Source organism: Spermophilus citellus (genome assembly GCF_964194105.1).
Source record: "Spermophilus citellus genome assembly, chromosome: 1".
Classification (NCBI taxonomy): domain Eukaryota; kingdom Metazoa; phylum Chordata; class Mammalia; order Rodentia; family Sciuridae; genus Spermophilus; species Spermophilus citellus.
In genome coordinates, this window is record NC_138182.1 from 203,034,682 (window position 1) to 203,106,770 (window position 72,089).

The following is a 72,089-nucleotide window of genomic DNA, read 5'->3' on the forward strand; positions in this document are numbered from 1 at the left end:
AATACATTTCTTTCCTTCCTTCCTTCCTTTTTTCTTTCTTCTTCTTCCTTTTTTTTTTTTTTTTTTTTTGGTACCAAAGTTTGAACCCAAGAGCACTTAAGCACTGAGCCACATCCCCAGCCCTTTTAGCATTTTATTTTGAGACAGGGTCTATGCTGAATTGTTTAGGACTTCACTAATTTGCTGAGTCTGGCTTTGAACTCGTGATCCTTCTGTCTCAGCCTCCCTAGCCACTAAGATTACAGGTGTGTGCAAGAAATAATAATACATTTCTATTGTTCAGTTTGTGGCAGTGGTTGTGTTAGTCTCAGAAAAAATAAGGCTGCGGAGGATATGAAAGCTCAACATTTTTCCTTTTTTTTCATTGCTACACATTAATTATACAGAATGGTAGGTGTCATTGTGGTATATTAGTAGATGTATATAATATTGTTTGATCACTTTCATTCCCCAATATCTCCTCTTACCCTCCCTCCCCTAACCCCCTTTCTCTACTCTAATGATCTCACTTCTGCTTTCATGGTGTTCTTTTTTTTCCCCACCAGCTTCTACATATGAAAGAAACCATATGATATTTGTCTTTCTGAGCAGACTTATTTCATTTAACATGATGCTCTCCAGTTCCATCCATGTTCTCGCAAAGACATAGTTTTATTTTTTATGACTGGATAAAACTCTGTTGTGTATATATGCCACAATTCCTTTATCCATTTATCTGTTGACAGAAACCTAGGCTGATTCCATAACTTGGCTATTTTGAATTGTGTTGTGATAAACAAGCTATGCATGTATCTCTACATTATGCTAACTTTGATTCTTTAGTATAAATACCAAACAGTGGTACAGATAGATGATGTGGTAGGTAAATTTTTAGTTTTTTGCTGACCCTATCTACTGATTTCCATAGTGGCTTCACCAACTGATGTTCCATCAACACTGTGAAGGAGTTCCTTTCCCTCCCTCACATTCTCACTATATTCATTGTTATTTATTTGTACTCTTGATGGTTTCCATTGTGACTGAAGGGAGATGCAGTGTCAGTGTAGTTTTTATTTACATTTACCTGACGGCTAAGGATGTTGGACTTTTTTTTCATAATACATTATGAAATATATATATATTGGTCACTCAACTACAGAAACACATCCCTAGATCTATTTTATATTTTATTTAGAGACAGGGCCTTACTAAGTTGCTTAGCACCTCAATTTTGCTGAGGCTGGCTTTGAACTTGCGATCCTCTTGCCTCAGTCTCCTGAGCTGTTGGAATGCTAAAATTATAGTTATGTGCCTCTGTGCCCAGCTCATATGATATTTTGTACTTCTTCTTTTGAAAAGTCTATTTTAGTTCATTTGCTCATTTATTGATTGGGTTTTCATTAGAGTTGAGTTTTTTGAGTAACATATTTTTTTATATTAATCCTCTGTTGAAAGAGTAGTTAAGAAAGATTTTTTTTTCTATTCTGTATGTTGTGTCTTCCCTGCTAGTTGTTTTCTTTGCTGTGCATAAGCTTTACAATTTGATGTGATCCCATTTATTAATTCTTGCTATTAATTTTTGAGCCATAGGATTCTATTCAGTAAGTGTTATCTGTGTCTATATGTTGAAGTGTTTCCTGTACTTTTTTTGTTAACAGTTGCAAAGTTTTTGGTATTTTACTTAGGTCTTTGATCCATTTTGAGTTGACTTGTTTGCAAGGTGAGAGATATGTTCTAGTTTTGTTCTTCTAAAAAGGATATCCAATTTCCCAACAGAGCTAATGTATATGACAAAGGTGAAATTTTTACATTTCTTAAAACTCTTAGGTCTTGTTTTCTTTCAGTGTACAATGGGGGTGGTGGTGGTGGAGTTGTATCTATTAATCATTGAGTTTTCTCCAGCTCTTCTTTCTGCTATCCTACAGAGAGGTGAAATGGCTTAGCTTTCCCTTCAGTTGGACAACAAATTATTTGTTTTTTTTCTTGAGAATCCCATTTGTGCCCAAGTAGTGCAAGAAAACCTTGGTCATGAAAAGTGATGTCCTTCATGTATTTTCCTCCACATTTTAATTAATTTTGGTAGAAAAAAAATAAACTCGGATTTTATTATGCCTTAAAGTTCCAATCAAGACAAATTCAAGGCACTTTTAATTTACGGGTGAATGTCATGGATGCCCTATTGCCTTCTGTGCAGTAGCAACCACAAATAATAAATCACCAAAGTTTTTTTTCCTTATTCCAACAACCCAATAACCTATTTTTTCCTGTCACATAGCTTTGTAGAAGTGTGGGATATTTTTTTAAAGGAGGGAATAATATGTATCATATCATGGTGCTTATTTTATTTTGTGGGAAATCGTTTTTATGGTGGCACTGCTGGAAAACTTGTCCTTAGGTAGATTGCAAACACACAGTTTGTTGGTGTAGGAAATAAAACAAGAAAGAGAATTGTAGATACATCTTTTCTACTACAGAAGTTAGTTAATGCAAATGTCAGAAGCTGTGGTACAACAGTTACTTCTCAAATTTACAAATCATTACTCAATGCTCTTTCCTGAAAATAAGTCCTGTTCTGTATTTGTTCTTTTTGTAACTGCTCTTTCTAGATATGTGATTTCATGAAGTTAATTAACTTTATTTTGAAAAATCATTTAATATTTTTTCTCATTTTTGCCTATATCAAGAATGGCCCAAGGGTTGATCAGACAGAAGAAACGCAATAATATAATAAGAAGAGCTTTATGACCACTAAAGTATAAGCAAGTCAGTGTAAACATATGAGATTTTTTCCACAATTATTCCTGGTTAAAATTATTACATATGTGCATAATATTTTAATTGATTATGTTTATTTAACACGTTTCTCCACCCAGTATGGGTCTTGAGTAAATGGGAAAATTTATCAAGCTTCTAAACTGTCTTGTGAGGCCTGGTCAAGTTTAAACTGTCGCTGTTACTGTATTCTTTTTTTCTAGACCATTTTATTTACTTCCTATGTTATTCAAATTATAAAGTAGGGAGACAGCAGAAGATTTTTAGAGCCTGCATCTCATTTCTAACTAAGTTTTTAAATGTTAAAGCACACTATTAACAGATGGTTGCAAACCCTAAGTTTGTGAAAGCACTCTTGAGAAATTTAGCAAGAGCTATATGAGTTCAACCTTTTCAGATTTCTATCTAGTGAGCAATTGGCATCTATATTTTTTTTCTCTCAGGTATTTAGAAATACCTGAGAGAAGAAAGTAGAGATAAAGAACCACATAGCAGCATTTCATATTTCACAAACTAAATGACAATACTGCAGTAGTTTCCCATAATGAAAGTGCTTTGGGGAGTTGAGAACTATTATATGACTCATCAGCTTCAAATAATTTAGCCACAGCAGATGAAGGGTAATAACTCTTGTTAAAAGCACGAGTTGAAATAAGTATTTTCATGAGAAAATCTTCGGAAACTGTCTGCATAACATGGAGTGCAAACTGTGACAGTTTTATGCTCTGCAGTTCTACATAGTGGCTTGTGGAAAACCAAATCATCAAAAAATGATGTCAGAGAAAAAAAGATATGTAGGATGGATTGTAGGGAATTTGCTGACTGCAGCTAAAAGGTTATGTTTTACGTATATAAAATGCTTCTTTTATGACTCCCAGAACCAAAAGAGGTAGAATTAACCATATCTTAAAAAGAAATCTGTTTCTCCTAGTGTACTAATTATTATTGGTAATCATTTTTTTGAAAGAGCATTAATTCTTTGTGGAGAGTAGAATGTTCTGTACTGAGTCTGGTTAAGTAAAAGTCTAATAATTATAATATTTTATTATCAGGAAAAAAGTTAAATTATCATTGTCTAAAGTTAATCTCTATTTCTGCCATAAATTTTTCATGATGGCATTTCCTTTTTTTAAACATAATGTTATGAAAACAATGGTACTCAATAAATATGGTTATAAATATTTACCTATTTTTTGTATGATTCATTCATTGTCTAAATATCCTTCACTAAGATTTTCCTCTCAGTTTCATTGTGTTCTAATTTAGGCAGATGATAATTATGCAGTAAAGTGATACAATGAATCAAGTAAATGATGAGCTTGCAAAGAATAACATGCATCTTTGAGAGGGGAAAGATAAAAAAACACTATTCTGTTGGCAGTTTTAAGGGAGGCTAGAGGAAAGCTTAGCAGAAAAGTCTACTGAAAGGATGGACACACAGATTTATTTATTTATTTTATTGTGGCTCTGTTCATTTTATATTTATTTTGAGAACTTCACTTTCTTTCTCCTGTCACTGTATCACTATTCTTTTCTTCCATTCAATACAATACAAACACAAACAAACTTATTACTTGCAAGGATTCAGAAGACCAAACAAAGTATCTACTTTCCTACAGGACAATAATATAGAAAGTACACTAAGTGTGTACCTTTTAGGTACTACATAGAGGAACAGTGATTTGTGTACTTGTAGAATGTTTTATGGGAATTAAATTGTAAATGAATTGCCATAGAATGATTTCAGTTGTAACACTGATGAAATTGTGTTGGCTAAGTGATTTACTAAATTATTTTACAGAGTATAAAACATCTGCATTTGGGCTGGGGATGTGGCTCAAGCGGTAGCGCGCCCGTCTGGCATGCAGCGCGGCCCGGGTTCGATCCTCAGCACCACATACAAAGATGTTGTGTCCACCGATACCTAAAAAAAAAAAAAATAAATAAATATTAAAAAAATTCTCAGAGGGGATGGAGAGAGAGTAGGGGAGGGGAGGGGAGGGGAGGGGTGAGGGGACGAATGGGATAGACAGCAGAATACATCAGTCACTAGAAAGGCAATTTGTAAATCAATGGAAATGTAACTGATGTGACACAGCAATCTGTATACGGGGTAAAAATGGGAGTTCATAACCCACTTGAATCAATCTGTGAAATATGGTATAATAAGAACTATGTAATGTTTTGAACAACCAACAATAAAATAATTAAAAAAAATTCTCTCTCTCTCTCTCCTCTCTCATTCTCTCTTAAAAAAAAAAAAAAATCTGCATTTAGTTGGATTCCATTGGCTGAAAAACAAACACCTCTCATGTCTGATGATAATATACCAGAAAACTTGAAATTGCACAAAGCAATCTAAGTACGATTTCTCTTAAAAAGCAAATAACACTCTTACTATGTAATATAGTATATTGTCCGACTTGAATGGCACATTCTTTCTAAAGACATTTAAATGTCATAGTATTATATACATAGCACTACGATACTGGAAAATAAGAAGTCAATTTCGGAATTTACTTTTAAAATGTCAGTTTTCATAATAAAATATCCTCTAGCAAGATCATAAAGGAGACAATAGGAGACAACATTCCTTGACTTACTCAAAGAGGGAAAATAATTTAACAATTGCTCAAAAATTTTAGATTGCATGTCTAGCAAATATTAGATTTTGGGTAATTCACAGCAAAGTTTTGGTTCAAGAGTCCATAAATACTATATCTACAAGGGTGTTGGATACAACAGAAATTTCAATCAGAGTTTTCCTATTAAGGAAAACTAAATAAAGACCATGTCCCTTGTGTTCAATCTTAATGGAAATTAGTCTTACAAATTGTTTGAATATTTTAAGTATCAAATAGGTGTGCAAACATCTCATAAAATACTTGCACAGGTGCCCCCTAGTAATACACAGTGACGTATTCAAAGGAAGTTCGTTTTAAATGGTGCTAGTCAGAGACTTTCTTTCTTCAATCAAGTTGACTTCTACTCATTTAGCTCACAAACCTGTCTTCAATTTAAGCAGAAAATAATTTCACTAATTATTAAATCACAAAATCTTTAGGAATTTTATAATCACTAGGAAAATATTTGGGCATTTTTTAGCCTATGTTACTATTGTTACCTTAAATATTTATTAGCTACATGCAGGCAGTATCACAAACAAAAGTAGAGAAATAGAAAGAATGTGCTGCCATTTGATTTATAGGCAAGGTTGTATTTATTATTCAAAGGCAATAGTAAACATTTGATCAAAATATATTTATGACTTTGTGAGAAATATCCCTATGTATTTTATGTCAAGATCAAGTTGTAAGATTCATTCAAGTTCTCCAATGACAAGAAGGCATTTATTGTAATGCATAAACAATATTTTGATGTGGGTTTAAATGTTTCATCTAATTCTCAGTGGCACAGGCCAATGAGTTATGTTTGCTCAAATATACAAAATATTAAATCAGTATATCATGGAGAACTCATTTTATCTCTGGATAATAGAGTGTGCTTTCTTTCTGTTATTTTGTTTTCCTGTGTATAATTAACATTACTCATCTATTTGTGTAATTCTTGGTTCTGTTTACCAGAATCCAAAATATTCTATGTACTTATTCATTCAATTATTTGTCCAAATGTACCAAATATAAACTGATAGCAAAATATCTACATCATTGTCAGAATGCTTTATTTATTAAGGATTCTTCTTATATCAGTGCAGGATGTTCAAGTAGCCTCTTGTGCTACTTGTAGTTTAAAGAGCAAAATTTAGAAAACCATGAAACTGATTCATTGGTGAACATCAGATTCATAAACTGGCATTTATAATATAGATGAAGTTGATGTCAATCTGATTATTTATTATATACATATAGTAGGTGCTATCAAAATTATAGAGAAACAAGGGTGTGATGAAAGATAACAAATCACTTGTTCTGGAAAAGGTTTATATTATGGGAAAATAGCTGTATGTTAGTGGAGAAAAGTTAAATTCACACAGTTAAACCACAGCATCTGTCTACTTATCATGCACTAATCAGGTGAAATGTAAACTTGGAAGTGTCTCAATGTAACTTGAGAAACGCATAAGAGATTTTTAACGTTTTTTTAACGTTTTTAAAAATTCTTTTTGTTGTAATCCCAGCAGTTTGGGAGGTTGAGGCAGGAGGATCTTGAGTTCAAGTCAGCCTCAGCAAAGGCCAAGCACTAAGCAACTCAGTGAGACCCTGTGTCTAAATAAAATACAAAATAGGGTTGCAGATGTGGCAGTGGTTAAATGCCTCTAAGTTAGTCCCCAGTAATCCCTCCAAAGAAATTCTTTTTGTTATATACAACATCAGAATATAGTATGATGTAAACACGAATCACAGAACACATCCTGCTCCAATTGAGTTCTCAACACTTCCCCTATTCCTTTTAGTGTCCACAACATGCCACGCCACCTAGGAGGTGCTTTATAGTAGAAACATGACATAGATATTAACACCATTTGGGAGATTGATATTTCCTTTTGTACGGAGATTAGGTTGCTTTCTTTCTTCAAGCCACAGGAATGTAGAGTCAATATTTGCTTCATAACTGTCAGTTTCAAATCCTGTGTGCTTAGCGAACATCCACACTGCCTAAAACCTTTACTAACCCTGTAATATGTGTGACAGATGCCCACCCTCTCAGTCCACACCTTTCAGCAACGGCCACCTGATTCCACTCCCACATTGTGGAACTGTGACACTTTCAGAGATTCTGTTGGGGGCAAGTGTCCATTGATGCATGTGAGCATCATTTTGTATTTTTCTCTGAGCTTTTTCCTTTCTGTCTTTGTTGAGGTGTAATTGACAAATAAAAATTGTGTGTATTTAAGGTAAACAATGCAAAGATTTGCTATACACATATATTATAAAATGAATATCACAATTTAGTAAATCATCCATCATCTCATTTAGTTTCTATTGTAACATGCCTACCAGTTAGTTTGGGAACAGTTCTTCCAACATGCAGAAAGGTGGAGATTTGAATGCTGCGTGGCACTTTATGTGAGGTCAAGATACTGGAATGGGAGCTCTGGTCTCGCAGTGCTTTGAGAAATAATGATAACCTTGGCACTGTGTAATGCACTTAAATTAACTAACTTAATATTGAAAAAGAGTTATATGCAGTAATTCTATAGTCAGTTTTGTGCTATATTAGGAGAAACTGAAACAGAGAAGGAAATCAGTTTTCTATCAAATCACATGAGAGATGGTGTAAGCAGTCTTTGAACGCAGATATCATGGGCCCTCTTGTACCTTGTACCATTGCTACCCAAATTATCATGCCTGGGAAGCTCACTTAGAGAATGTTCAAAGGTTCACAATCCTAGTACAGTTTCAGCCTCTGTTTTCCAGTTTCCCAAATGTTTTCTTTATCACTTACATTTTTTGATTTTTTATTTTGTTATTGGTCCATGTGAATTTATACTTCAAAAATTCTCTTTTATTTGTCATCTATATTGTATATTGGAGAATGCAAGCATAAATATGTCTATTCATTCCAATCTTCAATTGGAAATGGGACTTATCAGTTCCAATATAATCGGAAGGAAATAGAAGTAGCAGAGATTAAGAGAAATAAAAATAAAGAATTAAGACTTTTGAAGAAAAATAAATAAATTTGGCACAATTTATCTAGTTTCTCTGATCATATATAGAAACTTATCCTAGGATTTACCACTTTTCAATAAACAAAGTTACAGAACAATTTTGTCCATACAAGTTTTAACAAAATAGTAAAGTAGGCAAAGCTGCAGAAAATTGTATGGTTTTCATTTTTCATAAATATCATAAAATTTCATTTATTCTTTGTACTGCATTTCCTGAAGTGGAAAATCACCAAATAATAAATGGTGATAGCTCTTCCAGATAGTAAATTGATTGGTACAAGGGATAAAATGATTGTTATTTTGGTGTATAAAAACCAGTTAGGTAAACAACAGCCTATAGAGAATGAATTGTTTCTTATTATTTAATAAGAATCCAGTAGGGTCACTGTTTTCTCTTTTGTTACAATTTTAATGAGGCATGAATGATATACCCAAACCCTATACATATAAAATGTATACAAATTGATGGCATTGGACATATGTCGTCATCTACAGCTGAGATAATAAATGTCACCTCTAAAAGTTTCCATGTGTCTCTTTGCTTTTTGTTTCTTTTAACTATAGTAAGAACACTTCATATAACTATGATGTACTCTTCTAAAATTTTATATACATAATACAGTATTATTAACATAGGCACTATGTTGCATAGTGCACAAGAGATAACTAAAATATTAATTTCATGTATCTAAAACCTTATGCTCATTGAATGGCACTTAATTTCTTCCCTCATGTTGCCCTACTTTATAATTTTAACTATTTAAATTTACCTCTGATAGATAGAATCATGCAGTACTTGTCATCCTGTGACCGATGTATTTCACTAACCATGCCTCTAAGATCATTAGTGTTGGCATATGGTATAATTTATTTATGTTTTAAGACTGAATAGTATTCAATTGTATGTATAAAGTTCATTTTCTTTTTAAAATTTATTTTAATTGGCATGTAATTATGATCCAAATTTATGGAGAGCAATGCAGTGTTTTCAAATATAAATATTGTGTAGCAATTTAATGAAGGCAATTAACACATTTATCAACTCAAATATTTCTTTGTGAAGGAACATACAAAATCTTCTATGTATTTTGAAATATATAACATATGAAATGTAACTGGAACATATTGTTATTGAATATAGTTATCCTACTGTGCAATAAAATACCAGAACTTATTCCTTCTATGAGACTATAAATTTGTACCTTTCAACCAAATTCTCGACATTTCTCCTTCCCCTCTACCATCTGTAACAGCCTCTCCTCTTATTCTACTCTCCATTTCTATGAGATCACTGTATCATCTTTTTTTTATATATACACACATGAAAGAGATCATGAAGTATTTGTCTCTCTGGGCCTGGGCCTGGCTTAATTTAATTCCCACAATGAGTCCTCTAGGTTCATCCATGTTGTTGCATATGATAAAATTTCATCTTTTTATGATTGACTAGTATTCCACTATGTTAGAAAAAAAATCAACAGAATGAAAAGACAAATTTTGGAATGGGAAAATATATCTTAAAAATATATATCTGCTAGGCATACTGGTGCATGCTTGTAATCCCAGCGGATTGGGAGGCTGAGGGATTGCAAGTCAAAGCCAGTCTCAGCAATGGCAAGGTGCCAAGCAACTCAGTGAGACCCTGTCTCTAAATAAAATAAGGCTGGGAGTGTGGCTCAGTGATGGAGTGCCCTTAGTTCAATCTCTGGTACCAAAAACAAATATAAAGAAACAAACAAAATGTATATATCTGATAAGGCGTTAACTTCCTCTTTACATAAGGAAGTCAAACAACTCAACAGCAAAACTAGTAATAACTTAGGCATTTAACTAATTTAAAAAAAGTTGCTTTATTTTTATTTTGTGAACCAAAACTTTTCCAGCTTTCAGTTTTCCGTGTGAAAGAAGAATTTGCTTCTTTTTTTTTAGGTTAATGGTGATGTGAGCTTATCATGATGAATGTCTCCATGTCTTTTTACCTTTTGTGACTCCCACACAGAATTTGGCTCATATTAGTATTACATAAATTCCCCAAAGTATCATCCTCTTGTAGTCTAAGAGTTTATTTTTTCTATTTTGTGTATACACAATGCATAACTGTGCTACTTACATGAAGTTTATCAATATAAGTTCTCCTTTAGATCTAAGCATACATTTCATACTTTTTTCTCTTAAACTTTCCTTTGACCTCCAAAATTTAGATGTAGAATCTCTCTTATGCTTCTATAGCACTACAAGGTCATTTTCCTATTCTGTTAATTTGAATAATTTTTCCCTCTCACTTGTTAATGCTGAAAATTGAAAAATCATGAGTGTTTTGCTCAATGTTTCAATGCAGTATTCTTCACGATAAGAGATAGAAATAATCCAATGTTCAATCACCTGAGGAATGGCTGAACATAATCTAGTTAGGCCATTCAAAAGTATATTATTCAGCTATAAAAATGAGTGATTGATAGTGCTACCACATGGAAATATTGCAAATACTATGCTAAATGAAATAAGCCTGGCATGAGAGAACATAAGTTGTATGATTCCATTTACATAAATTCAAGAGTAAGCAAAATTTGGAAACAAAGCAAATTAGTGGTTGCCAGAGATTGGGATAGTAGAGATTGCTAAATGATGAGTTGGTAAATTAGATAGTGATGTTTGCACAACATTATAAATGTAATTAATGCTATAATTTAAACTAATTAAATGGTCCATTTTATATTATTTATATTATGTGTATTTAACATGATTAAATGAAACATATATGTAAGTAAATTACATAAGTATATATATATATATATGTATATATATATACATATCATGTGTAAATATATATAATTTTTACATAACTATGACTAAGGCTCAACTTTTTCATTGCAGTGGTACCTACTCTCTTAACACTATGAAATCTTATTTTGGATGGCATTTTGCCGTAAGTAAAAATGAACTGATTTTTAGTATCTATCACCACTGTATTAAAAACACAAAACATAAATTGTAGAAATTAAACTCTGGCAAATTAACAACTCAATCAATTTTCTTAAAGGTAAAGAACTATCTTTTTAAAATATGCATTTGACCTATATGTCATGTATTGTTGAGGATAAAAGCATATTACAATCATTTTGTGTACATTTTTAACTCATATACGTTGAAACAATGCTATAGTGTCATGTATAATTGGAAATAAGAAAAACCTCTGCCTCTCTGTACGTTGTTTCCATTCCCAGAAGAAAGGAATAATGAACAGTACTGGGTGGTCTTTTACCTACACAGAAGTGTTCACATATTATATAAACTGACCAGAGATAGGTTATGGTAAAAGATCTTAAAAGTATATATATTTGACTTTGTTTCAAGAGTTCTGTATTCATTTCACTTAGTGTTTGCTTAATAAGATTTTCTATCTGCTGCACCTCAAAGTTCAGGAAAGATTATTCAATGAGGTTTCTTATTTAAAAACTTGACCTTTCTTTTCTGAGTTGAATTTCTACTTGATTATGGCATTTTTAATTGATTTCTTAAAAGTTAATTGATCTGATGATGACTGATTAAAATTAGAAAAATGCTTCAAATCACAAATGATATGTATTTTTCTAAGTGATTTTGAGATACTCAGATATTTATCTTATATTTTTACATTTATAAACAAATAAAAAATGACTGTCCTACCTCATATCAGGACCAGTGGAGTCAAAGGTCTAATTTGGGTGGGGAGGTATACCAGTGAATTCTAGAGAAGAAAACATTGACTATGAGAATTGAGTTTCAAGATAATTATTTAGGCAGAAAGAAGTGGAATTAATTGATATCACTTAATGAGCTTGGGGTGGGTTTACATAGAGAATTAAACAAAACAATAATTAATTTTGTAGTTAACATGAGAAGCATCTTTGCCATGTGGTGTGACTTGTGTAGATTGTGGTGAGTGGATAGGGTAGAGTGCTGGCTATATAATCAACTGAGTTCAGGAGTTTTGCCCTTATGCTGTGATTTGGATTCATCTATAAACATGCAGCCTGGAATTTCTTCATTTTCCTTAACTTCTGCCTTTCCGCATCCTCCTCCGTATGCCTTTTTATGTGCTTGTATTGAAGAATATGGAACAACAAATTGGTATTTGCAGTTGTAAGTACTACAAGACTCTAAAATGAGACCAAGAATTTCTGAGTCAATGTATTTGGTGCAAGAAGAAATGGTGAGGAGATTTTCTTTTCTATAATTCAAGAAGGAAAAGAAAAATAAATTTAAAAGTTTTACAAATTGATTTATTTCAGTTTATACTACAAAGCAGTAGTCCATTTTAAACATTTTCAGATAGTTGCACTATTGTTGAAGAGTTTTTAGGACAGATATATTCTTATTACATGTTTAAAATATGAAGTGCACTTGTTCTTTGTTCAATATTCTCAGGGATTTTAAAATGTAAGTCAGGATAATCTGCTTTCAATGTTGTTTGTCAATGTTATTTGGAGAATGAAGTCACAGCTTTCCTAACAGTTAATTCTTTTAACATTTTAAATTTTTTTGTGTGGTTGTAGATGGACAGAATGTCTTTATTTTATTAGTTTATCATTATGTGGTGTTGAGGATCAAACCCAGTGCCTCATGCATGCTAGGCAAGTGCTCTGCCACTGAGCCCCAGCCCCAGGCCGTAATTCTTTTAACCTTTAAATGTACTTTCTATTGTGTTTGAAGATATTTCAACTTAAGATATGTCACTGACATGTCTCAGAAATGCTTTAGAAAATTAATCTTATAAAGTCACTTTTCTTTCCATAATTTATATCTTTTTCTTTCAGACTCAAAGAAGATATATTTAGTTGTCATGCATTGTTACTCTGATCGAAGAATAGGAATGCTCAATGTATGTAACTCAACTTTCCAGGTAAATATAAATACAGAACTTTTGAGTGATTTTAATACAGTACATAATTTGAATTTTAAAAGACACAATATGAAGTAAAAACAATTGGATACAATTGTTGTAATCAATTTAAATCTATCAATAAAGATAAAAAGATGTTAGAAAAGAATAAAAACAAAATAAAACTAAAGAAGAAAACCTCTCAAGCAGCTTACTAAAAGAAAATATGGTCATACTAGTAAAATAATATAAAAAAGTTAATTAATCACATAAAAAAGTGTATCTTTAACGCATTTGGAACACCCACTGTCATCAGGGAATATACAAGCACAGAGAAAAATATAGATATTGATGTGATGGTATATCATAAAAAATCTTTAATATACAAAAATAAAAGATTCATTAAGAATTAAATTATAACTTTGGAATTTATGAATAGTCTTTTATGTTGAATTATATTAGAAGCTTTAAATGCAGGTATCTTAAAGGAGAAGCTAAAACTTTACTTTAGTAAATTTGAAAGTTAGTAAACCCTCCAAAAAGAAAAGGAAACATTAAGAGAAAAAGGAGAAATTTGATGCAACACTTAAAGGTGATAAAAATTACTGTAAGAATGAAATAAAATTAAAATAAAATTCAGTTAAATATAAAATTATTTAAAAATACTATAAACTTGGCAAATTCTAGAAACATTGATAAAAAGAGAACATTCAGAAATGTAAGAGCTGTAAATAGGAATATACCTGTAAACTCAGTGGCAGTAAATAAAAGTCATACTATGATGAACTACAGACTACAATGTGGGTTAGAAGAAAAAAATTAAAAGAATAATAGTAGTAAAGAGAGAAAAGTAAATTGGAGAATGTGGATGAAAGGCATTTGCAGTGCTCTTATACTAATTTAAGCAAGATATGAATAAATCATCACATAAAAAATAAGGGATATTTATTCCCTTTTCTCATAAATACTAAGCCGGTGGACATCAAGGTACATCGCAACCTATTTGAAATGAGGAATATGGCAAAAATAAAAGTTGATTCTTGTATTTGTAGCTTTTGAGATTTCAGTAAAGATACAGTAGTCAAAACTGAAATAAGTTCAAGATGAAGGGCAACATTATCATGGTGTTATTTTTGTTTTGTGTGGGAGAAAGAAACGAAGTAGCAGGATAGTGAAAATGGTTGTGATTTTCATACAACAAAGTGAAGGTTTGAACAAAGTTTCTCTGTATCCATTCCCCTCTCTTCCAAATAATAGTTCAATGATACCATTGGAAGACATTGTTTCCTTTTGCATAGCAGCAGGTTGTTGCAATTGAAAACTCCCAACATTAGGAGTCCAGCTGGTAGTAAATACGTCAATAATCAACACTGACTCAGACTAAACCAATCGCAATATGACATATTAATAACTCAGACTACAACAGTTGCAATACGACATATTACTGGCTCCATGAAGAGTTGATTAGCACAATCAAGGTTAAAATGAAAATATTTATTTGTTCCATGAACATAGAAGAATATGTTCTAATAGGTTTTCAAAAAATGAAGATGTAGTGCTTGTTATTACCAGTAGCCACCTTGCACCCATGCAAGAACAATAAAATCAATGCATGAAAAAGGTCAGAGGTAAGAAAATTGTGATTAATCCACCTAGTTTCTTGATTTAAGTATCCTAAAGTCTAAGCTGCTGCTAAACTGAAAGTTGCATGAGTCAATAAATTCATAGTATTGCTTAAACTGGCTGAATTCTGCTTCTTGTTCCTTAAAGTTTATATTCCTGAGTTAACTCTATTCCTCCTCATAGAAAATTGATTTTTTAAAAAAATTTTGCATGTGAAAGCACACTAAACCATTTGGTGCTAATATAAAACTACAGGGTGGTAGAATAAAATCTTTGTCAGATATATTGTGGGTAAAGTATACTGCAAATATTCTTGTCAGAAAAATAGTAAAAGCAGAAAGGGTACTACAGGAAACCTGTTTTCATTTGTTACTGTTAATTGTTAATTATTTTTAGCATTTTCTATATGTTGTATTTATAACATTCTAAAAATATGAAATTACATGAACAAAGTATATACTGCATTTTAAAAAGAACATAATTGTATTTATTTTAAAATAAGAACTCATGTAACAAGACTACTCCAAGAATAATATTGCAGTATTATCAATTTACTTGAAAGAAAGTTATTTAACATATGTTATGATAAACATCTGAGTAAATATCACAATTATACAGCTACATACATTTTCTATTATTAAATGCACTTCAAGCTGTTTTCTAAGAATGAATTGAGGAAGGAGTGTGAGGGAATTTTCAACCCTGTTAATTGTATGTCCTAATATTTTTGTGAATCACATGTCTTGCATTTTCTACTGATTATGATAATAATGAATGTAATAGACTATTATCAATAACATAAGATGTCAAAATTACCTGAATTACCATTTCACACTGAAAGCTTTTGTCCCTTTTAACTTTTGAAAGTAATCCAAATAGAAGTTTCCTTTTCAAAAAATCATTTCTTCAGTATAACTTACTTGAAATTATAGGCTACTCAACCTGATATTTTTAATGTCAATGATTTTTTAAAATAAATCACAATAGATAATAAGAGGCTAATTTTAAGATTTATACTTTATTGTTCTATACTTAAAAATAATAAAGTCTACATAGAGATTTTTCATTTTGAAGGCAGAATTGGTAGCTAAGAGGTCGAGAACTAAAATATTCCATTAAATTAATGATTTTACTGAATTCTTCAGTCTACTAAAAGACAGCTCATTAAGTTTAGTCCCCCTTTTTAAAACATCTTTATTAAGGAGTATTGCTTAACATAAAATTCACTCATTGCTAGTGTTCAATTCAATGTTCTAGTAAATTTAAGGAATTTGACATCATTTTTGCCACCATCTAGGTTTAGAAGATTTGATCATCCATAGGACCTTGAACCCACCTACATGAAATCACTTCCCTCATGTAACCTCCCCTCCCCATACCCAATATCCTGTTTTCTGTCCCTTTAAACAGACTTGTTCTGGATATCATACATGAGTGAAATCTTGCAATATGTGATTTTGAATCTCACTATTTCCACCCAGCATATTTTTGAGATTAATCTGTGTGAAATTTAAATTAGTATTTTATTTCTTTTTATCACTAAATACATAATAAATTCGATGGATTTTTTTATTCATTAGTTGACATATATTTGGATTGTTTAACTTTTTGGCAAGTAGGAGCAATGCAACTGAATACTTTCATATTTATGTTTTCATGGAGAGTATATATATGACAACATATTGGTATTGTAGTTCTGGGTCACATGATTTCTCAGATAATTTTTTAAAGTAGCTATACCTTTTTGCATCTTATTAGCAATACTGAGTTATAATTTTTCCAAATCCTAGCAAATAAAGCATTTCCTGTCTTTTAGATTAGGCATTCATTTTAGATTATAGGCATTCCATATTTGTGTATTGGTATCTCACTATGGTTTAATTTACATTTCTCAATGACTGATTGATGAGCTTTATTTAGTGCATTGATTAATGATTCATATGTCTTTGGCAAAGTGTGTATGAAAATATTTTTTTTCCAAGTTGTAAATGGGTTATCTTAAAATTTAGTTGTAATTGTTTATATGTTCTGAATAAAAGTTCTTTATCAGATATAAGATTTGCAAATATTTCTCCCAGTCTGTAATCTGCCCTTTATTTTCTCAAAGTTACTTTTTCAAAGTGAAAAAGTTTTATATTTTTATTGAACTTAATCTTATAGAGTAAGCTGTTGGTGTTGTATCTACACTTTTGTCCATGAAAATGTTTTTCTATGTTAAAAATTCAGAAGACTTATAGTTTTAATTCCTAAATTTAGGTCTATAATAATTTCCAGTTAATATTTTAGGATATAACTATGTTTTAAAATGTATATATCCAATTAATTATCACTTCCTCTTGCTATTTTCTTGACATTGATATTGACTGTTCCATTGACCTATAAGCTTACGTATCAAAAACATATTCTTTGATGACTTAGGCTCCATAGAAAGTTTTGAAACTAAGTAAAGTTCTCCAATTTTTTGTTCTTTCAACATTATTTTACGTATTCTATGTCATTTTAATTTACGTCTATCTTTAAGATAAGCTTATCAATTTCTAAAAAATAAAAAGTCTGTGTGAATTTTAAAAGGGATTGTGTTGAGAATATTCATCAATTTGGGAATAATGAACATCTCAAAAATATTGAGTTTTCTAATCCATAGATTGGTAATGCTCCTTGTTTTATTATTTATTTCTTTTTATTGGTTCATAAGAATTATGCATAATAGAATTAATTGTGGCATATTTGTACATGCACATGATATAATTTGATCGTTTTATTTTAAATTTTCATGAATTTCAAATTTCTCAACAACAATTTTTAGGTTCCAGTGTATAAATCTCTCCCTAATTAAATAATTGTTAAGTATTCTATGGTTTAAGTGTTCTGTGGTTTAATGTATGCAGATGTTTTCTAAAGAGATATGAAATAAAATTTTCCCAGTATTTGCCTATTTTGAAAAACATGTATTCCATGGTTTTGATGCTATGGTAACTGATATTGCTTTGTTAATTTTTTGTTGCTTTTTTATATCTTCCTTGAGATTACATATTCAAGATCATGTGGTTTATAGGTCTATATTGAAATTTATTCCTTTCTCACCTGGGTGCCTATTGTTTTTTCTTTTCCTTTTCTTGTTCATTTCATTGCTTCTTTCTACATTCCTTCATTCTTTGTTCTTTCCCTCACTTCAGAGATAAAATTCAGTTTTTAACCATAAATTCAATTTTTAGTGTGTATGTAGTTACTCTTAGCACTTTGAGGAAACATCTTCCTATTGCTGATCTGTTGAGGTTTTTAAATCAAGGAATGCTGGTTTTATTAAATGCTTTCCCTTCATCTTTTGATGATAATGTGACTTTTAAGTTTTATTTAATTAATATGATACATTACATTAATTGGTTTTAAAATAATAAACTTAACTTGCATTCCTGACAAGATTTTCTTTTTGTTGTGGTATATATGGTTTTTATATTTTGCCAAAGGTTTTGCTATTTATTTTATTTGGTGAGGACTTTGTTTTTTGAACTGGGAGAGAATTAAAATTGTATGTGATGGGAAACTTAACGTATCCTCTGAATATTATGAAGACATCCAGTTTGAATTAGATTGTGGTCTCACAGAATAAATGGTTGAGGAAGTTTGTAATGTGTAATTTTTATACCACATTTAATTGAAAGTATTCAAATGTCTCAAGTGAAATATAATTAGAGAAGACAAAGGAAATTTCTTCTATAACAGAAGTTATATTAGAAATTTAAAATTAGTTATCATGTACATAGATAAAATGTCTACCTTTTCTTTCCTACTTCGGAAATTATAAAAATAAAACTTTCATAAAATCTTCCTCTACATATGAAATATTACTTACTTTTGCTGCAGAGAGCCTCATTGCTCTATTGTACTTCTGACAATCTCTCTTTAATTTGATAAATGTGTTTGTGTTCAATGCAAAATAGTTGGAATAACCTGAAATGCCTTATCCTCTTGATGTATTCTGAATTTACAGAAGCTTCTAAGGAAAATACTGCTTGAGGCTGGGAATGTTATGAATATTTCAGTGGAACTGAAGCTGTCAAAATATAGGAGGAAATGCCTGTTGGATATGTAGAATAAATGAATGGAACTATGACAATTGAAAATTATAATGTATCCTTTTAAACATATTTATTATATTTTGGAGAACTTACTGGGGAATGGAAATGGCAGGAGTACAATAAGTTTGGGAAATAACAGTGAATTAAAGTTATAAAATGAATTCAATAACATATGGTGAAGAGAGATATAATTAAACTAAAAAAAATACTAGTATCCTTTATTATATCATAAATTATAGTCTGGTGGAAGAAAAGTAGGTCCATTTGACTTTCATGTTGCATAGATGAAAAAAATTCACCTTATAGTTTGGTAGAAATAGGAGGGAACATTTATATTAAATAACATGAAAGTTCTGACAGGTATCCATTCATTTTGGTACTCAAGATTTATTTAACACTGACTTTGTGTCAACCACTGAGGAATTAGGTATGTACATTAGAGCTAATTATTAGCATTGGGAATATAAAGAGGAATAGGTTATAAGAACATAAGAATATAAGGCTCTAATTATGGGCTAAAGATAGGTGAATTAATAGTTAAGACTCTTGTATGTGATAAGTACTAATCAATGTTAAGATTATAGGACAAGAACACAGACAGAAGGGGTCTGAAGCCAGACTGAGGTACTAGGGATATCCTGAACTGAACCTTCAGGCCTAATGGAATCCATATGAGCACTGTAGGATAGTGCGCTTGGCAAACGTAAGAGAAAAGACAAAAATTGATCCAAATAGTTCTATTTGCAAATAGTTAATTGTGATCACATAATACAGTACAAATGGTAATAAAAGAAACCCTGTCCAAACCTTATCTCTGACCTTGAACAAGTTACTTAGATTTCCCTAGTGTCATCATGCCCTTATTTGACAATTACATGGGGAATTGAGTTAACATTTTTTTCAAACTCTAACTATTTCAGATTCCACTGGTTTCAAAATGTTTGCTTGAAATTATTTTATGCCTTTAATACAACTAATAAAATGCAGTTTACATTTTCTTGTTATCTATAAATTTAATAAACCTCCACAAAATTTTAAGATTGATATTAATAATTATAGCAAGTTTTCGTATCCTAATGTAGTTTCATCCCTGAAGCCATGACTTATGTTATCTAGAAATCACTTGACAACTTCACTCAAGCTACTCTCTAAACACAGGACCTCCATATCTTTTACTGACCCTATTTTTCTTGTCTGCCAAAAGTTATCTGTTCCATAACCCATGTGCCTGCATCTTAACTAAGTAATATGACAAATTAACTCATAATCAACAATCACACATATTAGATACCTTAAGGAGAATTTCTTTTTCCATTGATTTGCAAGATATAACTGGAATAAACCTAGGTTTAATCTGGATTTATATACTGGTAATGGTAAAATCAGGTCACAGCAACAATGGTAGGAAAGATTGACAGTGAGCTGTGGGATAGCTTCCATAAAACATACCATGAAAACATCCTCTTATCTACTTACACATAAGATAATTCCTGGTGTTATTAATTACGGAAAGGTGCAGCTGGGCATGGTGGCATACACCTATAATCCCAGCAACTTTTTCTTTTACTTGATAACAATAAACTATCTTCCAAAAATTGCCAAAACAAATAGAGTTATATGACTGGCTGTAGCTGGAAGGCTATTGTGCCTTTTTCCTTAATCCATTAATTTTTCTTGGAAGAAGTGTATTCGGAAGGCATATAATGTAGTGGAGGGCAGTGAAATCTGTCAGATTCTATCACAGTAATAAATTCTTAATGGTAATAAGTATAATGATGGGTCAGGAGAAATGAGCCTAAGGAAAAATAAACACTGCTTTTCTTGAGAAGAGGAACAAAGTTAGTGGTGAGAAGTGGAGCAAATGAAGGTGATGATATCTAAGGATATATGGAAGACTTTAAAGGAAAATGGGCAATTAGGAGAGATTATTTGGAGGAAAAGTTAATTGGACATTTAAAAGCATTGCATAAATTGATGAACAGTTAATATATTTTCATTTGTCAGATTTTAAATGAGGATTGCCTTAAACAATGGCATTTACAACTATATCTGAAACACATCCAACGTTTTTCAGGAGCAGAGGTAAGACATCATACTGACAACATGCTGCCTCTCCAAGATTCATCTGACAAACCATTCAGGAGAGAACAGTCACAGAGGAGCTAACAATAAGGAGATGGACACTGCCCCATGCTTACTACAAGGCCAGATAATCTCATTTATTCCTGAAAATTACTCTATCCCTGACATTGTCAAGCCATCTATTTGGCCACATATAATCACAACATTAAAATAAGCACCACATCTATTTTCACAACACAGAGTATACCCTCACTACTACTCACAAAACACCTTTTTCATTGTAGAGGACTTAGAAACTTTCTCTCATGAGTCCATAGGTACTAATCATAGTAACCATACATTTTCTACTGGATTTTGATACAATATATGGCCTTCTTTGACATACACATGGGAGTAGTGATTTCTGGTCACACATTTTGATCTCCTGGAACACATTCTCTCACCAGAATTATGCGTGTAACTCTTGATACCTAGATGTCTTGATTCATCTATGCCATGCCCCACAAGATAGGCACACTCTACTCTTGCCCATATTCTGCAAGGGTGGTAGAAATGGGGTTCCCCTCAGTGGAATGGGCTGGCTGAAAAGTAAAATCCATAAAAAATAGAACAATGAAAAAAACCACAGGACACAGAAAATAATTTCAAAAGTGGGGTCTGGACAGGTTAGGTAATCAGACAGATCAAACTTCTGTACTAATGGCAAAATGGAGCCTGCACCTGCTTTATTTATTTCTGGAGACATCAAAGGCTTTCCATAGAATGTTCTTCATCAAAAAAGGTTGATGATGGGTGGTCCATTTTCCAATGGGTTACCCCATCTCTGGAACTACTATGAAGGATCTTCCTAGTAGAGCAGAGATAAAGGTCATGTGCACTGGGCAATCTATTGTTTCAGGAGAGCCATGGATAGTTTGCAATGCCAAACCTAAATCTCCCTGGTTACCATACTGAGAGAAAACCCTCAAGTAATTCATGGGTGGCTTCCTGCATATTCCCCCTTTTTACTTTGCAAATGTACATGATGAGCTGCTATTTCAAGTTCCTGGATTATTATTCTGAGGGTGCAACAACCTATTATCACAATAAAAAAATTAGTAGCAAACATATTATTCCAAGAATATACCATGTAGAATGGTTTAACATGTTTCCAAGATAGGAACCATTTAATATATAAACTGTTTCATCAGCTAGAGATGCAGAGCCCATGAGATTGGTTCTGCTTTTTTAAGTATACTGCATGCTCTGATGTATCCCCATGAGGTTTAAGTCACAATTATTGTTATGCCAAACATCCATTAGATGATATCTAGGAAACATGAAATTTGACTGCAGTAATACAAGCTTACTTTTATTTAGCATGGCACTTAAGCCTTTTTTTGAATTTGAGAGCAGAAATCTTATTATTGATATCTATAATAATAGCTTTTAGAACAATTAATTTAGTTGTAAATTCTTATTGATACTTACCTGATTGCATATGATTTTAGAAATATTTTGAGCCAAATTATTAAGAAAAATGAGTTTAGTTAGATTATATATATATATATATATATATATATATATATATATATATATATATTGCAATTTACAGGATATCTATTATGTTTGTAATAATTAAAACATAAGAGGATTAAGTATAGGTTTACAGGCCATAACAGGAACCCTCCTCATGGTTTCTACTATAAAGTTAGATATGGGGCCATTTGTAAGATGGAGAAAATGAGGCAACAATTAAATGTCAGAGATCCTTTTTGAATAGCGTCCTCCCTGAAAGTTAGAATATTACTAATGAAACTTTCAGGGTCATAGCATCATGACATAATGGATTATGTCCATAAATATAGTGAATATGGAGACAGATATAAGTCTGAAAAGTATATATTAAGATATATAGGATCCAAATTATCATCAAATAAGAAATGACTGTTATAAATCCAAATGTGAATTATTGATCTTTCTAGTGTAACATCAATTAATTTGCCAGGCTTTAATCTGGCCTTCATTATAAGGCTGTAAGTAACACCCAACAATAGGGAGTAATCTAAATCATATGGATTTTTAAAGAATCAAAACAATAGTGTATATAATCTTATTTTTACATTCTGAAAATAATTTTAGATAAGTCAATTGTATTTCTAGCTTTTACTAAATTAAGAATTCATATTAAACATGGTTGCTCCCAAGTTTCTTTTAAGAATTAGAAGTGAAACACATTTAGTGACAGTGCTTCCACATTAAGTCCTCCTGGCTTTGGGATTTTTATAGGAAGTGGCATCTTGATAGAAGTGTCTTTTATCAATTTTTTGAAGATCAATCCAAAACATCTCTATCAGCTCTAGTGATTTTATGTTGCACTGACAAAACATTTGTACACTTCATTAATTTAGGAAAGATGCCAAGATCTATCATAGAATGATCAGGGCACTAAATATTGGTGGATATTCTGTGGAAATAACTGGCTTGTTATAAGGAATTTTTATTTCAATAATTATTCTATTCTAACAACTGTACAGATATAATCTTAAGTTCTAAGAAGCAGTATTATTGGCTGGTCTAGACCCTTTTTATGTTGTCCCTTCCTCAAAAGTTACCTTTAAATAGCCAGTATGTTCATTATGGGACCAACATGTAGGTTCCTACTGAGGCCAGTATGCTTAAATCTAGTCACATGGATGAATGTAATATGAGTATCTGTATAAATATCCGCCATAGGAGTATTGTTAATAAATATGTGGATGAATTCTTTCAGTCCACTTTGCGAGATGCATTAAAGGTGGCCTTGTGGAATGGGTCCAAAGAAGTCTCTTCACAGATTTTACTTATCCAATAGCTAACAAGGCCTGCCTGCATAGCTGTAAAAACTGTGGTTAGAGATTTACCTTCCTGTGTTAGGTTTTTCAGCCATTTCCAAGATGACAGGTTTAGATCCTATCCTTTGAAATCTGATTTATCCTATTGTTCCATGTGTTGCAGCAGCAGTAGGACTTTTAGTATTACAATTTAAGGAATTTTTAATAATTTTATGAGCTTTAGTGGGACATGTAGGGTTCTGTTTTCCCCCCTTTTTTATTTTTCAAAATTGAGTTTTAAATTGTAGATAATGGCCTAGCATTGTCCAAGTATTTTAATAATAAGAAGAGATTTATTATCTTTAGTTGGCTGGGAAAATTTGCAAGAATTACTTATTAGGCATGTCAAGGTCAATATTATTAAGTTGAAAAGGCATTATAGTAAATAACGTTTAATTTTTATTAAATGTGTGATTGGTCTCTATAAAGGTATAGAAGGTATAGACATAATTTTAGAATAAAAATTATACATATATTTAGTGAGCATAGGAAAAAGTTATTTATTACTAGTAATGAAAATCAAATAGAAGAATGAATATCATTTTACTTACCAACTTAGGAAAAAAAATATTATTAAATCTAATGTTGACCTAATTATGGGGAATCAGAAATTTAAATATTGATGGGTAAAAGTGAATCAGTAGTATTATGCAGGACAGTGATTAAGTAAATTCTTTAGAAAAATTTTAAATTTACGTGGCATTGACCAAGCAATGACATCTAAAGGGACTTTTGCCAAAACAATCTTTATGTATAAAGATATAGTCATATGAAATGTTTAATAACTCTGTATTTAAGGTATTCAGATAAAATCAAATGTTTAACATAAAGTTTTGGAAAAAAAGAAACTATATGATAAAAAATTTGGCATTAAAAGTACCAGTGTAAAAAAAATCAATCATTTACAATTTAAAATGATTTTATAAATTTTGAAAATACTAATATTATCCTATATTTATATAAAATATGCATATCTATGTGCATATAAAACAATTTAGAAGGCTATATATTAGATGCCAACAGCAGTTAACAATGGACAGTAGAACCCTAAGAGATTTTTATGTATAATTCTTAGTTTTTGTAATAATGGGTCTCTTGGGAAAAGTTAGGTAAGGTATTTTAATATTGAAATTAATTTCAGCTTCCCACTTGAATATCAGTCTACAAACTATTGTAAGTAATCTTTAGGTTAATACAGACTATCTAAAATATGAAATGGAAAAATTAAGAGACTCCTTAATCTCTTCTTGAGAGAAGGTGTTAAAATATTTTTATATCTTATGTTACCCTTTAAATAAGATAGTGTCTCTCAGTTGTCTTTTAGAAATAAAGCTTACTTTTCATCATAGAGAGTAACATAAAAGTTTTATAATATATCTTATTGATAATATGTCCAGTTATAGAATACTAAATGATATAAATAAATTTTAATAAAATTTGTTATCCTTATAGTCTAAATTTACCATACAACTTTAGTTTGGAGAATATCAGCTTGATAAAATGTTCTCTTAAATTTTATGTTTTAAAGACTTATATATTTAAGAAACAGCGATACAATTGATATATAAAAATTAACAATAATTATCATAATTATATTGATATTTTTAAATCAATTAAATTTAGCTTTTAAAGAGAAGTTCAAAACTAGGAACTCAAGGTGGTATTTGAAAATATTTATTATTAAATTAAAAATGTATGAAACTTAATCTCTTAAAATTAGTCCTTTTTTAAATAATAAAATTTACTAGGCATAAGTAATTATTCTGTTGGAATGAGAGTAGATTAATGTTTTAAGAAGTTCTTGTCATATCAATGTATAAGTTAAAATTTTATTCTATATTAGCACATTAATATTTGTTTTCAGGGAAAAGTCTCAGATATTTTTAATTGATTGTTCCATATATTTATAACCAATTAATTACATACAAACTTGTTCTCTATTTAATCAAATCTTCTATATTACTTATTTAGACCTTCTGTATATATATTTTTTTCCCACCATTAAAGCCTTCAATACATAAAGACCTTTTTACCCAGAGTTGTTTTCTTTCTTCCTTCTAGGACTCTCCATTTTTTCTTTCTTCTCTTTAGGAGAATTTCTTTTTTCCCATCTAGAATTCTTTCTGGTTACATTTTGGAACAATTCCTGTAGATCTTTGAATCTAGATAAATTATTGTATTTTAATAAGAAGAAATATTTCAATGGAAATGTAGTCAAAGTTTTTGGACACTTTTGCATATAGAATTATATTTGTTTACCATTTTATAAAAGCATAAGCAGTATTTAAAAGTTAAAATACTTGATATGGGCATCATAACTTTATAAGTCAATAAGTATCTCCTAAAATAGGTATTTATAAACTATAATGATAGCAATATAAAATAAATTAAAAATTCTAAAAACTAAAAAAATAATAATAAATAAAAATAAATGAAATAGGTATTCATATAATGAATTACATTTACCTTGAATTTAATATTTCTTAGCTTTTATATAGAAGGATGAGCATCAGGTAAATATACATAATAATATGAGTTATGTATTTCCTGTTGAAGGAAAACTGTTAGAAGGAAATAGACACATACACTAATTATTTTATGAATTAAATATTATATAGATTATTTAACTAGCTGGAAAAATGTGTATTAAGAATGAAGACACAGTTTACTTTTATTTAATTACCCAGTGTAAATTAAATCTTATTAAATCACACGATTTAAAAGTATTTAGATCCATTTTTATTTTACTTTAAATATTATGAGTGCACTTTTTTATCCATGTAAAATTGACATTATGCAAAGTATTTAAAATAGAATTTTTATGCATATATTTAGAAATCAGAAGATTTAAATATCTGACAACTATTAAAACATTGTAAAATAAGATATTTTAGATATTGAAGATGCCGTCATTTTTTTTTTATAATTGTCAGATTAATTTCTAACAACCTCCTTAAAGAGAAAAACAATCAAGAAGCATTGTTTGAATTATTACTGTTAGAAACATTTTTTGTAACTTCCTTAGTAGTGTGGCTGTAGAGAAAAGAGGAAGTTTCTTGGAGGAACCCATTAATGGAACCAGAGATAGTTTAGTCAGCTTTGAGAAAAACTCAAAACACAAGTCTGCTGTTAAAGACGCAGGAGTTCCTTGGTTTGGACCCTGCCTGTAAAGACATTTTTTCCTTAGTGAGAATGTATTGTGCTGCTGGGCGTTTGCCTGTGAGAGACAGCAATGCTGGGAGACACAGGTTCCGCAAAACTGGAGGGCGTGGCCAGAAGGCCCACCACAGCCGTGGTTGGGGGACCCTAGAGGAAGCCCAGCAAAAGTGCGGGAGGTAGGGCTTCGGAGAACTCGGTGCAGAAGGAATCCAGCCATGTTGTTGCTGCTTCGCGGCTAGAGCCATTTTCCCATGTTTTCCATGTGACCTGAAATCTGCCTTCAGTTCCGGGGTCCCCAGCCTTTGCGCTGTTTCACTTTGAGTATCTCCCAAGTTCGCCCATCTAAAGTTAGAATACCAGCGGTTTTTGTTGGATTTTGCCAGGCCAGGAGCTATCTGAGCTATGACTGTGTCCTTGGCCTTGGGCCCTGTGAGCTGCCAGTGCCGCACTGGCCACCAATGTTAAACTTGGCTCCTGTAGACCCAGGCGAGCCCTGGTGTCTCTGACCACCCTCAGAGCCCTCCTGGTCGCTTGTGTTCTGCCTGCTCTGCAGCTGCTGCCGTTTTTAGGCTCCCACAGTGTTCCTGCAGCTATTTGCTTTTAAGTCTTTCTAGGGAGCCTTTCTTTGGGTCTTGAGTCTTCATGCCCCTGTGGATAGATTTCTCCTGTCTGTGGGTTGACATCTGGGCTCTTTTTGTTTCTTTTCCCCTTTGTTTTATTATCGTCTTTAGAATTGCAAAATAAATTTCTTTCTCTGAAGACAAAGAAGAGAGTTCTCCTTGCTTAACTTCCCACATTTTTTTTAAAAATACACACCTTTCCTCTCTCCTCTTTCTCTCAATATACCAATCCACAGTATATTAATCCACAATATTCTATTCCACAATTTGCTAATCCATAAACGTACTTTTCGTTTGAGAGAGGGCCAAACACCCACTAGGTAACTTTCACTTATGGATGAGGATCTCGTTAGAGTTACCAATTCTCACCTGTGTCCTGCATTGGTGGTGGAAGTGGGGTTCCCCTCAATGGAATGGGTTGGCTGAGAAATAAAAGCTAGAAAAAATAGAACAATGAAAAAACCACAGGACACAGAAAATCATTTCCAAAGCCGGGGTTGGACAGGCTAGGTGATCATTCAGATCAAGCTTCTATACTAATGGCAAAAGGGAGCTGTGCTTGCTTTATTTGTATCAGAAAACATCAAAGGCTTTTCATAGAATGTTCTTCATCAAAAAAGGTTAATGGCGTGTTCCAGTTCCCAATGGAGTATGCCCATCTCTGGAACTACTTTGAGGGATCTTCCTAGTAGAGCAGAGATAAAGGTCATGTGCATTGGACATTCTATTGTTGTGGGAGAGCCATGGATATTTCCTAATGACAAACATAAATCTCCCTGGCTAACATTAGGAGAGAAGATCTTCAAGTAATTCATGAGTGGCTTCCTGTAGATATGTGTGTGTGTGTGTGTGTGTGTGTGTGTGTGTGTGTGTGTGTGTTTACACACATACATACACCAGGAATTGAACCCAAGGCTGCTTAACCACTGAACCTCATCCCCAACCCTTTTTTAAAATTTTGAGACAGGGTGTCCTTGAGTTGCTTAGGGCCCCACTAAATTGCTGAGATTGGCTTTAAACCTGCAATCTTTCTGCCTCAGCCTTCTGATTTCTGAGCTGCTGGGATTACTGGCATGCACCACTGCATGTGGCACAGTGAAATGAGAACTATCCCTACAGTTTAGAGACAAGTCTGTTCCCTCCAGAGTGACACTACTTTAGGAGGACAGGATCTTTCCTATCCTCAGTCCCTTGCCCAATATCATGATGCTGGAAGAGGTCACTCATATATTGGACCACTGGGATATCTGGAAAAACATGAATATCAAAGCAAAATTGTACATACATGGATGGTTGTCCACTAATACATGTGATGGGGCTTGTTGAAGAGCAACTATTTTCCATTTCTTACTTGGAATGACATATATATGATGGGATCCAAGACTTAGTACAATTGCCAGAGCTTTGAGGAGTCCTCTTAACAATAGATTACCTGGAAAACAATAAACCCTAATGGAATGTTTCTATAAAATCTTATATCATCACTGTTTGTTTTTCCATATGAACTGATCAACAGAAGCAACAACAATTTCTTACCCAATTTTTTTCTTTAGGGTAAAAATCTCTGGAGTCTTTTGCTTCACATATTTTAAAAATATAAATCAAAGGCACACATGCCTGTACACATACTAACACTGCAATATAAGTCCTTACCAAATTACTCCTTATTTTATTCAGAATTTAGTCATTACTGATTATGAACAAAGCACACATTCCATTTCCCCAAATACAGAAGGTTAGACTTTTAACAATGCACTTAAATAAAGTTTTGCTTCACTCAATGGCCTGAGGGTACAGTCTCAAACAGAATGGTTTACCTAACTAGGTTCAAATGTGAGTAAAGGAGACATGGCACATTTCAGTCATCAAATATCAGCGGTGTATGAAGTGTTTGACTTTGGTTTTGATGGTTGATAGATTCCAAGGACTAAGTCTCCCCTTCCCCTTTCAGCCTCACATCCAAGGATGATATGAAGTCCTGGATGCTTTCTCCTTTGGTGCAGGTGGGAAGCTGAAACTTTTGTGAGACAGTTATCAACCCTGCCACATTACTTTGTCACCTCACAGTTCCAAGCCAGTCACTCCTCCCTGGGCAGTTTAGCCAGCAATTGACCCATCTATATGTTTTTGGACTCAGAAGTCTGTCTTGCACTCACTGCAGAAATCCTCGAAGATGAATACTATGTCTTTAACTGCCACTTGGTGCATGTTTGGTCTCATATGTCTGAATATCTGAATCAGTTTTGGGTCAGTTGGCCCATTTTCTGCTCTGTGGAATAGCCACAATAAATCACTCATAATTTCAGCTTCCTTTTCAATAAAATTGTCTCCTGCAGCTGCTTTGAAATGAAACAAATGTGTAACAGAGATGTAAGCATGTAATAGCTGGTCTATTTCATTACTCACTTTCCAGCTACACAAGCATGGGACTGCATTTTATAGTTGTTTTAACTAGGTTTAAGACTCAGGAAGGGTGACCAATATGCACCAGACTGAAGAGAGTGAGAAATAAACTTTACAGTTAAGCCACAGAGATTTGTTTGTCTGTTAGAGCAGTTAAATTCCCTTATACACAAAGCCATGATGTCAATTGCGTTCTACATTCATCCAGGGGATTGTTTCACATATTCTCCCTTTATTGCATTGTTTAGACTGGTCTGTTATTGCTGACCTCCGTGTCATCTGAACAGGTAGTTTCTTTGCTGCTCTGCTAGGAGAAATTTCTTAAAAGCTTCCTACTAACAGCCATGGTGTGTGTGAAGGTGTGTGAATTTCCTTTCCATGTTCCTTGGTTTCAAACTTAAAAAGGTGTTCTTGTCACTTTGAGGAATAAAAAAACTTATTTGGGTGCTCAAGTCTAACATCTAGTTGTGGTGTGACTTACATAAAAGGTGATAACGTAGGGTTTTATATATATGAAACAATACAGGCATTATCTATGAGACCGATGCGATAATATGTATAAAATATATGTTTGCACATACAGGGTTTTATCTTCTATAACTATATATACAAAACAACTGCTCCCCACTTGAGGAACCCTGGAATGTATTACTCCTCATTATTAGTACTGTGATCATTATTTTTTCTTACTTTAACTTAATTTCTACTGCAATAATAACTTAGAAACAAAATTTATTTGATAAGCTACTAGGATGGCTTTGATTAAATGGGATGTGGCTTTATTAAGCTGAAGTCTAAAGTAAATTGATTAGGATTTAATTTTAATTTCTTCCCTTGTGAACAGAGCCATAGCCTGTCTGAATTCAACACTTTAGCACATGTGTCTCAGGTGGAAGTGGGGATGCAGTGCTATGAACTGTCCCAGGGAATTAATGAGGAAGCACATATAGGACAGTGATTTTTTATCACCTCCTCCATAGCTGAGATTTGCATCTGTAGCCTTTACCAGTATATCCATTTTTTTTCTTATAACTCTATTAACATTGTTATTATTTTATTTTCTGATGTTTACGAGAAGCCCAGTGATGCTCAGCCAGGCTATAGGATTTAGACAAAAGTGGCTAGTGAATAATGGTGCTATATCCTCTGACTCCAGAACCCGTACTTTTCCCCTTGGTCTTTGTGTCCTCTTGAAAGCACTTATTAAATGTTTTGCGCCTGGCTAATGTGTGTCATATACATGAAATGTGTAGATTTACTTAGAAATATACAAGTTTTTAACACTTTTTCCAGTGCGCCTTAATTTGGTAAGGGGTGATACAATCAGCATGTAAGCATGGGATTAAAAATGTCAGGCTCATACTCTTATTCATTTTCTTTAGGAAACAGATGATATAAGAAAGAGAGGACCCCTAATTCCTTGAAATGTTTGTCATATGTGGCTTACTCCCCGGTCTTGATTTTAAGCATTGTGTATTTCTATTTTAATTTTCAGAGAAATTATGAGCTCTAGAGCACAGGGGGAGTTCTGCGTTGTCTGTGGTAATGAGGGATAGAAGTGGTGTTCTGTGTGGGATGAGCAGTGCTGCAGGTGGAGTCACTCATTATTCCACCAAACAAGAATTGCCTGGGAACAGCGGTGGAGGGGACTAACAAGACAGTGGTTTTCATTTATGAGGACAATTAACACAATGGGTTTCCTTCAAGCCTATTGTGTTGATGAATTAATTAAATCCTCTGCCATAGACACCCCCTGTTGGGCAACATAATATGTTTAATTTGGAGCCTGTCTAGTCAGATGGCACTTTTCCATTTCTGCATTATAGTACTATTATTATAGGTGATCTCACATCTTCATGTAGAGAGACAATTGGATGAAAGCAGAAAGATTTCTGTTAATTAGAGGAAAGTAAGTACTCACTAATTTATTATCACCATACTCTAAAATCATTCCACCAACTTCCCCCTAACAGAAACTATCATTGATATGAATGAGATAATAGAAGCAAGGAGTTCAGAAAGATTATGTAAAAATATATGAATTTTAAAATCACTGATGCTGGGGACATGCTCAAATGTGTGATTTTGCATAATGTCCTTTATCTTCTGAAGCAGCATGGGAACTTCAGTGGTACTATTATCTTTTGTAGAGTAATGCCACCTGGGATCATGGCTGAGGAGGTAAGACAGGAAAAATGAATTTATAATGAGAATCTCACACAAAATAGGTCACAAATCAGGGATCATCCTTAAAGATGAAGGAGTCTGGAATAATAATGTTGCTAAAGCTTGTCACTACCCTCAGAATCCTACAGAGGACAGTCAGGTCACTTATAAATGATTGTGTTTAATCAGTTGTGAAATAAAACAGTGATTGTAGCCTACAGAAGAATAAATGCACATCTTCAGAGAAAACTAACGCTCAGGGTTAGCCATACAGGAGCACATATATGTTGCCAAACCCTTGATATTACTAAATAAATCATAAATACAAAACTTTATGTGAAATATTTCAACTAAGGTAATCATGATGGAGTCATGATGAAATAAGAAAAGTAAATCTTTTGTTTGGTTTCAAATTCCCAACTTCCATTTTATCACGTCTGATCAGGTTATTGCCCCAGATTTTTATAATTTCAAATAACGCAAATGTATGTTTTACCAATAATACACTCTCAGTAATTTCTGAGAAGCAGAAAAGTGAGAATTTTCTGAAGTTTACATAAAAAACTCACAAGCTGAAATCTGCATAATGAAATAAGTTGCTTAGTTGATTGTTAAACCATGTATATCTCAGTGAACTGTTTTTTATTCCTATGTGTTTAAACATGTATAAATAATATTTCCCTTGGAGTGGTTTTACCTTCATTCTATACGTAAATTTCTCTGAAAATAAATTTTAAATATCAATGGTATCTTCTAACTATCTAATAATGTTTATGCAAAAAGTATATACTCCTGTGAAAATTATGAATTTTGTGTTAGAATAGTTTTGAGTAAATGTCACTGGTCCAATATGATTAGTTTGTATAAAATATCACTATGATAATATGATAGCTAATGATGGTTTTATATATGTGAATGAGCAATGTCAAGATTATCAGATACTTCTGTTAGTAAAGAATAATTCACCACATATGACTATAATCCCAGCAACTCAAGAGACTGACACAGGTGGACCATAAGTTCGAGGACAGCCTCAGCAATTTACTGACATCTTACCTCAAAGAAAGAAAGAAAGAAAGATAAAAAGAAAGAAAGAGAGAGAGAGAGAGAGGCTGGGTTAAAAGAAGAGTTTCCCTAGATTCGATTTCCAGATAAATTAATAAATAAATAGATGAAGATTGAAAGTATAGTTTCACATAATATATAATATGATATAACATGTGAATTATAATATATAACTGATACAGTGGAACTTCACACATTTAGTGTACAGTGTAAGATATCCTTTGTTGTGTCTATATAAATACGTTGTGTTCTATGGGAGCTTTCATGGTAATGAATTGAGTATTGCTGTCTTGTGACAAGAGATCAAATATTTCTTTTGGAGCCATATTCCTTAAAAACAATTCTTATTCCATGATATTACAAGTCAAATTGACAAACCAATGAGTATCTTCTTAACCTTTGTTTAGTGGGTCACCTGCTAAAATCCATGAATATTAGTGAGTTGTGGTTCAGGAACTCAGAATCTGATTGACCCAAGCTACACAGCCTTATATAGGTTTTTCATGGGGGACACAGTCTTGAAATGTGAGAAAAATTTTAGCAAGTAAACAGAGCATCAAGGGGCTGGGCATGTAGCTCAGTGATAGAGTATTGCCTAGCATTGGGGAGTTGTGGGTACAAACCCCATTACTAAAAAAAATACAGAAGGAGAGGAGGAAATGAGCATCAATATATCCAGCTTTTTTTCATTCCAAGATCCCATGGGATGAACATCAGACTCTTACTTAAATAGAGTGATAGATTTCTTTGAACATCATTTAAGCATTAATTTACATCATCATACTGAGTTTTCATTAAAAATAAACGACCAAATCACAAGGAGAGCTTTTTTGAGCATTTAATAATAGGCACATGCCAGTAAGGGCATTTAGATAACATTATATATTTTGCATTTTAGATAACATTATATATTTTGGTATTTTATAGTATACTGTGTATATTACTCTGGGTTTTCTCAAGGAAAAAAACAATATAATATATTCATTTATATTAAGCAATTATTTTAAGAAATTGCCTCATGGAAAGTCCTAAATTTTTTATTATGTTTTATCAGTGCATTATAGTTATACACAATAAGTATTAACTTTTTGAGGTGGACCAGCAGGCCGGAAATGTAAAAGTTGCTATGTCAGTCTTGACGCAGAATTTCCTCTCCAGGAACACTATCTTCACTCTTAAGTCCCTTCACACAAGATCATGATGTTATCACGATATCTCCTTCATTGCAAGGTGTACAAAATACCCTCACAACAATGTATGGACTGCTGCACTTATCAATAATTGGGTAATGTAGCTTGGTCATCTGGATTCCATAAAATTACTCATCATGGAATGGATTTTGGGCATAGATTCTGGAGCCTCACTTCCTAGAACTGCACCTGAATCTAAAACCATGTGAAGTCAAACTTCTCAGGCCCTATAATTCTCAATTTTGTATTAAAAATAAGGATGATAATAGGATATGCTATATCCTGAGAAAAGTTTTAAATGTAAATGTGGTAAGCCATGTGAAACAATTGGAGTAGTACCTGATGCAGAGGAAGCTCAGAGTAAATATTAGCAATTTTTATTATTACTGTAATAATAGACCTGGGTAGGAATAAATGCCAACAGAATTTCAGATGTGATATCTCATTTTTATATCCCTACATTTATGACCTTGGTAGGAAATATTAATGGTATGGGGAATAAAGCCCAACCAAAATAATAGGTCATAATGATACATGGAGATTTAGTATATTATTTTAACCAAACATTATTCCCTTTGTTTTAAGAAATTTTCACATCAAGTTGTTTGTTTGTTGTCAGTAAGTTAGATAATTAGCTATTGCAGCTCTGGAGCCTTTGGTTATAACCATGATTTATGATTCTCATGAGAACAATAGCCAAATTCCTGAAAACATCTGCACTTTAGCCATATGTTTATGCCTAGATACCAGATGTTAAACATGCCAGAATTTTTATTTATTTTAATTGTCTTAATACTTGTAATGAGCCAATTATAAACTGCAATTAACTAAAAGAATAAACCAAAAGTAAAACAAACTTTTTTTGTAAAACTGAAAATATTCATCAGCCATAAGCAGTCCAAAATATACTTTAGAGTTTTTAGCATGATTTTTTATTAGAAGATGAGAGGTAAATGGAAATTCATCTGAACACAAAACTTTATGTCCAGTTAAAATAAATATCCTGTCCAAAGGAAATACCCTTTAAAACATCCCAGTAAATTATGTGAGAATTCATATCATAAAAAAGAAAGCAGTTTGAAATGCATATTTACAAAACACATCTGACCACAGAGTTTGTATCCCACTTATCACTGGATCCAAGTCTATTGATTCTTTTGCTGTTGTTACTGTTGTTTGGTATGGGAGATTGAATACAGAGAGGCTTTACTACTGAGCTACATTAAATTTCTTTTTGTTAATTTAAATTTTTGAGATGAGGTTTTGCTAAGTTGCTAAGGTTGGCCTCCCACTTCCAACCCTTCAGCCTTAGCCTCCTGAGTCACCAGGATTACAATTGGGTGCCACTGTGCCCAGCTAAGTCTATTGATTCTAAAATTTTGGTTGAGGGTAAGAATCCATACAAAACGTATTGGTAATGTTTTATACTTTCTTCTCAAGTTAAGTGTTCTTTTGTTTGAAATGTGAGAAATAGGCACCGAAATCATTACTCAGAAAGTAGAAAAACAGGAGCTATTAGAGGTAAACTTAGTAGATAAGGCCTGTGGGTTGGGTCTACATCACAGAAGAGAAAGAAACTCTCCACATCAAACAATTTTGTATGCCCCTAGACAATAACTATGAAAATATATTGTGACTTCCATCTATAATTGCTGCATGAGGGAAATAATGACCTTGGTGTGACCCTCTGCTACCCTGACAGCTTTAACAGTAATACAGGCGTAGTCCACCTGTTATTCATTCTTTGTCTGCATTTTGGGTACCAACAAGTGTAAATAACATCATCTTTGGAGATTCTATTTGGTATTCACAGAAGCACACCCACTCAAGCCATATGAATAAAACCTTTCTTCATCTTATCTCTCTGTGTGTGATTGCACACAGGTGTAGCTGCATGTGAACACAGCTTTTCCCCACAAATATCAGAGATCCAAGGACAGATTAAGTAGGATAAAGACAGAGTCAAAATTCTTCAAGGAAAAAGAAAACATCCAACTTTAAGAAACAAGTTCAAAAATTGTTTCTTCTGAAGCTTGACATAAAAGTTATAGACAGTATAGGTGCTTGCTAACCCTTGTATGATCACTGTCTTCATAAAAATACAGAAGAACCCATTGCTGTAATAAATTTTACTTGAACATACCACCTTTTTGACATTTTATATGCTCCTTGAGTTTATTACTAGGTGGAAAGGAAACAAACAATCAGATGTCTAGGAAATTTACTTTTTCTGTGATTCTTCTAGTTGAATAAGTGAGTTAAAAAGTAATCTGAACATATATCTTCTGAATTTTAACAGACGTATTTGCACTTACAGAGATTTACAGAGAGAAATATGAAATTTATTTTGCATTGTTATTTTATATTTAAATGTATTAAAATGTTATAACTGAAAATATAGATGCACACTTCTGAAATTGCTTTTATTGTTTTGATCAATCTATAAACTTATATTTTTCTGGTGCATTGTACATTTCATTTTAATCATTATTGAGCAAATTATAATTTCTAGCACTAATTCTATTTTTCTGTTGTTTATACAGTAACTCTAATGGCAGCTGAATTTAATACACTGTTTGTTTATGACAAGTATACATATATATAGCAAATATATTTCTCATATACCACTTGACAAGTATACATGTATATAGCAAATATATTTCTCATATACCACTTGACCTCTGTGTAATAAAATGATGAAATCTTAATTTACTGTTGTATTAATGGATTACTATTAATATATAACTTAAATTATCATAGGTTAAAACTATTTAAAATATTAGGTTTTAGATGCTTATAAGTTGACTGAAAATGAAAACATTTTTGTATATATAATAGTGTATCGATAATAGACACATGACATAATAAAATGTATGGTGCCCTACAGTGACATCTCTGAGGAAATTTGGGAGAAATGATCTTCCTGGGTTTTTTGTTTGTTTGTTTGTTTGGTTGGTTGGTTTTTGTGTGTGTGTGTGTGTGTGTGTTAACATCTAGCAAGTCGTGTGTCTCTTCTGAGGCTACACTTGGCATTGTCAGTAAATGTAAGTGGCTATTCCATGGCCAATCTAAGGTACTGATATGAGAAATTATGTATTTTATTTGGTCAGTTACCTAGAAATATTAAAATGCACATTTGTATAAGGAAACAAGACATTTAGAGAGTCCAAACCATGTACTTTGGATAATGATGTCCATCACATCCCACTGCCCTTACTAATCCCCTGCCCCCTCCCTTTTCTTCCTACCCCACTCCTTTATCTAGAATTCATCTAATCTTCCCATGCTCCCCCTCCCTATCACTTTATGGGTCAGCCTCCTTACATCAGAGAAAACATTTGGCATTTGTTTTTTGGGGATTGGCTAACTTCACTTAGCATTATCTTCTCCAACTCCATCCATTTGCCTGCAAATGTCATGATTTTATTCTCTCTTAATGCTGAGTAAAATTCCATTGTGTGTATATACCACTTTTTTTAATCCATTCATCCACTGAAGGGCATCTAGTTTGGCTCCACAGTTTAGCTATTGTGAATTGTGCTACTATAAACATCGATGTGACTGTGTCCCTGTAGTATGCTATTTTTAAGTCCTTTGTGTATAGTCCAAGGAGAGGGATAGCTGGGTCAAATGGTGGTTCCATTCCCAGATTTCCAAGGAATCTCCATAGTGCTTTCCATATTGGTTGTACCAATTTGCAGTCCCACCAGCAATGTATGAGTATACCTTTTTCCCCCACATCCTCTCCAACACTTATTGTTGTTTGTCTTCATAATAGCTGCTATTCTGACTGGAGTGAGATGATATCTTAGAGTCTTAGTTTTGATTTGCATTTCTCTGATTGCTAGAGATGATGAGCATTTTTTTCATATATTTGTTGATTGATTGTATACCCCCTTCTCAGAAGTCTCTGTTCAGATCCTTGGCTCATTTATTGATTGGGTTATTTGTTTTTTTGGTGCTTAGCTTTTTGAGTTCTTTATAAATCACATATGTGTGTGTGTGTGTGTGTGTGTGTGTGTGTGTGTGTATATATATATATTATCTTTATATATAAACAGGTATATGAAAAATTGTGGCAAATATGTGTAATAAGAATTATAATGCATTCCACTGTCATGTATTTAAAACTACAAAAAGAAAAAAAAGAGAGAGAGTCTAAACCCAAGCATTGACTATGCATTGGTGTTTTGCCCAAAAACACAGATGTGGATACCCCAAGTCAAAACTCTTTTCTGTTTTTCTTAGGAAAAAGATATCTAACATATCAAAGTGTTTCACAAATTGAATAACCAATTTGTATAATGGTAGAACTGTTTTAAAATGTCATGCTTAGAAAATGAAAATGTTGTTCTAGGAATCTGGGAATAGTGGACAATTCGGTGCACTGAAGATCTGGCCTTGTTTAAGGGCAACATTATGCACAGTATGCTGTACTTTTACTCCAAGAAAGAGAAAGAAAGTGGCCGATCCTGTCTATCCTTAGTAGGTTCACAGGTGTTAAACAATACACCTCTGTGTATTTTTAACAACAATTATGAAATGGCTTCTAGCCTCACAGTGGTTAGTGCAGGGTTGGTAAGTGGTGTCTACCAGAGCCTTGGCATGTCACATGTGAATGAATTGTGCTATCTACATAACCCCAATCTCACTCTTTGGTTAACATTTTTACTTTCCAAATGGGAGCATAGATTAGGATATTCTTGTTTAGTGCCCTTAGACCTTACTGAGCACTAGAATAGGCACTTGTCACATCTGGCTTTTAAGCATTTTAAATGCTATCAATGCTATTGGCAATCTAAATTTTTAATTTTGAAAATTTAAGCAATTTATATTTAAATTTTATGTTAATTTAAATTATCACAAAATTTTTAGGTAACTTTGAAACAACTTGTACCTATGGATGTAATGTTTAGATAGCCAATTATTTTTTTCTCTAAGCAGCGATTAAGTATTTGTGATCCAAATGTAATATCTACAGCAAAATGTACACTTTAAAGATTTCATATGAAAAAAAGAACATAAAATATCTCATTAAAGTATTATACTGATTGCACACTGAAATAAAATTTTGGATATATTTATCAAATTAAAATATATATACTATTAAGATCTTTGTTATCTATTTCTTTGTACTCTTTAAGTTACTCTTAAGTTTAAATTATGTGGCTCAAAATATATTCCATTTGGAGAGTGTTGTCCTCATCCATTTTTGATAATTCTGTCCCTACAGCCCCATTAGAAAGGTACATGTAGTATAACCACCTTTCTCAAAATTTATTCTGATGACAGACTATTTTACCTAGTAATCTGAAGACCTAAAGAGTCAAATTGCATGAACTGAAATGCTGATTCTATTTATCTTTATGTGCAGTTCTATTATGGATTTTGCAATGTTTCCAAAGCTAGCAAATAAAAATACAGATAAGAAGTTCAATTGGAATTTCAGATAAATTTTTTAGAATAATTGTGTTACATATAACATACACATTATATATATGTATATATGTGTGTGTATATTATATATATGTATATATATATGTATATATACATATATATATAATGAAATATTTTAACACAAATATTTGGGACATATTTATTTTAAAAATGTTTACCTGAAACTCAAATACAACTAGGAGCCTTTTGTGTTTTCTGACATCCATGGAAATTGAGTATGTTTCAGTGTAGGAAAATGACATAATTTTCAGTAAATGACACAATTTTCAATTAGTGAAAATTAGATGCAATTGTGGGGAAAAAATTCTTGGTCAATATTCCAAACCATACACAGAAATTAGTCCCTGAATGGATTGATGGATTGCTGAGCTCAATGTGGAAGATAAATATTAAAAGTTTTATTTGAGGTGTGGAGATGTAGCTCATTGATAAAATACTTGTCTAGTCTGGGCAAGGTCCTGTAATTGGTTCCTATACCATCAAAATTAAAATTTAGTTGATAAAATAGCAGATTATCTTCATCTCTTTACAATAGACAACAATTTGTTAATTTTGTTAATAAAGCATTAGTAATTAAAGGAAAAGATGAATCAATTCAATTTTAATAACAGAACTTCTATTTTTGAAAGTGAAAAAGAATCTTATAGACTACAAGGAAAAATTAGAAAACATATTTTAAAATTAGTATAAAAGATAAGTAAAATCATCAAGAACTTTGAACAGCCCTTAGATATTTTGTAAATACACAATAAACACATGAAAAATGCTCAACATCATATGTTGTTAGGGGTATGAAAATTAAAACTGCAAAAGGAGGGAGGATAGCAACAGGAAAGGCAGTGGAATGAATCAGACATAACTTTTATATGTTCAAATATGAATAAATCACAAGTTAAAACTCCATATGATGTGCAACCACAAGAATGGGATCCTAATTAGAATAAGTTACACTCCATGTGTATTTAATATGTCAAATTTAATATACCCACTGTCATGGATATCTAAAAAGAACAAATTAAAAAAAACTTCAATGTTACTACATTGTATACCTATAGTCTTCTGGAAAAGGTGAGTGACCATTGAAATAGAATTAGTACACCATCACCACTGTGCTTTGGGAATCTTACTTTGCAAATAAAATAGAATGGGGTGAGGGAAACTGGAGCTAAGGAGGAGTATAGAGTGAAAGCTGTTCTAATAACCCAGATGATTTTTTGAAAGAGGCACTAATTAGGGAAAGACAGATTTTCACAATATTTTGAAGAGAGACTAAATATCATGTAATACCTGATTATAGTGAGCTATAACCTTATGTCATCATTTTAAAACATCTTATTCGTGTGTGGATTGGTAAAATGATTAATTTCAAATTAGTGAAGTAGATTCTCATTCTGTTCAGGAAAGATTCAATGTATCATTGTAAAAAGGGATTTAAAAAGTAGGTATCAAACTTAGGGAATCTCCCCATTTTTAGGACTGGAAAGAGATGTCTAAGTTCTTCCCACTTAATCATTTAGCTTCGGAAAAGAGATTTTAAAAAATACAAAAGGAGTACACATTTCTATGATTTCAAAAATTTAAACTAGAGAAATTTAAAATAGTTTGTCTATGGAATTAACTGACATTACAAAATACTGGCATAGACCAAATATCATATAGGTAATGTGATCTCCTGAAAGTCCATTCAACAACACTGAGACACAAAGAAGTTGACTTGATTGCTGCTCATGGTCACACAGTCAATTCATGGTAGAGTAATAACTATAAATTAGGCCTCTTCTTTCTTTATCTGAAATCCTGCTTATTTACTGTATTGTTTCTGCACAGAACCTTGCCTTGTACAACTGTCTGAAAATGGAGTAATTCCCTTTTCCTATCTAGCTATGCTGTATGGAGGTTTGATTCAGTCTGTATAGGGGTAGGGCTCTGAACTCCTCCTAATTGACATCTTTGAAACTGAAAACATAATGATTTTGATGATTAATCAGAAAATAGCAAATCTTTGCTATCACACTATTACCCCAAAGAATAAGAAGCAGTAATACAAGTAAAGTTGAATTTTAGTACATTATTTTAGCTCACTTTGTGGGAGGTCTGTGGAAAGAAGATTTTCTGATTTCCAAGATGGAGGAAAAAGGAGTATCTAAGAACTCTGGCAAATGTTTATACTTACTTTGTTGTAATGAAATTTCTTTGAATTGTTGTAATTTGCTATTTTTATTTAAGTTACAATTACTGGCTGAATGCCATCTGGTTTCTGGAGCAGAGCTTTTGAAAGTACATATTTAACATATCTAATTTTATTTTTTCTTTTTACTCATTTACCCACTTAGATGATTTTTCCTTTTCTGATATTGGTCTTAAAGCATTTTTTAAACCTTTTATCTAATTTTTATTCTAGCTTTGTTTTCTAGGTGTAGTAAAACCAAATTTTTTGTACACAAAGATCTAATAAGCGTGATTGTGAATTTCAAGTACATTTTACCTTAACAGCAGCAGAAATATGAATAAATAATTCAAGTACAAGGTAGTAAGTGCCATAGGGAATTTTATAGAAGGTGTTCTGAAAACAGAGGTGAAGAACGTCATTTATCTACACAGTTGAAGTGGTATTTGCACTAGATACTGGATGAAGAGTAAAGAATAATAGAGGATTGATAAGAGCATAATGGTATGAGCGTATGTACTAGATTGAAGAAAAATGAAGCATTGAAATCTAATCCTGAATAGGCCTGAGCATGGGGACTGAGAATGCAGTGCAGGGGAGACTTGAACTTCAGGGTCTAAATAACCTTGTCCTTCATGCTTTCTTGCCACTGATTTTGTCAGTGAAAAGGAGCCATTAGTGACTTTAAAGAAGATAATTTTGCTGAAAACTACTATATTTGCTGAACATAAGAGCACTACAAGGCATATTGTTGACTGTATTAGAGGTTTGGAGGATTTGTACTTTGAATAAATGCATGGAATAATCCCTAGATTTCTACTTTGATTTATTCTTTGCAGACATATTTGAGAAAAGTGATGATTGTAGGCTTAAAATTAGTTAATTGTGTTTTTGGTTTCACTGTAATGCACATCACTCAAAATATATTAATTTACTATTGTGCAATATGAAAAAAATGGGTTACATTAGTTAATTTTACAAATAAAAAAACTTTCTCTCACAGATATTATTTCCAATAAGAGAGTATATCATTCTCACATGCTTCATAATAGGATGTACCTCTCTAGTGCCTGAGATCCGAAACTCTAATTAAAAAATAAAAAATATTGTATTAATAAAATAATAAATGGAATTGACTTTGGACTCAGCCTGAATCAAACAGAATTGCTTATATTAATCAGAAGTATCGATCCTTTTCATAATAACATAAAATTTTTAAAATGTTTGTACTGATCATAATTAGATTGGGATAGAAAACCAAGACCATATACCTCTGTTCATACTACAGGGATCAATGAGAAATATGTCATTAAAATGAAGGGTTTTTTTGTCATTAATGAATTGCTTAGATGCACTTACATTACTTATTTCTTAATAAATCTTCTGTGAAAAAGCAGCCAAATACATCTTTTTTTCTGAAAACTTTTAATTAGAACCAATTGCTTTAGACCTTAGGATTTTGTGTCAATTCATTATTTGCAAGAATGTTACTGGATAATTTTCAAAGTATTGGAAGAGAAATCTAAAACTGAAATGTTCATAGACAACTCAAGTTTATCAGAATAAAGCAGGTTGTTTTCACTCTCTCTTGTTCTTTTAACTACATATTGTTTAGAATAAAGGGTCTTAGCAATTCCAAGTGGTGCTAACCAAGCTTAAAACCCCAGTAATTAGCTATAATTAGCTTTGCAGCAGAAATAAATAAGCTATCATAGTATAGTAATGGTCTACATGTGAATTGTTTTTAAGAATTGATGGACCTTTTCCTACATATATATTAAGATATTTACAAAATTAGTATATGTGAAGAAGATAGTTATATGCACTCATTTTTCATATTTTCCTTTTATTTAAATACATCCCTTAGAATTAAGTGTTAAGTAAACTCAAAATTTGAAGAGGAGGCAACTATATAATTATTTAAATTATAGAAGATATATTAAATATACTATATGATTGATTATTATTTGATTTTAGACTATCATGGAGATCAACACATATTTACAGACAAAGGATCTCATGAAGTAAAATTTTCATAATTTCAATAATCTTTTCTTTTGAATACTTACTAACCAAATTAGTTTGATATTCGTGTACAAACATTTAGAATTAAATGTAAGTGTTCTGAATCTTTGCTTAAAGGCATGGTATTTTCAAAGTAGGATAATGTGAGCAGGGCTGAACAAATAGCAAGCACCATAATGTGGATATTTACATGGATATAAACCATTTAGCAGAGCAGAGTAACTCAGGATTCTTAAATGACATGAAATGCAGCAAATAATAATGAGGTGACCAAGGCAGATTTTATTAATAATCTGAGAGTTTAAATGATTATTTTTCAGAGAAAATATTCTAAATACATTACAAAACTATCACTTGAACACAAACTGAATCAGAGTGAATGGCTTATATTAATCTGAATATTAATTATAGTAAGTGATATCTGGACTGAAAGAACAAAGATTACATGTTAGGTCATCATATGGTCAGTTTGCCCAGGAATATTCCTATTTACACTTTTATTTTTATGGCTCAGCATTACAGTATACAGTTTATTGAAGGAACAAAGCCATCTATGTCTAAGGATGTTACACAGGCAGTGAAAGAGCTCTTTTATCTATTGAATTGCCAGGGGCCAAACTCCTACAAAGATTTGTAACAAAATTAGGTCCTCCTTGATTTTTCTTATTTGTCTTAACTACTTCCAAACATCTCATGTTTTCAGTATTCTCTTACTGTAGCTTTTTCAAAGTTGTAGACATATAAATAAATTCCAATTTCTTCAGAAAGGTATATTTTAATGTTTGACATATTTTGTTTTAAGATGGACTTGCTATTATCTTGCACCTTTTCCCTCTCTTGTGTATCAATAATACTAACACTATTTTGAATGAGCTCTTGTCACATAATTTATACTTACTCTCTTCATCAATCTCCTTAAAGTTGATCAGTAATTTCCAACTGCTTCTTAGTCCTTTTACCATCAGTACAATTAAAATGAATACAATTACTATATTAATCTCACCATCCTTAATATAAAACTTATCTTTTACTGGGTGCAATGGTTCATGCCTGTAATCCTGGTGACTTGAGAAGCTGAGGCAGGAGGATAGCAAGTTTAACTCCAACTTGAGCAACCTAGTGGTACCTTGTTTCAAAATTTTAAAAAAGGATTGGGAATTCAGCTAAGTGGTAAAGTGCCTCGGGGTTCAATTCCCACTAAGACATCCCCCCCACATACACACACAAAATGTCTTCTATGAAATTTTCATATCATTCTTTTCTGGATCACTTAGTTTAGAAAATCTAGAGAAATTAGATTTCCATTTCATTAGTTCATCTTACATCAAATAGATGAGCCCTGTTGATATATTTTCTCAGTATCACTTGAAATCACTATTTTTGTTTCAGGTCATCACTATCAACAGATGGTTGTTTCATTATGATTGCTTTCATATAATTTTGATTACTTAAATATTTTCTGCTGCAAACTATATTTCCTCAGGTTTGTCTTAAAAGCAACCCTAGAATGTGTACATTAATTTACATTATATTCTTATATTTGGACAACATAATGATTTTTTTTTAAATAGAAAAGCATAAGCTCAAGCTTTCTTCCAAACTTATTTTCAGGTAACTCTAAATTATTATACAATGTTACATTAATTGGAGGAATTATTGGGATAAAAATAGATTATATTTTAGAGAGATATTATCTGTCTTCCACTTTTTACCTAGAATTTATCATGAAAATATTTTCAAATAATTTCAGTCCTATAGCTAGTTTTCAATAGGATGACATTTTATATCAATTGAATGTCAAGGATGAAAATGAGAGCAGAATTTCAATTACATAGGTTTCTATCAATTATTATTTAATTTCCTAATATTTGAAATGATATTAAGAAAATACAAGTCTAAAAATACTCTTGCTAAAAAGCACAAATCTGGCTTTTCTTTTTCCTAGAGCAACTACAGATAACATGACACTATCATCTTTCTTCCATAATAATATGTCTGTGAGAACAGACAGGAAGTGCAATCCTATTAATGCAGGATATCAAAGAAGAGATATAGAAACTTTAGTATATTGACATATAAATTGTGATGCATTTTTAGAAGAAAAAGTAGTTTTGCATTCATAGGGTCTTATAAATCTGAGTGACATCAAATTCTTCTTTTGGTATGTGGTTAGCTTCTAAACTTCTCATCCTTTGGTGTCCTTATGTTGATTTCTCTGAATCTCACTCTGCTAACAACATTTCCAGAAATATTCGTTAAATATGGTAAAACTGCACTGTCAGTTTTAATCAGTGTATACAGCAAAACAAAATTTTAGTGAACAAAATAAAATATTATGGATGGTTATATAACCTGAGAAATCAATATAATTTAATTTTCAAATAAAATTTGTGTGTGTGTATATATATATATATATATATATATATATATATATATATATAATTATACATTATTATATTGTCTATTCTCATAATTATATGATTTAGGGTAGAATTTTAATACCACATAAAGCTGTAATTTGAGGTAAAATTTAAAATTGGTTAATTAAGACCAAATTTGCCTGAAGAAAACACCATAAGTTTTTGAAAGCCAGCAGTAATCCTCAATTAAAACTATTTGGGCTTAATCAAATTGTTAACTATACAATTAATTAAAACAAAGATTTAATTTTATCAGATTAACATTGAAACAGGAAAATTATAGAAAACCTTAGAAATAGAAGATGGCAAAATTAAATTTCAAATGCATCATTATTAACAAATGGTTATGTGTCTTTGATTTTTTTCTATAAGATATATCAAAATTCTGAATTGTGTAATAATTGATGCAAAGATATTAAAGTAATACTATAATTATAGTAAATTAATTAAAATAATGTAACCATAGCTTATTTTATCAGTATTATAGCTACTGAGCACTTGAAACTATTAAAGGTTTCCTACTATTAAGAAAAGGTAAAATTATTTCCCAGGGATAAAATCATACTTATAATATAATGACACATCATCTGGAGGGCAGAATATTCTTTTTGTAAATGCATGAGTTTTATATTTTTGTAATAATACGTTGTCTTTCTTTCCAGTATAAAAAGAATAAATAGTTTATTATTCAAAGAATCATAATACTGGATAAGATATGTGCATTACAATAGTTGATTAGTATAGGATGCTTCCAACAAAGGCTAGTTAGAAATAGTCATTTCTGTTTGTGGCCGCCGGGACTCGGGGCCCAGGAACTGCGTACTTGCCGGGGAGGGGCTGTCGCCTCCCCGGCCCCGGGCGCCGCTGGAGATTCGAGCCAGAGAGACACGGAGCGGGCTGCGGCGCGGCCAGAAGCCGGGAACACCAAGGGCGGAGAGAGCGGCCGGGGCGGAGCTGGCTGTGGAGGCCGCGGCGGAGCGAGGCGCGGGAGCCCGAGGCTGAGACACACCGGAGGGAGCAGAGCGAGCGCCCCGCCATCATCCCGAAATAGCGAGAAGAGGAAGATGGCTGCGGGAAGTGAGTAAGCCGCTCCTGTGCTCCGCGCCCGCGCCGCCGCGTCTGAAAAGATGAGAAAAACAGCTGTGACTCAGCATTAATCCATCCGGCTGAAACAACTGATTAGCCCTTCTCATCATACGGAGGTAAATGCCTACCGATCCTTCATAAGTAGTGGCCACAGGTTCCAAACGGGGCTTGAGAGAGACAGTAAGGACCCACCCGTTGCATTGGTCGCCCGGCAAAGGGAAACGAACTGTCGCCATTTGCAAGAGACACCACTATGGCAGAGAACTGAAGTCACCAGACTGCGGCGGAGGAGATAACTTCATTGAAACCTGCTGCTACAGGTGTGTAACCCCCTAGATTTCCCTCTCCACACATCGGGGAAACCTTAAGGGCCCCTCCCAGTTCTCCCGTGAATGCTACAGCCAGCCCGATGGAATCAGAGGTGGTGCGGGAACCGCAGCGCGGGACTACCGCTCCCACCAGGGCTGACTGCTGAGGTCTCTTGCAATAGCTACCGGGGAGTGGCTACCGGAGGGCAAGTAAAATTCGCTGAGGATTCTCAGCCCCAAGCTCTACAAACTTAGGGTCTGAGGGAATGGCAAACTGGAAGAGTGAGCCCAGTCGTTCATGAAAACAGGGCTCCCGGGAGCAGCAGACCTGGCATGTAGCCAGTACTGTGGTGAGAGGGGTCTGGCTAGAGGAAAAGTGGGAAGTGACTAGACACAAGAGGAGGCCCTAGGCACTCAGGATTGGAGACTCGCCCAGTCTGGGAGGAGCTGCTGCACAGTGATTGGTTCCCGCGTACTGACAGGAGAAACTTGACCTGGTGGGCACAGCGCCACCTACTGGAAGAGAAGTTAATCAAACTCTAAGACGGCATTTATTACTTTTTTTTTTTTTTTTGATTTGGGTTTTTCTTTCATCTTCATTTTTCTATCTCGTTGTTTTTTTTTCTTTCTTTTTCTTTTTTCTCTTCTAATTTTAATTTTAATTTTTTTAATTATTATTATTATTTTTTAAATGTTTTTCTTTTTTTAGTTCCTATTTCTTTCTTCTTTTGTCTTTTCATTTTTCTTATCCCCCCTTCCTTGAATTCTACCTGCCTACTCTCATTCTCTTTAGTGACTTCTTCCCTTCCCTTCTAATACCTTTCCTCCCAAGCATCAAATAAATTTATAGGAGTAAACAGTAACTCAGCAGTCAAACAGAACAAGAAGCAACATGAGCAGATTCAAGAAGCAAGGAAGAAAAGGAGTACAAACAATGCAGGACAGCCTAAATATTCAGGAGGACCTAGAGTCATCAGAAAAATGGTCATATAAAGAACTCAAGGAACACCTTAGACAGATGGAATGGAACCTTAAAGAGGATACAAGACAGCAAATTCAAGCAGCGAAAGAACACATTGAGAATGAATTACATAAACAGCTAAAAGAAGAAGTTAAGCATCTTTATCAGGAGATAGAGATTATAAAAAAATAATCAAAAAATAATTCTAGAAATGAAGGAAACGATAAACCAAATTAAAAACTCAATTGAGAGTATCACTAACAGAGTGGAGCAAGTAGAAGCCAGAACGTCAGATAATGAAGACAAAATATACCATCTTGAAAAGAGTCTAGCCAACTCAGAAAGGCTGGTAAAAAATCACGAGAAAAACATCCAAGAGTTATGGGATAACATAAAAACAAACAAACTTAGGAGTCATCGGGATAGAAGAAGGTACAGAGATTCAAACCAAGGGAATGAGAAACCTGCTGAATGAAATAATTACAGAAAACTTTCCAGAGATAAAAAAGGAAACAGATATACAAATTGAAGATGCATACAGGACACCGAGCACACAAAATCACAGTAGACCAACGCCAAGACACATTGTTATGAAGATATCCAATATAGAGAGCAAAGAGAAAATATTAAAAGCTACAAGAGAAAGGAGACAGATTACATTCAGGGGTAAACCAATAAGGTTAATAACGGATTTTTCATCACAGACACTGAAAGCAAGAAGGTCATGGAACAATGTGTTTCAAACACTGAAAGACAATGGATGCCAACCAAGAATTCTGTATTCAGCAAAATTAAGCTTCAGGTATGACAACGAAATAAAGATCTTTCATGATAAACAAAAGTTAAAAGAATTTGCAGCCAGAAAACCAGCATTGCAAAGCATTTTGAGCAAAACACTACACGAGGAAGAAATGAAAAACAATAACCAAAACCATCAGTGGGAAGTGCCTCAGTAAAGACAGAGGGCGAGGGGAAAGATAATCACGGAGAAACAAACTAAATTTTTTTTTAAAAAAAGGATAAACAATCAAACATGGATGGAAGTTCAAACCATATATCAATAGTAACTCTGAATGTTAATGGCTTAAACTCTCCAATAAAGCGACATAGGCTGGTATCATGGATTAAAAAAACAAATCCAACAATATGCTGCCTCCAGGAGACACATCTGATTGGAAAAGACATACACAGGCTGAAGGTGAAAGGATGGGAAAAAATATACCACGCACACAGTTCTCGTAAGCAAGCAGGGGTGGCCATCCTCATATCGAATAAAATCTACTTCAAGACTAAGTTAATCAAAAGGGATAAAGAAGGTCATTATATACTGTTAAAAGGAACCATTCACCAACAAGACATAACAATTATCAATATTTATGCACCAAATAATGGTGCTGCGACATTCATAAAACAAATTCTCCTCAAGTTCAAGAATCAAATAGACCACAACACAATAATTATGGGTGACTTCAACACACCTCTCTCACCATTGGACAGATCCTCCAAACAAAAGTTGAATAAAGAAACTATAGAACTCAATATCACAATCAATAACCTAGACTTAACTGACATATATAGAATATATCAACCATCATCAAATGGATATACTTTTTTCTCAGCAGCACATGGATCCTTCTCAAAAATAGATCATATATTATGCCATAGGGCAACCCTCAGTAAATATAAAGGGGTAGAGATAATACCATGCACTTTATCAGATCATAATGGAATGAAACTGGAAATCAATGATAAAAGAAGGAAGGAAAAATCCTACATCACATGGACAATGAACAATACGTTACTGAATGATTAATGGGTTACAGAAGACATAAAGGAGGAAATCAAAAAATTCTTAGAGATAAATGAAAATACAGACACACATATCGGAATCTATGGGACACAATGAAAGCAGTTTTAAGAGGGAAATTCATCGCCTGGTGGTCATTCCTCAAAAAAAGGAAAAACCAACAAACAAATGAGCTCACACTTCATCTCAAAGTCCTAGAAAAGGAAGAGCAAAACAACAGCAAATGTAGCAGAAGGCAAGAATTAATTAAAATCAGAGCAGAAATCAATGAAATTTAAACAAAAGAAACTATTAAAAAAATTAACAAAACAAAAAGTTGGTTCTTTGAAAAAATAAATAAGATCGACAGACCCCTAGCCATACTAACAAAGAGAAGAAGAGAGAGAACTCAAATTACTAACATACGGGATGAAAAAGGCAATATTACAACAGACACTTCAGAAATACAGAAGACAATTAGAAATTATTTTGAAAACCTATATTGCAATAAAATAGAAGATAGTGAAGACATCAATAAATTCCTTAAGTCATATGATTTGCCCAGACTGAGTCAGGAGGATACTCACAACTTAAACAGACCAATATCAATAGATGAAATAGAAGAAGCAATCAAAAGACTACCAACCAAGAAAAGCCCAGGACCGGATGGGTATACAGCGGAGTTTTACAAAACCTTTAAAGAAGAATTAATACCAATACTTTTCAAGTTATTTCAGGAAATAGAAAAAGAGGGAGCTCTTCCAAATTCATTCTATGAGGCCAACATCACCCTGATTCCGAAACCAGACAAAGACACCTCAAAGAAAGAAAACTACAGACCAATATCTCTAATGAACCTAGATGCAAAAATCCTCAATAAAATTCTGGCGAATCGGATAGAAAGGCACATCAAAAAAATTGTGCACCATGATCAAGTAGGATTCATCCCTGGGATGCAAGGATGGTTCAATATACGGAAATCAATAAATGTTATTCACCACATCAATAGACTTAAAGGTAAGAACCATATGATCATCTTGATAGACGCAGAAAAAGCATTTGACAAAGTACAGCATCCCTTTATGTTCAAAACATTAGAAAAACTAGGGATAACAGGAACTTACCTCGACATTGTAAAAGCTACCTATGCTAAGCCTCAGGCTAGCATCATTCTGAATGGAGAAAAATTGAAGGCATTCCCTCTAAAATCTGGAACAAGACAGGGATGCCCCCTATCACCACTTCTATTCAATATAGTTCTCGAAACACTGGCCAGAGCAATTAGACAGACGAAAGAAATTAAAGGCATAAAAATTGGAAAAGAAGAACTTAAATTATCACTATTTGCAGATGACATGATTCTATACCTAGAAGACCCAAAAGGGTCTACAAAAAAACTACTAGAACTAATAAATGAATTCAGCAAAGTGGCAGGATATAAAATCAACACACATAAATCAAAGGCATCAGCGACAAAACTTCTGAAACAGAAATGAGGAAAACCACTCCATTCACAATATCCTCAAAAAAAATAAAATACTTGGGAATCAACCTAACAAAAGAGGTGAAAGACCTATACAATGAAAACTACAGAACCCTAAAGAGAGAAATAGAAGAGGATCTTAGAAGATGGAAAAATATACCTTGTTCATGGATAGGCAGAACTAACATCATCAAAATGGCGATATTACCAAAAGTTCTCTATAGGTTCAATGCAATGCCAATCAAAATCCCAATGGCATTTCTTGTAGAAATAGATAAAGCAATCGTGACATTCATATGGAAAAATAAAAGACCCAGAATAACAAAAACAATTCTAAGCAGGAAGTGTGAATCAGGTGGTATAGCGATACCAGATTTCAAACTATATTACAGAGCAATAGTAATAAAAACAGCATGGTACTGGTACCAGAACAGGCGGGTGGATCAATGGTACAGAATAGAGGACACAGAGACTAATCCACAATGCTACAACTATCTTATATTTGATAAAGGAGCTAAAAACATGCTATGGAGAAAGGATAGCATCTTCAACAAATGGTGTTGGGAAAACTGGAAATCCATATGCAACAAAATGAAACTGAATCCCCTCCTCTCACCATGCACAAAAGTCAACTCAAAGTGGATCAAGGAGCTAGATATCAAATCAGAGACTCTCCGTCTGATAGAAGAAAAAGTTGGCTCCGATCTACATATTGTGGGGTCGGGCTCAAAATTCCTTAATAGGACACCCATAGCACAAGAGTTAATAACAAGAATCAACAAATGGGACTTTCTTAAACTGAAAAGTTTTTTCTCAGCAAGAGAAACAATAAGAGAGGTAAATAGGGAGCCTACATCCTGGGAACGAATTTTTACTCCTCACACTTCAGATAGAGCCCTAATATCCAGAGTATACAAAGAACTCAAAAAATTAGACAATAAGAAAACAAATAACCCAATCAACAAATGGGCCAAGGACATGAACAAACACTTCACAGAGGAGGACATACAATCAATCAACAAGTACATGAAAAAATGCTCACCATCTCTAGCAGTCAAGGAAATGCAAAACAAAACCACCCTAAGATACCACCTCACCCCAGTAAGATTGGCAGCCATGATGAAGTCAAACAGCAATGAGTGCTGGCGAGGATGTGGGGAAAAGGGTACTCTTGTACACTGCTGGTGGGACTGCAAACGGGTGCGGCCAATTTGGAAAGCAGTATGGAGATTCCTGGGAAAGCTGGGAATGGAACCACCATTTGACCCAGCTATTGCCCTTCTCGGACTATTTCCTGAAGACCTTAAAAGAGCACACTACAAGGATACTGCCACATCGATGTTCATAGCAGCACAATTCACAATTGCTAGACTGTGGAATCAACCCAGATGCCCTTCAATAGATGAATGGATAAAAAAAATGTGGCTTTTATACACCATGGAGTATTACGCAGCACTAAAAATGACAAAATCACGGAATTTGCAGGGAAATGGATGGCACTAGAGCAGATTATGCTTAGTGAAGCTAGCCAATCCCTAAAAAACAAATACCAAATGTCTTCTTTGATATAATGAGAGCAACTAAGAACAGAACAGGGAGGAAGAGCAGGAAGAAACGATTAACATGAAACAGAGACATGAGGTGGGAGGGAAAGGGAGAAAAAAGGGAAATCACATGGAAATGGAGGGAGACCCTCATTGTTACAGAAAATTACATAGAAGAGGTTATGAGGGGAATGGGATAACAAACATGGAGGGAAATGAATTACAGTAGATGGGGTAGAGAGAGAAGATGGGAGGGGAGGGGAGGGGGGATAGTAGAGGATAGGAAAGGTAGCAGAATGCAACAGTCACTAATATGGCAGTATGTAAAAATGTGATGTGTAACCGATGTGATTCTGCAATCTGTATTTGGGGTAAAAATGGGAGTTCATAACCCACTTGATTCTAATGCATGAAATATGATATGTCAAGAGCTTTGTAATGTTGTGAACAACCAATAAAAAAAAAAGAGATAGTAATTTCTGTGTTTGTGTGTGTGTGTGTGTGCGTGTACAAAACAAAATAAAGATTCAATATTATTCTGTATAGGTGTTCAATTCTTTTTCAACAAAATAAAATCAAAATGTGTTTACATTTATCATCTAATTTCTTAATAAGATAATTACTAGCTACTGTTCTGAAAGTCATCTCATTTTCCCATGATTATAGCTTTAACAGCAAAATATTCACAGATCCCTAAGTGTTACTGAAACAACAACTTTCCCTAAAATTGTTTTTATTTTTGTTTTGTTTTATTTTGAAAAAGGATCTTGTATTGTTGCCTGGCTATCCCCAAACTCCTGGACTCAAGTGACCACCCTGCCTCAGCCCTATAACTTCTGCTACTATAGGTGCCTGCCACCATGAGCCATCTCAAATTGAGTTTATTCTCTTTAACAGAATCAGAGGTATTTTGCAAAATAAAAACTCAAAGTCTTGGATTTATCATAGCTAAGCATTTTCTCTACATGTGATTTCCTCCTGCCTTAAGTTTGTTCACTTTATAAAGTTCAGTAATATATAGTTCTTATTTGGGCTGGGGATTAGCTCAATGGTAAAGTGCTTGCCCGGCATTCAAGAAGACCTATGTTCAATTCTCAGCAGTGCAAAAAATAAAACTAAATAAATAGATACTGCTCTTGAAAACTTTCTTTGACTTTTAGAATGATTTTAAATTGAACTGTTTGCACAAATTCATGTGATGTTAGAGAATGTAGTGCAAAAATGGTGATGTCACCAGCCATGTTCATCCTTCATCCAAAAGAAGATAATCTCCAGCTATATTGTTTCAGGCTGAACAGCAATGTTCAAAAAGTCTGAGTTTGAGAAAAGTAAAAGACAAATATTGCTGTTTTCAGGAAGTATGAGGAAATATTTATCATTTCTGGACATTTTAATCTTTTGCCAATAAAGACTAATATGGCTGGTTGTGATTAGACACTTTATAGATTTTATTATGTCAATATTGATTTGAAGAATAAAATGTCTTCAGTATAAAATATTGGAAAAAACTTTAAAATATGGAAAGAAAATAATAAAGTAACTATAATTCTGTTGTCAAACCATATCTACCAATGATATTTTAGTATTTTTGACTACCATTCACTTATCAGTGTCAATATTAACATATATAAATTTGGTGTGATATAATTAGTAAATATATAGGACAGTCATATGGCAGTATAATTATAACTCTATTATACAAAGAAAAACATTAAAAAATCATCTAAACCACACTTGCAAAGACTATAAGTGGTTGGGCTAGGTTTGAACCCCAGTGAAATTCCTGCTGTCTTAAACTCCTGCATTGAGACCCAATGGCAATGTGCTGACATCAGCAGCAATGCATACACACCTCTCAGATATGCCCCAAATCCAGACAAGTAAGGTTAGGACAATAATTAGAAAAGATGGCAACTAAAGTAGAAACTGTAGGAAACAGAAGTTAAAAAATTGAAAAAAGGCAAGTAATTAACAAAACATAGTAGAAATTTGCCATGACATAGAGGTGTGGGAATTGAGCTTCCAAATAAACAATGCTCTCATCAAAATCATCTAAAATAGAGCTGAGAAGCCATGGGAAATTCTCAGGTCACAAATGTGCATTCCAGGAATTGCCCCACTAGGCCAACACAGAAAAAAACGCCAATCTTTTTTGAAGACAATGTACTTTCTTTTTATACATTTTCAACATAAATATCATAACCTTAAGATCCGCTCTTCACAGTGACTGCTCATGCTTGCCAATTAGATCTCTCCAGCTCACTTGCATACCAGAAGAATTAATGATCTTTCCTTCACAATAAAGTGCTTCCTCTGTCCTAATAAAATCCTCACCTTTCCCTCTGTGCTATAGGTATACCAGAGACCACCTTGATCTCTGCCTGTATGTTCTGGATTGAAATCTATGTTTTGTTTGATTTTGACAAAGTGATCTTCATTTTATATTAAGAAAGCCAAATTAAATAGATCACATACTCTTTATAATTCTATGTATATAAGCTTTCTGGAAAAGGCAAAAGCAATGATTTCCAGAGCCTAAGAGTTCAGAGAGAAATGGATTTCAATGAAACATAGGCGTTTGAGCCCAAAGAGCAATTTTGTAGATGTTGCAGTCCTTTAAACATTTGTCAAGGGCTGGGGATGTGGCTCAAGTGGTAACACGCTCGCCTGGCATGCGCGGGGCGCTGGGTTTGATCCTCAGCACCACATAAAATAAAATAAAGATGTTGTGTCCACCGAAAACTGAAAAATAAATATTAAAATTTCTCTCTCTCCTCTCTCTCACTCTCTCTAAAAAACAAACAAACAACAACAACAACAACAAAACCATTTGTCAAAACTCATGGATAGAGGGGGACAGATTGGAAATCTGGAAATAAAACCTATTACATATGGAAATACAATACAAGGTAATTGTAGTATTATAAATTAGTGGAGGAAAGACAGACTTTTGAGTAAATGTTGGGGAGAAATTTGTCATTTAGAAATAGACACAATTACATTCATTTCTTGTACTATATTCCAGAATAAATTTCATTATGGATCAGAGGTTCAAAACTATGTTAAACCATAAAATGATAGAAGAGAGCATAGGTGCCAGGCACAGTGGCACATGCCTGTAATCCCAGCAGTTTGGGAAGCTGAGGGAGGAGGATCACAAATTCAAAGCCAGCCTCAGCAAAAGCCAGGCACTAAGCAACTCAGTGAGATCCTGTCTCTAAATAAAATACAAAAGGGGTTGGGGATATGCACCCCCCACATAAAAAAAGAAGAAGAAAGCGTAGGTGAATTTTTCAGTAACTTATGATACAGGAAGACTTTCCAAATTATGATTCAAAATTTAACAGTGAATAGGGAAAATATTGATTCCAATCAATAATGGTGATACGTAAACAGAAATCTTCCACATGTCAAGAATTAAGCATAATCAATTGACAAAGTATAAAGTATATAAAATTTAAAAATATGTCATGTGCAAAGGGTTATAATAGAAATGGAAAGTATAACAAATTCATAAAAGAAGAGGCAAGAAATATGAAAATATAATTTTCAGAAAAAATGCAAACTAGTAAATGGGAAAATCTAACACATTACAATAAGGCAAAGACTACTTGAACTACTTTGAGAAAAATGAATGATATTACTATTTCATATTTATGAGTTTCTTGAACTCTGATTAAAAATTTAGAGGCAAATATGGAAAATATGGAGGATAATCAATGATTATGTAATATTCCAAAGTTTAATATTATAGTCTATTGACAAGACCAGAAATACAATTAACATATTGCTGGCGGAGAAACAGAATAGTAGAGCCTAAAGGAAGAAATACTTGTGAATATCTAGCAAAATGATATGTGTGTTTACTCATTGACTCAGTAATATTAATTTTAGGACTTTATCTCAAAAAAATGTTTGCCAAATATATGGATGAAAATGTTAATCTACTTTGTAATTCTACCCCAGAAATTAATGTCTCTCATGGTCTGCTGTTCCCATATATGATTAATTTTTATAACTTAAATAAAAGATGCTAGATGGAAAATCAATTTAGAATATAGTAACAGTTTCTGGGCTTTTTTCTCTGCCTGTACCACTAGAGGAACAGAATCAAATCCTAGATATTGTTTCTCATTGAACTGTCCTAAAACCAAGCACCATAAGGGGCTCCAACCAAACTAGAAAACCATAGACATGGGTTCTATAAATTCTAATTCATGTAGGGAGCTACTATAGTTTGGATGTTATATGTCCTCAAAGGCATATAACATGTGTTATATGTGTTAAAGTCTTGGTCTCCAGGGTGGTGCTATTGAATGGTGATAGAACTTTAAGAAGTTAGAGTCTAGTGGGAAGTCCTTTGTTTAATGTAGTTATGCCTTCAACAGGGACTATTGAGACCCTGGATACTTTCTATTTCTCTCCTTTGCCTTTTGATGATTCAGAGAGCAATTTTACTCTGTCACAAACTTCTGCCATATTGTCTTATCTCATCACACGCTCAAAGTAATGCAGTCAATTGAACCTATGAAATTGTAAGCCCAAATGAACTTTTCTGTTTACAAGTTATTTTGGTATTCTGTTCTAGTGATCAAGATATGGCTAACACAGGGCCTATATTTACACCAGAGCTATCTTATATGGCTTCTAAAAGTGAAAGTGAATAAAACCTGTCTCTATTCAAAATTTTTGCATATCTTAGTCCTTTCTCCAGCTCTACTAGTGAGCTCATATTCTAACAATGAGTCTTCCTGGCTTTATTTATCACTTGAATAAGCAGCATCATTTCATCATCTATCTTTAGCTACACCAAGACTAAGTAACTAAACTGAAAACTGAAAAACTGGTCAGTTTTTCAACAACTGGCCTTGTTCCTGTGGACATTGTTTCTCTTGGCTTACTTATATTTTCTAGAAACTGCTTGTTTATGAATGTATATTTACACACCAGGAGTTATTCTTTCCAAGAAACTTATTTCAAGTTTTTGAATAATTCTAGTTTGTTTTCAATGTTGTAAATAGTTCCTAATTGTTTATTTTTAGTAGTTAAATCATTTTGTAACTTCAACCTTTAAATTCAACAATTTCTCTTGCATTTCTTTTTACTGTGAATAAAAGTATTTCTGTCAATCACATAGCTTTGTCTTTGGATTAAATAGCTCATTGTTTTCATAGCTCAGTTTACTTTTTAAAAATGATTATACAAGTAAAGCCTTTTTTTCCCCTTTCTTGGATAGTGTGTTTTCTTTTTATTTTTCTTCTAAAAACATAATCCATCTTATTTTACTATCTAAATTTTAGCTGATACTCCAACCATATCTTAGTAAGATTAGATACAAAGAAAATACAATAAAATAATTTATATTTGGGTCATTCTCTGAAATTTGCATACACTTTGGCTGGCTTCCCTATGCTCATTTCATTTATATTATAGAGATAGTGAGAGAAGACTCAGAATGATTGAATGACATCCATGTGTGCTCACAAACAGCAAATGAAATATTTCAATTTTACATTCAGTGTTTTTCCTACCAACAATGTTTTTTTTTTTTTTTCCAATTCGAATTTTTTTTTTTCATTTTCAGGTCATATTTAGATTCATTTGCCTTTGTAATTCCATTTACTTTCAAAATTCAACAGTTATGGTAGACAACATAAAGTATTTCTTCTTCTTCATTTCACTTTTCCCCTTTCTTAACTTTCTTTTCTTTTTTCATTCTTCTCTTTTCCCTCTTCCACATGAGTTAGGAATTGGTGTTAAGCAATGAAGATATATATTTGGTTAAAGAATTCTGGTTAAACTGTGTGAAATTCTTTAATGTGTTGTTTCCACATGATATTCTAGATGCTCAGCTCTTAATAGAGACTATGCTCTTAGATCCAATTTGTGCACAAGACTGGGAGAATTTAAGACCTGCCTTTCAGTCATAATTACACCATTTTTAGGCTTGATTTAGTTTCCTCTGCTGTGCCGTTGGTATAACAAATCTCATATATTTTAAAAAGAAAGTTAGCTCTTAGTGTCAGAAGGTAGCAATTTACTAGAACTACAAAGCTTTAATCTAAGAGAGAGGTTTACACTACTGAAGTGTTCTTTCGTCTTGGAGACAGAGGCAATACAATTAGAAGTCTCCTGGAATTTATAGTGAAAGTTGAACCACATAGCTTGTAGATTCTCATTTAAGGTGCTCAGTAACAAATCTTACATTTTTGATGATACAACCAGACTATAAGCATACATTAGATAATAATAAGGATCTACTTATGTATGACAAATTAGTTATTTTTCTTTGTCATATCCTCTCTCTGGCCACTATAAAAGCACTAAAATAATAAACTAATAACTTTATAAGTCATCATAGCTGCAAAATGCAAATGGAAAAATTATTATCCTGATAATAGCTATCATAAGATGAGTAGCATGAAGAAAAATTTTTGAAAATTATGCAAATTTTTGCCCAGGGCCTCTAATGAAAACTCAATTAGCATTTTTAATATATTCTGAGTTTTATGTAAAATTCATATTTTTCACCTTCACATTTTTATTTTTTCACTAACAAGAAAATTCACATTGCTTTTGAAATCTGGGAATAAAAAACTCTTTTGAAAGGTACTAACATTTTTTTAAAAGTTTTATTTGGTTTTGAATTAACAAATAATAATTGTGTATATTTATATGATGCAACATGATGTTTTGATGCAAGAATACATTGTGGGATAATAAAATTCATGTTGATAAAGATGACATTGCAGTTTTCAGCATATATTTAGATATATAAAAATTTTACTGAATAAAGGTTTGTTGAGTAATATTTTGAAAATATTGTGCATTTCAGGATTCTTCTGTTATTCATGCAATAAGATACCATTCAATAACATGGATGGGAACAGAGTTCATAATAACTGAAATAATCCAGTCACAAAAGACAGTACTACATGATCTCACTCATATGTGGAATCTAAAAAACTTAATCTCTTAGAATTTCTTTTAATGGCAAATGATTTTATTGAAAAATTGAATCAATTCTCTGTTTTCCTCAAGCTTATTTAAGATCCCTACAAGCATCTGTTTCAAATTCTCTGAAAGTAACCAATACTGTTTGCTATCCAGGCATTTTTGGCTACCTAATTTGAACCATTAGGTGAAATCATGGTTTTCTTTTACTATTTGGTATAAATGGAATGTGAGCATTGAATAATTAGATATTTATTTTTATCTTCATAATATAGCTTGAATTGTGTCTTAACATTTCCATAAAATCTAAGTAAATTGCTTATTTTCTTTGAATTGATAATCACTTTTGTGATTTCAGCACTAGCTGGTGACATAAATACAGGTTTGCTGCAAGTCAACTGTTGGTATGCTGTCACTCTTTCAGCACTAGAAGGCAATCCCAACTCAGGTTTGTCCCAAATCCACAGTTGTGTTGTTTAGCATCAGTGGAGTACCAACAATGGTGCTCCATCCCCAAAAGTCTTTCTCTGGGGCTGAGTCAGACCCAGACCTTCCTTCATAGTCACCTGCACACAGTCAGGCACTATGGGATTCTGCCTGTCTCTGGGCAGAGTTTTCATGAATGAATCACACCCAGGATCATATGTCATGCCTGTAACAATCAATACTATAAGGCTGTGTCACAACCTCAGCCTACAGCCCCCAAAGACCAGAATAGTACTCAGGTAGGACCAAGGTCAACATTGCTGCTGTGGGCTGCTTGTATTTGTAGTGACTTATTGCCCAAGTCTACTTCAACTAGCCACAGAATGATGCTAGCTGGAATATAAATCCAACAAATTTGGTATGTGTGTTTGCACCTAGCACTAGAGGTGTTACAGAGGATCTACCACTGAGTACTCTGGAGATGGAAGCCAGTAGGATCTGCCCAGTGTTGGTTTCACCAGGATGTCACTGAATTCCAAAGCAGAATCTTAGGATGACTTCCTTGTTCTGTTCTGAGTGAATGGGGTCTTGATGCATGCTATGCTGTCAAATATTGGGATAATGTTGGTAAGAAAGTTTCTTTGTTATTGAGTTCATGTTTAGAGGCTCATTTCCTAGAGACTGGTGTTGGGAAGAAACAGAGGCTTTATTCAGTGGCCAAAGAATGGAGAGAAGAAAGCTTGGCTCATAAATTAGCTTGTCAATTTCAGGGGGTTGGAGAATAATTCTAGATAGGGCATAGGGGGAGAGAGAGAGAGAGAGAGAGAGAGAGAGAGAGAGAGAGAGAGAGAGAGAGAGAGAGAGAGAGAGAGAGAAGGTGGAGATTTTACATAAACTGGGGGTGACACTTTTCACTCCTGTTCTGGTATTTTTGGTCATGGTATCTGATAGGTCATCTCTTTGCTTGGAGTATGGGGAGAGGCAGCTCAAGCAACTCTTTATTTCTTGTACTCTTCAATATTTCTTATTATTAAAAACCAGGCATCCTGATCTCTTAACCCGGTTTCATTAATTCTAGTGAAGGTAGATGGTACGTAAATAGCAATTCAAATTGTTCTCAATGCAGGCAGATAAGATCTCTGGAGGATGTTAGCCTCTCTCTCTCCCATTCTTCTCCATATTTTGTTTTAAAAATGTGGCTAATTACTTCTACAATATATACAGTTTTATGTCAATAGATATATACAGTTATGTGTTTTAAACTGCTTCTCTAAAGACATTCAAAGAATTTGGTGGTTTTCCACTTTTCAGATTTCTAACACTATGCTTCTTGAAAAAAATCCAGGGCAAAATACTTTTTTGAGCTACAGTTTGAGTAAATATGTTTTCTAAAAAGAATCACATTATCAAAATTCAATGTATAAGATGCTTAGAAAATTAAAGTGCAGACTATACAGAAAATAATTTTATTTTATTTTTTATCTAAAGTAGGCATTAGAAATAGATATGTGTCTGACTTAAAGTTGATCTAAGACATGGAAACTAGAATACAAATCAAACTGTGCTAGGCAGAGTGGTAGAAAAATAACAAAATACCCTACCAGAACCAGAGAATGCAGAAGAATATTAGCTGCCTCTCCTGGAGAGGTCCTGAACTGCTAAAATACAAATTTACACAGATGAGTATACTCATAACAGAACTAGAGTTGTCTATACTAAAGGGTCCAAGGCTTTTCACACAAAAAAATATCATAGGAGAATTTAGATAGCTTTCAGAGAAGGGGAAATAAATTTTGACTAGTTAAAGTAATGATTTCACCCTGTTCTTTCAAAGGACTTCTTTATTTTTATATTTTTAATTGACAAAAATTATTTATTTATATTGTGTAACATGATGTTTTAAAATTTTTATACATTTGAAATGGCTAAAGCAAGCTAATTAACATGTAGTTCCTCATATAATTTATATGCAGTGACAACATCTAAAATATACTTTCAGAGATTTTCAATAATACAAAAATGATTATTAATTATAGTTTTCATGTTGCACAATATAGCCATGAGAGAGTTTACAACATTCAAAAAGTGTTTATTGATACATGTGTTGGAAATTAAGAGGTAAGTGGTAAGGATATTCTATAAGGATTGTCTAAAAATCTGAAGAGACAGAATGGAGTAGACATGATTATAGATATTTTGGTATTTTTGCATGTTCAGATTCAGTTTTCTAAACAATTTGGCCAGGTATGGGTCAACCTAGTACCAGTACTTTTGGAAGTATTAAAGTAGAATACTTTAGTTCATTTATTTGTTACTGGAACTGAAAGCTTTAGTCAATATATAGTCCTTTTCTCTATTTGCTCAAAAAACAGAGGCATAATGAATTATTCCAATAATGTATACATATTATTTGGGGAGAAGAAACTTGGCTTTTTTATACCCCAACTTAAACATTTAGTCCAATTTTAATGGGAATCTTAAACATATTATATTAATAGAAGACTATGAGAAGGAAAAAGTGTTGAAGATGATTTTGATTTTAGGAGGAGAAAACATTATTAACACAATGACTCTTAAATTCAACTTCTATTAAAATTTTGTATTATGCTTAAAATATGCATTATTCATGATGATTGTTTTGTCTGATTCAGATTTGAGAAAGATTTACAGAAGGATAAGAAAGAAACAAATATCATTAATACAAATGGCTAGTGACATAATTATTTTCCATAATTACATAGATAATATTATTTAGCATGCCTATGAAATATGTAAGTAGTCCTATAAGCTTTACAAAATTAAAGCTTTGGGAAAGGAGTTAGTACAATTATCTAAAGGATAATTGACTTCACAAGTGTAGTTTGGGATAATTAAAATATTGTAATTCCACATAAATTTAAAATGGAATCAATACCTTACTAGAGCTAGTCTGCATTGAATCATTATTTTTAAATTTAGCTCATATTTTAATGAGTTAAATATATTTATTGCATATAGTGTACAAAAATGAAATGTCAAAGTGGTTTATACTTAAAGTATTACTTAATATATTTCTTAATCTTTTAGGGCTGTTTTTATTTCATATCCTCTCTATATGTTTAATTAAATTCTTCTCAATTGATGCACTACTTACATTAGTAAATTAGAAGCTAATATCATAATACATACTGACAAACCAGATATATATTTACATATTTCTAATGTGGAAATATGGCTAAGTAACAATTATTTTACATTATTTTAATATCCCATAAAATTCTTTTATATTATCATTGAGCACACTTTAACATTGCTTTCTTTGCTTCTTTCACACACACATGCAAAAAATAAAAGTAAAAACTATGACATATTCTGTCAACTAAAAAAATTGAGGTCAATCTCAGCAACTTAGGAAGACCCTGTCTCAAAGCAAAAATGAACAATCCTGGGTTCAATCCCCAGGACCAAAAGAAAGAGAGAAAGAAATCCAAAAATTCCTTGCTTTTTTTGCCCATTAAGAGTTTTTTCTAAATATTTTTATTAGTTGTTGAAAAATATTTAAATTTTATTTTTTTTATAGGTATGTGGTGCTGAGAATCGAACCCAGTGCCTCACACATGGTAGGCAAGTGCTCTACCACTGAGCACAATCCCAGCCCAAGAGCTTTTTTTTTTTTTTAAATGTTTATTAAACCTGGAAATGAATTATCCCATTCTACAATTCTGCTAGAAAGATATATCTCATGACACTATTCTTATGTAATTATAAGATTGCTTTGTTCTTCCCAGTACTTCTGAAGCAGTTTCTAATAGTTTGCATTGCAATAAAATATAGTTCAATTGAGAAACCTCATTGACATCCCTCTCCTTTTCTCTTAAACCTGCCTATAAAAACTTTAACTTAAAATTATTACTCCTTTTCCTTGAATTGTATTTTTGTTTCTTCAAATTTTGTACAAGGTCCTTCTCTCCTCCTTCTGACTTTAGCTTGTACTGATTAAGTAACCCTGGTGACCTTCCTGGACTTCATTCTATCTGTCCCAATGTAGGATATGTTTATATGTAAAATAAAAATATATGTCATGTAGTTTATCAGGCTCTTAAAAAAAACAAGTGATCTTAAAACTATTAAAGTGATCTTAAAACACAAATTCTCAGAACATGTATATTTAGCAAAGATACTTCTGACAGCACTTCCAAAACATATCATATTCACAGAATAAAGTGCTGCTCAATTCTACAATGTTGTACCTGAATGAAGTTGGTTATGAGAAGAGACAACAAAGACGTGCAGCTAATTTAGGTGAAATTAGTGCTTCTTCCCCTTGAGCAATCCAAGAACTTTAGCACCTGATCGACCTGTGCTGGTTTCAAGAAAGAAGGTTCCAGTCCTGAGAAACTGCTAGGGAGTTTTGAATTAAAGAGACAAGACTCTAATTATCTTTAAACCAGCTCCAGAAGGCTCCTCCTAGCTCCAGCTTCAAGCCACCTATTGTGGTAGCGAGGCTAGCGAGAGAGAAGAGAGAGAGAGAGAGAGAGAGAGAGAGAGAGAGAGAGAGAGAGAGAGAGAGAACCAGGGAGTGGACTTTTATTGGGGAACAAAAAATTCTGGGGAAAATCCCATCCAATGAAGATTAAGGGGGGCAGCATCGCAAGGTCAGGGGCAACAGTTAGGTCTTCAGGGTAGTGGCCAGACACCTCTGCACAGACAAGACCTAGGACCTGAAGAAAGGTGGGGAAAGCTCTGACACAGCTGTGCCTAAGCGCCTCTTCCCCCAGCCAGGGAGGTAACTCAAATCACGTTCGAGAATGGCCTCCCACAAAGAACCTACAGTAAAAGCTTTCCTGTGCATGAAACAATCTTTACTTAGTTTTGTTCATGTTCTACCTTGGCTGTTACAGAGAACATTCTTCATGAAAACGATGCAGTGAGGACAGTGGATCTGAAGTCAGAAGGTCTGTTTCTAATGATCTCCTTCTCTATGAACATAAGACTCTAAAAATGCATGGCCCAAGATGAGCCAAAGGCTCCTAATCTACAAAATAGGGAGAGTGCTAAAACCTGCCTCAAAAAAGAGCAATGGATTAAATGAAAAAGCTTGCGAAAGGAATAAGACTTAGCACACAAAGCTTCTGTTTCTCCTCCTCCTCCTCCTCTTCCTCCTCCTCCTCCTCCTCCTCCTCCTCCTCCTCCTCCTCCTCCTCCTCCTCCTCCTCCTCCTTCTTCTTTAACATGGTAGAGTAACTTATTGAGATGAGACACTTGACTATAGGAATAATATTTTATTTACAACAGGGGAATTTTGTTGTAAGTTCATCTGTTTTCTATTAAGTTATACATTAAAAAGATGTTGCAAATGTAAAATAATAAATCTTTCCTAATTTCTTTTGATTTGGGAAATATAGCTACTTTCAATAGGTGTTATTTTTGCTAGTTTTTAATGGATTTATCATTCATGTTTTAAAATACATAAGTTAATATCTTTAAATTATTTTTTAAAAAAGATCAAATGGATCTTTTTAAAAATTATTTCATTTATTTATTCTAATTAGGTATATATGACAGCGAGTGCATTTTGATTCATTGTAAACAAATGCAGCACAACTTTTCATTTCTCTGGTTTTACACAAAGTAGCATCACACCATATGTGTACATAGAGTAATGATGTCCATCTCATTCCACTATCCTTCATGCACCCATGCCCCCTCACTCGATGATGGATCAGCATCCACTTATCTGAGACAACATTTGGCCGTTTGTTTTTTGGGATTGGCATACTTCTCTTAGCATGATATTCTCCAACTCCATCCATTTACCTGCAAATGCCATAATTTTATTCTCTTTTAATACCCATATTTTCTTTATCCACTCATCTACTGAAGCGTGTCTAGGTTGGTTCTACAGTTTAGCTATTGTGAATTGTGCTGCAATAAACATTGATGTGCTGTGTCCCTATAGTATGTTGTTTTTAAGTCCATTGTTTACACACAGAGGAGTGGGATAGCTGGGTCCATTCCAAGTTTTCTAAGGACTCTTCGTACAGCTTTCCTGATTGAGTACACCAATTTGCAGTCCCCCAACAATGTATGAGTGTACCTTTCCCCCCACATCCTTGCCAACAATTATTCTTGTTTGTATTCTTGGTAACTGCCATTCTGAGTGGCATGAGATGAAATCTTAAGAGTAGCTTGATTTGCATTTTTTTTGTAATTACTAGAGATGTTGATCCATTTTTCTTATATTTGTTGATCAATTGTATATCATCTTCTGAGAAGTGTCTGTTCAGCTCCCTAGCCCATTTATTGATAGGGTGGTTCATTTTTATGGTGTTAAGTTTTTTGAGTTCTTTATATAGCCTGAAGATTAGTGCTCTGACATGTGTGTGGCAAAATTTGCTCCCAAACTACAGGCTCTCTGTTCACCTCAATGATTGTTTATTTTGCTGAGAAGAAGCTTTTTAGTTCAAATACATCCCATATATTGGTTTTTGAATTTATTTCTTGTGCCTTAAGAATCTTGTTAAGGGAGCTGGGTCCTAATTCAACGTGATGAAGATTTGTACCTACTTTTCCCTCTATTAGTCTCAGAGTCTCTGGTCTAATTCCTAGAATTCCTAGGTCTTTTATGCACACTGAGTTGAGTTTTGTGCATGGTGAGAGACAGGTGTTTAGTTTCATCTTGCTGCATATGGAGTTCCAGTTTTCCCAGCACCATTTGTTGAAGTGGCTATCTTTTCCACAAAGTAGGTTTTAGGCACCTTTGTCTAGTATGAGGTAACTGTATTTATGTGGGTTTGTCTCTGTGTCTTCTATTCAGTACCATTGGTCTGCATGTCTACTTTTATGCCAATACCAATTTGCAGTCCCACCAGCATTGTATGAGTGTGCCCTTTTTTTTTTTTTACTATAATGCTGTTTTTGTTACTATAACTTTGTAGTATAGTTTAAGGTCTGGTACTGTGATGCCTCCTGCTTCATTGTTCTTACTAAGGATTGCTTTGGCTATTCTGGGTCTCTTACTTTTCCAAAAGAACTTCATGATTGCTTTTTTTATTTCTATAAGAAATGATGTTGGGATTTTAATTGGAATTGCATTGAATCTATATAGCGCTTTGGGTAGTGAGGCCATTTTGACAACATTAATTTTGCTTGCCCAAGGGCAAGGGAGATCTTTCCATCTTCTAAGGTTTTCTTCAATTTCATTCTTTAGTGTTCTGTAATTTTCAGTGTAGAGTTCTCTCACCTCTTTTGTTTAATTGATTCTCAAGTATTTTTTTTTTGAGGCTATTGTGTATAGGATAGTTTTCCTAACTTCTCTTTCAGAGGATTCATCACTGATGTATAAAAATGCATTTGATTTATGGGTATGGAGTTTATATCCTGCTACTTTGCTGAATTCATTTGTTAAATCTAGAAGTTTTATGGTGGAGTTCTTTTGGATCCTCTAAGTCATGTTGTCAACAAATAATGATAGTTAGAGTTCTTCTTTTCCTATTTGTATCCCTTTAATTTCTTTCATCTGTCTAATTTCTCTGGCTAGATTTTCAAATTGGTGCGGCCAATTTGGAAAGCAGTTTGGAGATTCCTGGGAAAGATGGGAATTGAACCACCATTTGACCCTGCTATTGCCCTTCTCGGACTATTCCCTGAAGACCTTAAAAGAGCATGCTACAGGGATACTGCCACATCGATGTTCATAGCAGCACAATTCACAATAGCTAGACTGTGGAACCAACCCAGATGCCCTTCAATAGATGAATGGATAAAAAAAAATGTGGCATCTATACACACCGGAGTACTATGCAGCAATAAAAAATGACAAAATCATAGAATTTGCAGGGAAATGGATGGCACTAGAGCAGATTATGCTTAGTGAAGCTAGCCAATCCCTAAAAAACAAATACCAAATGTCTTCTTTGATATAATGAGAGCAACTATGAACAGAGCAGGGAGGAAGAGCAGGAAGAAAAGATTAACATTAAACAGAGACATGAGGTGGGAGGGAAAGGGAGAGAAAAGGGAAATTGCATGGAAATAAAGGGAGACCCTCATTGCTATACAAAATTACATATAAGAGGTTGTGAGGGGAATGGGAAAATAAACAAGGAGAGAAATGAATTACAGTAGATGGGGTAGAGAGAGAAGATGGGAGGGGAGGGGAGGGGGGATAGTAGGGGATAGGAAAGGTAGAATAATACAACAATTACTAATAGGGCATTATGTAAAATTGTGGATGTGTAACCGACGTGATTCTGCAATCTGCATTTGGGGTAAAATTGGGGCTTCATAACCCACTTCAATCTAATGTATGAAATATGATATGTCAAGAGCTTTGTAATGTTGTGAACAACCAATAAAAAAAAAATTTAAAAAGAAAGACTATTTTGAATAGAAGTGGTGTGAGAGGGCATCCTTTTCTTGTTCCAGTTTTCAGAGGGAATGCTTCCAATTGTTCTCCACTTAGAATGATGTTGGCCTTGGGTTTATCATGGATAGCTTTTACAATGTTGAGGTATGTTCTTACTATGCGTAGTTTTTCTAGTGTTTTGAACATGAAGGCATGCTGTATTTTGTCAAATGCATTCTATGACACAATTGATATAATGATGATTCTTATCTTTAAGTCTATTGATGTGATGAACTACATTTATTGATTTCTGTGTGCTGAACCAATCTTGAATCTCTAGACTGAACCCCACTTGGTCATAGTGCACTATTTTTTAATATGTGTTTTGTATGCAGTTCACCAGAATTTTTGCATATATCTTCATCAGGGATATTGGTCTGAAATTTTCTTTCCTTGATGTGTCTCTGCCTGGGTTTGTATCAGGATGATACTAGCTTCATAGAATGTGTTTGGAAGGGTCCCTCCTTTTCTATTTCATGGAATAATTTGAGGAGTATTGGTATAAATTCTTCTTTAAAGGTCTTGTGGAACACCCCTATGAATCTGTCTGGTCCCATGCTTTTCTTGGTTGGTAGGCTTTTGATGGCATCTTCTATTTCCTTGTTTGAAATTGATGTGTTTTAATTGTGTCTGTTCTCTAGATTCAGTTTGGGTTGATTATATATCTCTAAAAATTGGTTGGTGTCTTTGAGGTTTTCTATTTTGTTGGCGAATAAATTTTCAAAATAGTTTCTAATTGTCTTCTATATTTCAATAGAATCTGTAGTGATATTTCCTTTTTCATCACTAATTTTAGTAATTTGAGTTTTCTCTCTCCTTTTCATTAGGTGGTTAAGGGTTTGTGAAGTTCATTTATTTTTTTCATAAATCAGCTTTTTGTTTTGTCAATTGTTTGAATTGTTTCTTTTGTTTCAATTTCATTGATTTTTCTCCTGATTTTAATTATTTCCTGTCTCTACTCCTTTTGGTGTTAGTTTGTTCTTTTTTCTCTAAGGCTTTGAAATGTAATGTCAGGTCATTTATTGACTTTTTATTCTTTAAATAAATGAGCTTAATGCAATGAACTTTCCTCTTAGCGCTTACTTCATAGTGTCCCAGAGATTTTGATGTTCTATTTGAGTTCTCATTTACCTCTAAGAATTTTTTATCTCCTCCCTGATGTCTTCTGTTATCTATGTGTCATTCAATAGCATATCATTTAATCTCCAGGTGTTGGAGTAGCTTTCTTTTTTTTATTTTATCATCAATTTCTGATCTCACTCCATTATAATCAGATATAATGCATGGTAGTGTCTCTATTTTTTTGTATTTGCTAAGACTTGTTTTGTAGCATAACATATGGTCTGTTTTGGAGAAGAATTCATGTGTTGCTGAGATAAAAGTATATTCACTCATTGATGGATGGAATATTCTACATGTGTTTGTTAAGTCTAAATTATTGATTATTTTATTGCATTCTATAGCTTGTTGAGTTTTTGTTTGGAAGATTTATCCAGTAATGAGAGGGGTGTATTAAAGTCACCCAGTATCATTGTGTACTGGTCTATTTGATTCTTGTAGTTGAGAAGGGTTTGTTTGATACACATAGAAGCCCCATGGTCTGGGGCATTGAAATTTATGATTATTACATCTTGTTGATGTCTGAATCCTTTAAGTAGTATAAAATGTCCTTCTTTATCCCTTTTCTAGCTTTAGTTTGAAGTCTATTTTGTCTGATATGAGGATGGAAACCCCTGCTTGTTTACATGGTTCATGTGAGTGTTACCTTTTTTTCCCCACCCTTTAACCTTCAGTCTGTTAATGTCTTTTCCTGTGAGATGAGTCTTTTGAAGGCAGCATGTTGTTGGGTATATTTTTAAAAATCTAATCTGTCAGTCTATGTCTTTTAATTGATGAGTTTAGGTCATTCACATTCAGGGTTATTATTGAAATATGATTTGTATCCCCGGACATTTTGGTTTATTTTTGGTTTTAACTTGACTTGGTCTTTCCTTTGATTGGCCTTTCCTTTAGTGTAGTTCCTCCTTTTGCTCATTGTCATTTTTTTTTTTTATTTCCTCCTCCTGGAATATTTTGCTGAGAAGCTCTGTAATGTGGGCTTTCTCACTGTAAATTCTTTTAACTTTGGTTTATCATGAAAGGTTTTATTTTTTTCATCAAATCTGAAGCTTAATGTTGCTGGAAATAAGATTCCTGGTTGGCATCCATTTTCTTTCAGAGTTTGGTATATGTTGTTCTAGGATCTCCTGGCTTTGAGGGTCTGGGTTGAAAAATCTGCTAAGATACGGATCAGTCTCCTACTGAATGTGATCTGATTCCTCTCTCTTGTGGCCTTTAAGATTCTATACTTATTCTTATAAGAGGAAAGGAGGGGTAAGAGAAAAATAATACAAGTGGAAGAAATGATTTACAGTAGAAGGGGTAGAGAGAGAAAAGGGGAGGGGAGGGGAGGGGAGGGGAAGGGGGATAGTAGAGAATAGGATAGACAGCAGAATACATCAGTCACTAGAATGGCAATATGCAAATCAATGGAAGTGTAACTGATGTGATACAGCAATCTGTATACGGGGTAAAAATGGGAGTTCATAACCCACCTGAATCAA